The following is a 72,089-nucleotide window of genomic DNA, read 5'->3' as shown; positions in this document are numbered from 1 at the left end:
AACCGTTTTGACCCAAAAATATTTTGACAAAACACATTCAATAATTATAGTCTAGCTTCTTCGTGAAGAGTTTGATTTTTTCTTTCTACAATACCATTTCATTAAGGAACTTTAGCGGTTGAAAACTCATGAGAAATTCCATTATGATCACAAAATTTAGGAAAATCACAATATTTGAATTCAATATCATTGTCACTTCTAATTTTCACAATACACAAATTCAATAAAATGTTGAATGTTTGCAAATAAAGAAACATTGAAAGGCTCAACTTTATGAGTAAGAAATAGTACCCAAGTATATCTAGAATAATCATCAATAATTACAAAAGCATAAGCTTTTAAGCCTAAACTAGCAATTGAGTAGGACTGAATAAATACATATGTGAAAACTCTAAAAGTCTAGAAGTAGAACACAATTTTTTTATTTAAAAGAGACCTTGGTTTGTTTTTCAAATTAACATGTGTCACAAATTCTATCTTACTCAAGGTTAATTCTAGGCAAACCTCTAATAAGTCATTTAAGAAATTCATATTAAAGTAATAAAGTCTTTTATGTAAAAGTCAAAGATCATCTTTAGCAATTGTAAGGCATTTAAATCTATCATATTATCAAATTTTTCTAGATAAACAACATATGTGTTATTGTACTTTTATCCTTGAATACAATATTAAAGTTGATGTCAAGAATCAAATATTCATGCTCTTTAAAGAAAACATATAATTTCCTATCACATAATTGACTAATACTCAACAGATTATATACCCGAAATAATAAACTAAAAGAATATTTTGAATAAGGTTACCATGTTTTCTAATGTTACATAATTATTTTTGCTTTTATGTCATTTCTAAGGTGACTTTTCTAGTGTTTTTTGGCTTGAGTTCGATGTAAAGTGAAGCATTACCGATCATGTGTTTTGAACATCTATTATCAATGAATCACTTTGACTCTTTTGTGGTGTTCTTCATTCATATCTACACAAAAAAAATCAAGAAATGACTTTTGGTATCCATATCTTATTGGATCATTGAGAGTTAGTGCTATCTCTTAAAACATGAATAGCCTTCATTCTTAAATTCACATTTCTTTTCACAGAACATTTTCTTTCATGTTACCATATCGGAAACAATAATCACACATAACATTTGAATTTCTTACATGAGAAGACTTAATAAAGCATAATCTATCTTTTCTATATGTAGTGAAATTTTTGTTAACAAATGTGTTCATAATTTTTTTGTTTTTTCAAAATACCAAGTTGTTTTTCCTTTTGAAGAAAATCACTAAGATCATCTATTTTTTCTCAATAAAATTTGTTCCCTTTTGATCTTTTCATAAAATACCTTGTTTTTCCTTTTGAAGAAAATCACTACGATCATCTATTTTTTCTCAATAAAATTTGTTCCTTTTTGATTTTTCATAAAATACCTTGTTTTTCCTTTTGAAGAAAATCACTAAGATCATCTGTTTTTTTCTCAATAAAATTTGTTCCTTTTTTATCTTTTCATAAAATTTAGTTTTCTCATCTAACTTCCTGTCGCGCCCCATTTTTAATAATGAAAATCAATAACGAGTTTAGAAAAATGGAATTTTAATTCAATTTTTTATTGAAAAAATGATTTTTGATTTAAAAAGAAAATGGGCCTAAATGGGGTTTGTAATGCGACGATTTGAGCCCAAATTATAGTTTAAAAGGGGTTTTTGAAATAAAAATCAGAGTCGCCACTTGGTATTGAGTTAAGGTGTACCAAGTCACCTAAAAATGAATTTTTTAAAGAAAAAATAGAAAAACCCTTTTTAAACGACTCCAAGTCTACGTAAATCAAAGAAAAAGGTTCGGCAGTCACATTTGAAAAAAGGGAAGGCAAGGATAAAAATCCGAGGCACCCTTTGGACCTAGCAAAGACTAGTTGCGTGATTTAGTTAAAAATTTTCTTATTTTAACCTAAAGATTTATCACATTTGGATGTACTATATGAATGCAAATCCTAGACCTAAGAGGGTATCGGGGGGTCGAAATTTCTCTTCAAAGCTCAATTGGTGCCAATCACATTAATTGCGACGCCCAATGAAGACTTTTCGAAGAAGCCACGAATAATGCAAAAATATGAGACTCTAAGTAAAGAAAAGGGATAAAATAATTATACAAATATACATGTCTTAAAGGAGTGCATCATGTCGGGTACGGGGGACTAATGTTCGTGACTTAATTTTCCCTTTAATAGAGGGAATACGAGCGTGCTAAGGCTAGAAAGCCAAACTCGTCCATATCCCATATTCAAGGGGTTATCCCTAATGTAATCAAACAAATGTACTATCCTAATTCTAATTCTTAAATGAAATGCAAAATCTAATGTTATGTATCACACATGGGGGTAAGGAATATACGTATATAAGGGGAAATACGGAATAGGGGATATGAATAGAAAGGAATATGGGATAAAAGATGTACATATAGAAGAAAAGTGTCATGCAACATGGAAAAGACCCTAAAAAAGTGAAAACATGCATGAGATGAAGTGATTTTATCACACAATCATGACGTAATGCTCGAAGGGCTCCTAAGGGTCTAGTGTTGGACTAGCCCATGTCTATGAATTCTCACTAGCATTGGACTAGTGGGAAATCGAAGCAACAGGCCACAACTAGCGTTGGACTAGCGTGGATTCGAGAAATGGACCACTACTAGCGTTGGACTAGCGTGGTGACGTCACACGTTCATTACAGTCAAATAAATCATGTAAAGCATAATAAAACAAATAAACACATAAATCACATATAGCACATAACACATAAGCATGGTATCTAGATACAAGGCCCTAAGAAAGCGGTAACACATAGCACGTAAGCATGCAAACCACACAAAACAAAATAAAACCAATAAGCCCTAACTATTACATTCGGGGAGCCCTACTACAATCTAAGGGGGGGAAGTGAGAATAAATAATTAAAATAAATACCTAACTATTACAAATTTGGCATTCAAGTGCCTTTCAAATGATCAAAATCGAACTAAAAATAAATATACAAACTAAAGCTAACAAAGAAAATAAATGAAATAAATAAAAACATTTAAGAGGCATGCAAATTAAACACGTAAAATCACATAGGGCACGTAGGGTCACCTAAAGTAAGAAATTAGGGATAGAGTGTACCTCCCTAGAGATGGAGCCCTAATGGAGTGAAATCATTTATTTATCCTCCAAAATAAAAGTAAAGATCAAGGTACCAATTTAATGGTGAATAAAGACATAAATGTAAATCATGACACTAATTGAACTCAAATAGTCTCAAATGTCAAAAATTGCTTAAGGGAAATGCCATTAGAATCAAATAAATCATTATTTACATCAATAAAGCCATTAAAATCCCTAGGATAAACGCCCAGAGTTCATATTGCAATCAACAAAAAGGTGATTAGTGCCCAACTGAAAACAAAAGCCCTAAAAAATCAAGTTGTGGGACTCGAATGCAAATGAGATAGGACCTAATTGCAAGAAATTAGAACGTCATTGGGCCTTTGTAACATAGATGGAAACTAAAGGGAGTAAAGTGCAATTTTTGAAACTTTTTGCATGCATGTGTGCGAAAGCTTTCTTCTTCATTCATCTGCAACATTGCAACTTCCTTCTCGTTTCATCACACACGGACAAGCCAACCGAATATCAAGATTTCAGATGAAAACAAACAAACGCTACAACTCCTAACATGAGACTCCATTCTAATAATCAAAATACAGCAATCCAAACATTCCAACATGCGAAAAAATCAGGATAAGACTGCAATTCCCCTTGTGCAAGACTCCTGCCATGGGAGATGAAGGAAAAGAAATGCACGGCTAGCAGGAAACAACTCTGGTTGGTTTTTGGTCACAGGTTTTTATTCACTAGTTTACTCACTGATGGAAACAAAATCATGACATAAAACCATAGTTCAAGTTCCCCTCCCCAACAGATCCACATAGACAGAAAAAGCGTCTTTTGCTACTCCCTTGAACGTTGGGTTCAATTTTTCTGGTGGGTTCTTGAATGCAATCCAAATGTAACTGATGGCCAAACCCAACAAACTTGGATCAAAACAAACAAGATCATCCAGTAATCTTTCCATTTTTCAAACACAAAGTCTTATGTTTAAACGTGAAAATCCGAGAGAAAGAATATGCGAAAATCTGGAAAAAATTTCTGCAACTATTCTATGTTTGCTTTAGCAAATACACAGATCGCACAAACTCATCTCCAAACTAACAAAATCATGGAACCATACAACCCAACGCTAAACAAACACAGTCAAACAGCAACAGGAGGCAAAACTGCGAGGCTTTGCTGTGCTTTCAACCTCGGCAAACACCACACAAATTAAGCAAACAAAACAATCCCACTGTGAATCATGAACCCAACCCCCAAACTCAAGCCAAACCTATGAAACATGAAAGGATATAAGGGACAGCTGAGGTTGGCTTTTGGATGAACAGAAAAAAAAAAAATTTGAGAAACCAAAAAGGATAAGAAGGGAAGGAATCATCAGTCAACTCGGAGGCAAAGACAAAACCAGCAGACAGCAGAAAGATGCAAACCAACAATCAAAGAAAACAGCCTTTAACTATAAGAGATAAGGATGTTACCTTAATCACAAGATGAACCGAGGGGATGACCAAGAAAAGGCTCGGATGATTCTGCCAAACCTTCAAAGGAACGTCAATGGGAGAACGATGATGATGACGCAATTACCTCCTTGCAACCCCAGATCCCTTCTCGTCCTCACGGCTGAAACCCTTTTAGCTTAGCTTTCCTTCAGCCGTAAACAACCCCCCAGCAACCTTCCTTTCTTTTTCTCTTTCAAGCTCACGGCCTTCCTAGCGTTTTTTTTCCTTACCCGTAGGTTTCTGACTTACTAATCCCTTGTTTTTGCCGTTTCTTTTCCTATCTAGCCGACCCACTCTCAGCTGCCTACCTCTCTCGTTGTTTTTCCTCTCCCGAAGTTTCTCCCTCTCCTCTGGTTTTTCCTCAGCTCCCCGCCGTCACATACTTGCCGTCCCCTTTTACTCTCCAGTTCTCATTTTTTCTAACACCTAACCGCCTTCCAGCTCCTTCTCACTCTCTATCCGTTGCCCTTGTTTTTCGTCGTTCCCCTTTTTTCCCCCCCTCTGGCTGCGTTTCTTTTCCCAGCCTTTTTATATCCAGTGGAAGACCCTAAACCCTCATTTCAATGGTCACAAGCAAACCTCAGCTCAACCCTTCTCACTTGGCCATCCGATTGGATTCTTGCATGAAACAGCTTTTTCTTTTTCTTTTTTTCTTTTTTTCCTTTTTTTCTTTTTTTTCTAAATTTTAGTGTAAAATGCTCTTAAATCGATTAAAATAAAATGAGAGACACGAAACATAAACAAAATAAAATAAAACAAAACAAAATAAAATAAAAACCTAAAATTGAATCAAATAAGTCTAAAAATCAAAATTTGGTGTCTACACTTCCATTTCAAATCATCACTTTTACAAGCAAAGTTTACTTCATTTTTCAAAAAATCACTATTTTCTTTTCTGAATTTTTTATTTTCTTGAAAAGGTTTGGAGTTTTAATTCAACAATGTATTTATTTTGATTTTCAATTTCTTGTTCTTAGCATGAAACTCCTTCAAACTTTTATGCAATTTCATCATAAATGGCTCAACATTGTCGTTTTTATTGTCATCATCATTTTCATCATGAGAAGAGTGGGTAGATGATACCTCATTATGTGTAATGGCCATGAATGCCATTTGAGCCAATTCAACTTCTTCTTCAACTTAACCATCTGAATTACAATCATTTCAAGTAATTTGAAAGTTGTTAAAGCGTTGTCATGAATCTCCTTTTTTTATATGATCTACGTCCTATTTTAGACATAACCTATAGCACGACAAGCCCCAAGGATCTAAATGAACAATACCTAAGTTTGGATAGCAGAAGCAAGCAGAATGACGCCACAATCAAGTGCGGTTCTTGATTGATAAGTCAACGAACACCTTAGGAACAACGCTAAGGTATTTAAAGGAAGTTATAAAGAAGCAAAAAGAGAGCTCTCTCTCAATATTATTGTTAGAAAAGTGGCTACCCTTATAATGTAAAGGAAGGTTATTTATAGCCAAAATCCTAAGACTAATCCAAATTTGAATCAGACATTGATTACATTATTTATTTCTTTAAAATTACTAATCTAATGGCACAAATAGCTAATTTGGCTTGCCATTTATTCCTAATAACTTAAGTAGAAACCTAATAAAATATGTAAAAATAAAAACCCTAAAAAATGATTAGATTAGAATCCATGCATGGATTACCGGTTGAATTCTTGTGTGGATTTGAGGCAGAATGTAACACAAGAAAAATGAAGACAAAACAAATTAGCAATCCGAATCTGTGAGGGGATCCGTGTGTGAATCCTCTTTGGATTGTTCTTCTCTACTTTTCTCAGCTCGATCAACATGCAAAACTCATCTCCACATGTTTTTACCTTTGGTTTGGATCCGTATATTCCAATTTGCTATTGTTTTGTATGAAACAAAGTTTGAATTGAGCCTTTACACACATTTAAAGGTGTACTTTGTGACACCCCGAATATTAGGAGGTTGTTTGTAAAGAAGATACTAAAGTGCATTTCTTTGGGTTTGATTTAAAACCTTATTTTGTTTTAAAAGACTAGAAATCCTAAAATTTTAATCACTGAAATTGTAAAACCCTCACGTTTTTCTTAAAAATTTCCTTTTATTTGGAAATTCATTATTTATTAAAGCCCTACTACCCAATCGTTCCACAATAAGTGCCAATGAACCTAGAAAGTAGGGTTTCACTTTTCGGTTTCAAGATTGGAGTGAATTAGGGATTCGCGATTTTTCGCCGGATGATTTTTCGGTACGGAGCAAGGATCAAATTTGGTGATTAAAAGTGACTTTTAAGTGAGAAATAATATGTGATTAGGAGCAATGATATAAGGTTAGTGAATGGGAAGTAAAAACCCTAGTACGTGTGTTTTTAAGAGAAACGACGCGAACTGACAGGTACCGCGCGCTACCGATTGAACGCACCACTTGACCACCACTTTCTTATCACATGAGCATTAATACTTGAGCAAAATATCCCCCCTCATTGCCAGCTAGCTTGACCGAAAATGTGGACTAAAAATAGCAAGGAAAAGAAAGAGAAAAATGAAAGGTGGTGGTGGCGACACTTGTCGTCACCTAAGAGTTTCTTGACCAAGAGAGTAACCATCCTTCTTATCCCAATTTTTGCACCTTTCCTCTTCATTATTTCAGCAGCTTGGCCGACCAAAGAGAGAGAGAAAAGAGAGAACAAGAACAACTTTCTTCTTCTTAATCTTAGCTATCCAAGTGAGAAATCAAACTTCCAAACCGATTAAAGTGCTAGTTGTGGGCTTAAGAAGCTAGGGCAAACAAAATTTTCCAAAGGAAGTGGAGTATCACTCTTCCAAGCTTGTCTTTGAGGTATAAGATCTGATTATGGTTTTTGGTCTTTTAAATTTTGGTTTAAGATGTCATCTAGTTCATGTTTTGGCTTGATTACAAGATATACAAGTGGATGTGATGATTTTTGGATGATATATGCAGGTTAGGATTTAATAAATTTCTGCCTAAACTTGTTGTATAGTTAGTATATGTTGTATATAAGGTTATATAAGGGGTTTTGGTAGTAAGTGAAGTAAGAAATCAAGAAAGGTTGCATTGAAATCAACAAATCCCAGATTTCTGGAAATTTCCTAATTCAGTTCTGTCCGGTTTTGGTACTCATATTTAGAGGCCAAATTAGGATTGGCCTAAAACATGAAAGTTGTATATAATGATATTTTATAGGTTCCTACAAAATTTCAGATCAATCGGAGTAATGTAGCTTGTGAAAAGACCAAAATACCCTCACTGTTTTAAGGTTTTTCCCAGTAGTCCGTTTGGTCAGTTTATCCAGTTTATCACGTTTATTCACTAGGATCCGTACTGATTTAGCATTTTTCCAAAACATGAAAGTTTTAGTATTCTGTCTTAGATTTTAAACGCCTCCAAGAACACCTTAATCGGACCTTGGTAGCCTGAGATATGACCATTCTAGTATAGTGCGGTTAATTAGCCGTCAAGTTGGAAGTTGGTTCTGTAAATTGGGAATTTGACCAGGTTACCCTTGAAATCTGAATAAGTTACCTTCATGAAAGTTTTAGACCTTCGTCTTAGCTTCGAAACAGTATAATTTACATACTAATCCGATAAACGTAGCTTCAGTTGTGCCCGTTACGCAAAATTCGGTCAAATCTGCCTTTTGTTACTTTCATTTCCGCACTTATTCCTAGCTTTATTGTTGTCCTTGTATGATCTTGAGCCTATTGAACGGCTTTTGAACTTGAATTGATGTGTGTATACCTTTGGGTTGTTGAGAAAAATAATGAAGTCATAAATGACTGGAAATTAGGTAAAAACAAAGGGCATGCTGCCCAAATTTACGCTCGAGGACTATAGAAATACACTTGCGACTTGGGTAGAGTTGATATGAATATCACTTGAACCATCTAGGGTACTTGAGTCTTCTTGTTCCGAGGTATATAAGTAAGGATTTGGCCAAACTTGTACCCTTGAGAAATGAAATAATGATTGCTCGGAGTATGTTTTCCTTGTACTTTCGACTCGCATGGCATTTTCAAGTATAAATGTTACAAAGTTTTATCGTTTAAAAAGCGAGCAAGTGTTTCACGACTACTCTCCAAGTGAATTCCAATTTCTTGATTTTTATTGAACGAAACGTCTAAGTTTCGAATCTTAGTCATGTTTCAAAGTTTTTAAACTGAGTTTTATCGCAGATTTGGACTCCGAACCCGGAGTATAACCTGAAAGTGACCAGTAAAGGCACTATATCTTTTGGTGAGTGCTTTCAACTACCGAATTGCACTAGATACTTGAACTTGATACGTGACCAATATGATTACATGTTATAGACATGAATTGATAGGGCAAGAGTGTACTTTATCGCACTTTCCCTTACGTGATATACGTGTTTATTGTTGCAATTGACTTGATATACTTGTTTATGATGTGCGCACTTCCTGGAATTCCAGAAACCCTGTGGCGAGTTACTCTAGTCGAGCCGGCAAGGGTTTGGTCGATTGGGTAACGAACCCTGGGTCTCTTGTTTTGTCGAGTGGAGTGATATCTCCTCGACTAATCGGTATACTCGAGTATTACCACCCGTGTTTATTGAGGATTTTGGGCCCAGTAGGGGGTGTGAATGGTGGACGGAGAGTAGTGTAAGTGGTGCTCTACTGGTTTGGTTCCTTTACTTGAAAGTTGACGGAGTGTCAACTATTACGTGATCAAGCTCCTGATGATGAAATGGGAAGTTGGCTCCTGAGAGCCATCCGTATCCTTATGCTTTGGAATGATTATTGTTTATTGGATTATTGTTTCTTCTGAAAACTTTTACACTCGCTCATTTTGAGGTTGCTACTTGACGTGTTATTGCTCACTTTTATGAACTCTTCATGCTCGTTACTTTGCTATATCGAAAACTTGTACTTATAAATAATGGTCAATTTGCTATTTGGAACCTCACTGGGCTTTTAGCTCATACCACGCTATTTGTTTTCCTTACAGGGGGTACGAGCGAGGCATGAGACATGTAAAGACTAGCGTAGTCTAGTTGTTTTTGACTTTTGACTTTTGACTTGTACTCGCGCTATTCCTCGAATAGAATGTTTTGTATTTGGATTGTATATGCCTTGAACCAGTTTGGGTATATTGAGGTTTTGTATCTTGATTGTGCATCAATGAAAATTATAAGCTTGAATTGCGATGTTATTTATGGTCTATGGATGTATGCATGTGATACGAGTGAGTGAGTCCTGGCGAGAGTTGGCCAGGCGGTCCGCCGAACCCTTTGGTACGCCTTAGGGGGAGGTGGGGTCGTCACATACTTGAAGGGTTTGTTTGTACACTTAGCTCAAGACCTTGAGAATGCAAAGGTAGATATCTGGATTCATATCACTTTTGTGATACCCCGACTTTTAGGATAATGTTTTTGTTTAGTCTCAAAGAGGATATTACGGTTTCTTTATTTTATTTTTGTTTTAAAACATTGTTTTATTTTAAAGACTAGAAACCCTACTTGTACTTTAAAACCCTAGTTTACTTGTGACTAACAGGTTGTGTTTAAATCCCTCATATTTGACTCAAAAACCTAATTTTATTCTATGGAATTGTAAAATTCATCACATTTTTCTTAAAATTCCCTTTTATTTGAAATACATTACCTTATTATAGCTGTACTACTTATTTACATCCTCAAGGGTTAGAATAAAGAATAGAATTAAGAGTTTTACCCTTAGTTTTATAGTTCAGGTAAATTAGAGTTTTCACGTATTTTGGTAATGTGATTAAGTCTGGAGGTTTGTGTACTAAATTTAGTAATTAAGAGTGAGTTTTAGATGAGAAATAATATGAGATTAGAAGTGAGAATAATAAGTTAGTGAATTATAAGTAAAAATCCTAGTACGTGCGAGTTAAGGAAAAACGGGTAGAACCGACTTGCACCGTTTGTTACCGAGTGAGTGCACCACGTGAACACCACTTTATTACCTTAATACCCTTGCTATTAATTGAGTCAAATCAGCCCCAAAATATCTGATAAAGAAGCCGAAAAGTTGGACAAAAAAACAAGAGAGAGAAAAGAAAATTTTGACCACCAATCAAATTGTGACATGTGTTAAACTTTGACCAAGCCTTTTTCTTGCTTTCTTATCTTTCCTTGGGCTGCATTTCTTCTTCATTTCTGCACATTTAGCCGTGAGAGTGAGGAGAGAAAAGGATAGAAAGAAACACTTCATTCCATCTTGATTTCTTGCTCAATCTTGCAAACTAACCGATAGATTCACCAAATAATCCATGGAAGTTGCTTAGGAAGGTGGATTGCCATCTTGGAGTGGAGAGTTTTGGTGTTCAAGCTTCCTAGAGGCTGTTGTGCTTCTCCAATACTAGGTAAGGAAGGTATTAGTTCATGGTTGTACTACTTAATGGTTTACAAGTGAAAGTTATGGTTTGTTGGGTAGATGTCATGGTTTAGTAGTAGATTTGGTCAATTCCAGCTTTGTAGTGTAAAGTTTCAGCTTTGGGTTTGAATGATTTTCTTCTTATACTTGCTGTATGGATGGTATATGATGTATATAAGCTTGTATATGAGGTTGTAGTGCTGGTTTCAAGCTTAAAATGAGAGTTATACCGTGAATGGAGCAAATTTCCAGAATATCGGTTTCTTATGGTTCAATTCTGGCCGTTTCTGTTTGAGTATATTAGAGACTGAACCAGCCTTAGCCCAAAACATGAAAGTTGTATAGAATTATGTTTTATAGTTTCCTACAAAATTTCAGCTCAATTGGACCAACGTAACCTGTGAAAAAACCGAAATACCCCTGACTCTCATAGGTTTAGTCCAATGGACAATTTTGATATTTTGCAACACTAGCCGTGTCTGTTCACCATGATCCGTACTGATTTAGCCTTTGGCCAAAACATGAAAGTTGTAGTGTTATGTCTTAAATTTCCAACGCCCCAAGAATCACCTTTATTGGACTTCGGTATCCTCAGTTATGGTCATTTACGTATAGTGCGGTTAAGTAGCCCGAGTGTGAGATTCAAGTTCTGTAATTTGAAATTTTGACCTAGCTACACTACGAACTGGACTGAGTGGTCTTCATCAAAGTTGTAGGTCTCTGCCTTAGCTTCGAAATGGTATAAATTTCACCCTAATCCGATAAGTGTAGCTCCGGTTGTGTCTGTTACGCTAAACAACATCAAATCTGCCTTTTGTTTCCTAACTTAAACTTCATTTCCGCACATGTTTTTAACTTGATTTTGTACTTGTATGACCTTGAGCCTATTGGACGGCTAATGAAATGAGATTATGTTGTGTGTAACTTTGGGTTTGATTAAGGAAAAGAATGAAGCCATAAATGGCTGGAAAATAGGTAAATACAAAGGGCGTGCTGCCCAAATTTACGCTCGAGAACTAGGTAGATATGCTTGCGACTTGAGTAAGGTTTGAGAGCGAATACCACTTGAACCATCTAGGATATTGCACCTTCTTTTATCGAGGTATATAAGTTAGAACTTGGCCGACCTTGTACCCTTGGAAAAATGAAATTTATAACTAATAGATATACTTTTCTCCATTTCGTCGACCCAAATGGTATTTCAAAGTATAATTGTTTCCAAGTTTCAAAGTCTTAAGAGCGAGCATGAATTTCTTAGAATTCGATAAGTATCTTGAATACTACTCAAACGAGTTGCATTTATTTGATTTTCTTGAAGCGAAACTCCTATGTTTCGAACTCTAGAAAATTTTACATTCGTAAATGATATTTTATCGCAGATTTGGACTCCAACCAAGGAGTTGGACCTGAATGTGTTTTTGAGAGGCACTAGACTTTTGGTGAGTGCTTTCAAATATCTGGTTGAACTTGACACTTGTTTTGATACTTGATCCATGAAAATACATGATACAAGATTGGTTGATCGGGCAAGGGTGTACTTTATCGCACTTGCCCTAATATGATATCTACTTATTTATTGTTGCAATTAACTTGATATACTTGTACTTGATTTGTAAGTGTGGAGTGGCAGTATGTACCACACTCTATCTGAGTGGGAGGTGCCTCTCATTCCCGTCTCCATACTTTTATTTTAATTCAGTCGATTGGAGTGTTACCTCATCGACTTTTGGGGATCCCAAACCCCACTGGCTAGTTAATCAAGTCGAGCCGGCAAGGGCTTGGTCGATTAGATAACGAACCATGGGTAGTTAGTAATATCGAGTGGAGTGTTATCTCCTCGACTAATCGGTATACTTGAGTATTACCACCAATATTTATTGAGGATTTTGGGCCCAGTAGGGGGTGTGAATGGTGGACGGAGAGTAGTGTAAGTGGTGTTCTACTGGATTGGTTACTTACTTGAAGATTGACGGAGTGTCAACTATTACTTGATCAAGCTCTGGTGATGCAATGGGAATTTGGCTCCTGAGAGCCATCCGTATCCTTATACTTTGGAGTGATTATTGTTTATTGGATTATTATTTCTTTTGAAAAACTTTTATACTCGCTCATTTTGAGATTGCTATTTGAAGTGTTATTGTTCACTTTTATGAACTCTTCATGCTCGTTACTTTGTTACATGAGACTTGCACTTTTAAATAAGGGTGAACTTGCTATTTGGAACCTCACTGGGCTTTTAGCTCATTCCACGCCATTTGTTTTCCTTACAGGGGTACGAGCGAGGCGTGAGACGTGTACAGACTAGCGTAGTCTAGTTATTTTGAATTTTGTAATTGTACTCGCACTAGTCGCTCGATTAGGGTTAAATGTATTGAGAACTTAAATCTTTTGATGTATTTGGGACTGTATGGATGGTTGAGATAGAAATGAATGTATTCGTATGTTCCAAACTTGGGAACCGTTATTTCGTTTATTATTGAGGTTGCACCTTATTTTAATTGATGTGAGTGAGTGAGTCCTGGCGAGAGTTGGGCAGGCGGTTCGCCGAACCGTTTGGTTCGCCTTAGGGTGAGGTGGGGCTGTCACAGATGGTATCAGAGCTCCTATCGAGCTCGTGCCGGGAGAAGGTTCTCGGACTGTGGGGATTGGCTTGTTAAGTGTGGAACAAATATCTGTTAATGAGGACCTTAGATATGTATGTTGGGTAGGAATTTTAACTTGGATGATTTGCACTTGGGAGCGTACGGCCTGAGACGTGAATGCTACTAGTTTCGGATTCTTGTACCCGAATACCAAAACTGGAAAACACTAGAATAAAGAACTATATCTCGATTGAACTTGAGATAAATTTGGATGGTAAACGTCAAGGCATGAAAGATTCTAGGATTGGATTTGAGATTGAACTAATTAAGGAAAATGGATCAGTGAGTGTTGTCATGGATTAGTCTTGTGCACGTTTGGTTAAGGTTATGTATATGATAGTTAGATTTGTGATCGTTGCACACGTTAAGGTGCTGGTATTATAATTGTTTTGGTTCTTCGGTACCTACGTACTTTGATTTCGTGTTTCTATGATTTTATTATGATTTGATTACGGATATACATGAATTTCTTATGAACTCATTTTAACTATTTTTCTATTTTCTATACCTCTGTGTCTATTTTCTACACCTCTGTGATACCGCATAGGAACTTGACTTTGATTTCTCTTTAAGTTTTGAATTCTATATGGAATTTTAGGGAACAAAAATGTGAGTTCTGTACTTGTATACGAATTTTGGTGGAATTTGGATAACCACCTGGTTTCTTCTTGTGCAAGTTTATAAGTGTACACGAGAGAGTGGGTTAGGGTATGGATCTTCTACCAGAAGGAATATGTAATGACCAGTGAAACTAGGTCAGAAGACAGAAGAGATATCAGGAATGTTTGAATTAAAGGTTAGAATTTCGAGGACGAAATTCTTTTAAGGAGGGGAGATTGTGATACCCCGACTTTTAGGATAATGTTTTTGTTTAGTCTCAAAGAGGATATTACGGTTTCTTTATTTTATTTTTGTTTTAAAACATTGTTTTATTTTAAAGACTAGAAACCCTACTTGTACTTTAAAACCCTAGTTTACTTGTGACTAACATGTTGTGTTTAAATCCCTCATATTTGACTCAAAACCCTAATTTTATTCTATGAAATTGTAAAATTCATCACATTTTTCTTAAAATTCCCTTTTATTTGAAATACATTACCTTATTATAGCTATACTACTTATTTACATCCTCAAGGGTTCGAATAAAGAATAGAATTAAGAGTTTCACCCTTAGTTTTATAGTTCGGGTAAATTAGAGTTTTCACGTATTTTGGTAATGTGATTAAGTGTGGAGGTTTGTGTACTAAATTTAGTAATTAAGAGTGAGTTTTAGATGAGAAATAATATGAGATTAGAAGTGAGAATAATAATTTAGTGAATTATAAGTAAAAATCCTAGTACGTGCGAGTTAAGGAAAAACGGGTAGAACCGACGTGCGCCGTATGTTACAGAGTGAGTGCACCACGTGAACACCACTTTATTACTGTAAGGCCCAAAGACAACCTAAGAGGGGGGTGAATTAGGTTGATTAAAAATACTTTATTGAGTTTATGCACTTTTTCTTTAATAAAAATTTACCTTCTTTTCTAGTAGTGATCAGCCAAGTAAATTTAAAGAAGAGAGCGATGTTGATCAGAAATAAGAGTGTATATAAGCAATGAGAATTTTATTAAACAAAAGGAATAAGATAGAGTATCAAACCGATTGTCTACCACGCTTTCCTCAAACTTGAAGACCAATCACAAAGATGAGCACCTTCTCTTTGATGAAAAATAATCAACTCAATGTACAATGGAGGGATCACTTCCTCCTTGCCCCAAGCCTCACTTAGTCAAGTTAGGAAGTTTTACTATCACACAGATAACCCTCAACAAAGCTACACTATTGAAAATTTCAAACACAAGAGAAGTGCTTACAAGAACTTCACACTACTTGGAGAACAAATCTTGCTTAGGAGACTATTTTCTAGCTAAAATATCTCTTGAGATCGTGTAAACGAAGTGTGCAAAAGTCACTCCCTGGTTCAGAATCGTTTGTATTTAAAAGGGACAAAAAATGGGTTTCATTAATGCTTCCAACGGATAGAAGGGAGATGAAGAGTCAGCTAGCCGTTGGGGCTGTCGGACGTCCGACAGCTTAATCATCGTCCGATCCCATCGTCCGAAAATCAGCCAAGTTGTCGTTCGGACGTCCGATGGGATTTTATCGTCCGACAGTTTCTGCGTCCGAACATCGTCAGAGAGTCATCAAAACTTTGCGAAATTTTTCGGACGTCCAACGCGATCGATGTGCATCCGAAGCGTGCGTCCGATCCTCCCGGACGTCCGATGCTTCCTCACGAGCGTCCGACAGAGTTTCCTTCTTGATGTTCTTCATCCTCTCGGACGTCCGACATGAGTGCCCTATTTTTGCTGTGGAGTCCTTGTAATAGAAAACTCATGTGTTATGCCATTATGATCACAAAATTCTGGAAAACCACAAAACTTGAATTCCGACCCATTATCACTTCTAATCCTAACAATGTTTAAACCAAGCAGATTTTGCACTTTAGCAAACAATGAAGTAAAATTCTTGAAGGCATCATCTTTATGAGCAAGGAATATCACCCAAGTATATCTAGAATAATCATCAACAATCACAAAACAATATCTCTTACCTCCCAAGCTAGTAATTTGAGTAGGACCAAATAAATCAAGATGTAAGAGTTCCAAAGGTTTAGAAGTTGATACACACTTCTTTGGTTTAAAGAAAATTTTTGTTTGCTTCCCAAATTGACATGCATCACAAATTTTGTCCTTTTCAAAACTGATTTTTGGCAAGCCTCTAACCAACTCCTTTTTCAAAATTTCCTTTAGTAATTCCATGTTAAAATGACAAAGTCTCCTATGCCACAACCAAGGATCTTCATTTGAAGCTTTAAGACATTGGAAGCTAGATGAATCAAGTTTATCAAGAACAACAATATAAATATCGTTAAACCTCTTACCTTTGAATACAACATTATATTTAGAGTCAAGCACAATACATTCATGCTTTTTGAACAACACATTCAAGTCTTTATCACATAATTGACTAACACTAAGCAAGTTATAACCTAAGTTATCAACTAAGAGCACATTATGAACAAAAGTTTCACCATCCTTACCAACATCACCTATTCCAATTGTCTTAGCTTTCACGCCATCACCAAATGTCACCTTTCCACTTGATTTTGATTTTAGCTTTATGAACAACGAAGGATCACCGGTCATATGCCTTGAACAGCCACTATCAATGAACCATTTGGACTTGTTTGAGCCTTTTCCCTGAAAAGAGAGAGTGTTTGGTACCCTTTAACTTTTGGGTCCACAATAGTTAGCATTGTGTCTAACTAACCACATGCATCTCATTCCTTTGTTCAGATTTCTTTTCACATAACAATCTCCTTTCAAATGCCCTCTTTGACAACAAAAACTACACATAATGGAAAAGTCTTTAACATGTAATGGTTTGATAAATCTCAATCCACTCCTTCTATATGTTGTGAAACAATGTGCATTTTTGTTGTGTGCTAATGATCTTTCATGAGCAGTAAGAAAGGTGGTTGACATGTTCTTTTTGAGATAATCTTGTTTTCTAGCTTTTAAGGTCTCATCCAAATTGTCCATCATTTTATTCAAATCACCATGTCTTTCCTTTAGCATTTCATAAACACTTGTCTTTCTATCAAGTTCATTTTGAACATCAAATCCGGCTCTTACAAGGCACTCATTGTCAGCCTTTAGTTGTTTATTTTGTTGAAAAAGTCTTGCATTTTCTTGAATGAGAAAAACAATTTTCTGTTTTAGCTGCTTGTTTTTATCATAAGATTCCTTCAAGGCATTATGCAATTTTTCAACAAAGGATTCAAGATCATCATCACTTTCAGATTGAGAGTATATGGAAGTTACCTCATTATCTCCAATAGCCATGAAGGCCATTTGAGCTGATTCTTCTTCTTCTTCAACTTCGCCTTCGGAGTTACATTCATTCCATGTAATCTGGAAGTTGTTGAACCTTGGCTTTCGATCAGCTTTTCCATCTTTCTTTTTCTTTAGGGAGCATTCGTTTGCGTAGTGTCCAGGCTGTCCACATTCGTAGCATTTGTCTAATTGTTTCTTGTTGAATTCTTGTTTTCCTTTGTTCCTTGCGTTTGAAGACTGATTCTGGAATTGATTGCTAGGTCCTCCCCTTCTAAACTTCCTTTTATTCAAGATTCTCTTGAAACTTTTTGTGATGAGAGCAAGATCGTTGTCATCACCATCCGAGTCTTCATCATCCAACTGAGTTGGATCATCTTCACCTTGAGCTGCCTTTAGAGCTATGTTTTTCTTTGCTCTCGCGTCCTCTTCCTCCTGCACTTTAGTTTTCAACTTCAACTCATAGGAGGTTAGTGAGTTAATGAGAGATTCAATAGGCATAGAATTCAAATCCTTAGTCTCCTCTATTGCAGTCACTTTACTTTCCCATTCTTTGCCCAACGCATTGAGAATTCTCCTATTTTTCTCTCCCAAGGTGTACTCTTTGCCCAACACCTCGAGATCTTTGATCAAGTCATTGAACCTGCAATACATTTTGTCAATATCCTCAAGGGGTTCTATTTTAAATGATTCATACTTTGTGACCGAGATAGACTTTTTCTGTTCTCTTACGTTGTCACTACCCTCATGAATTTCTCTTAGCTTATCCCACATTTCTTTGACAGATTTACATCCTTTTACTCTAATTGATTCATTTGAGTCTAAGGCACTATAAAGAACATTCATGGCTTTGGCATTCAATGTGAGATTGGTTCTATCTTGAGCATTCAACTCAGCTCTTATTTTTGGCTGAAACAAACCTGTATCTGCATCAAGAACGTTAGCATCATGCGGTCCTTCATTCACAATAAACCATAGCTCAATATCAATGGATTGTAAAAAGATAATCATTCTTTCTTTCCAACTAACATAATTGGAACCAGTAAACATGGGAGGCCTAGTGACAGATTGCCCCTCAACAAATATGGCATGATTGGTTGTCATCTTTACTCCAAGCCGCTTGAGCTTAATCTCTAGGAGACCAAGCTCTGATACCAATTGTAAGGCCCAAAGACAACCTAAGAAGGGGGTGAATTAGGTTGATTAAAAATACTTTATTGAGTTTATGCACTTTTTCTTTAATAAAAATTTACCTTCTTTTCTAATAGTGATCAGTCAAGTAAATTTAAAGAAGAGAGCGATGTTGATCAGAAATAAGAGTGTATATAAGCAATGGGAATTTTATTAAACAAAAGGAATAAGATAGAGTATCAAACCGATTGTCTACCAAGCTTTCCTCGAACTTGAAGACCAATCACAAAGATGAGCACCTTCTCTTTGATGAAAAATAATCAACTCAATGTACAATGGAGGGATCACTTCCTCCTTGCCCCAAGCCTCACTTAGTCAAGCTAGGAAGTTTTACTATCACACAGATAACCCTCAACAAAGCTACACTATTGAAAATTTCAAACACAAGAGAAGTGCTTACAAGAACTTCACACTACTTGGAGAACAAATCTTGCTTAGGAGACTATTTTCTAGCTAAAATATCTCTTGAGATCTTGTAAACGAAGTGTGCAAAAGTCACTCCCTGGTTCAGAATCGTTTGTATTTAAAGGGGACCAAAAATGGGCTTCATTAATGCTTCCAACGGATAGCAGGCAGATGAAGAGTCAGCTAGCCGTTGGGGCTGTCGGACGTCCGACAGCTTAATCATCGTCCGAAAATCAGCCAAGTTGTCGTTCGGACGTCCGATGGGATTTTATCGTCCGACAACTTCTGCTTCCGAACGTCGTCAAAGAGTCATCAAAACTTTGTCAAATTTTTCAGACGTCCAATGCGATCGATGTGCGTCCGATCCTCCCGGACGTCCGATGCTTCCTCACTAGCGTCCGACAGAGTTTCCTTCTTGATGTTCTTCATCCTTTCGGACGTCCGACAGTTTCCTTCGGACGTCCGACATGAGTGCCCTGTTTTTACTTCTTCTTTTGGTTGATTTTCTTTCCTTGACACCTTTGTACCTGATTCTCTAAAAAGCAAAACACTTATATTTGAAGAGAATTAGATAAATATTTCAAAGTGCTTTGTGATCATCAAAATCAAGAATAACAATTACCTGAATACCCTTGCTATTAATTGAGTCAAATCAGCCCCAAAATATCTGATAAAGCAGCCGAAAAGTTAGACAAAAAAATAAGAGAGAGAAAAGAAAATTTTGACCACCAATCAAATTGTGACATGTGTTAAACTTTGACCAAGCCTTTTTCTTGCTTTCTTATCTTTCCTTGGGCTGCATTTCTTCTTCAGTTCTGCAGATTTGGCCGTGAGAGTGAGGAGAGAAAAGGAGAGAAAGAAACACTTCATTCCATCTTGATTTCTTGCTCAATCTTGCAAACTAACCGATAGATTTACCAAATAATCCATGGAAGTTGCTTAGTGTGACGACCCCACCTCTCCCAAGGGCGAACCCAAGGGTATCGACGGGCCGCCTGCCTAGCTCGCACCAGGACTCGAAACACAAAACTAATAAAATGATAGTAAACCAAAAGAGAACTGTCTATAATATATACAACCACCACAAGTTCTATTTACATCTTCAAAAGCATCAAGTCAAACCTCTCTAATATACTATAACAACAACCAGTAGAAGGTAGACCCTAAGGAGGGTCCTTATACAAACCACCAAAACAAAAACAAACATCCTAACTGTCCAACTATTACAAACGAGACCTAACTATACTAACGGCAGAGTCCCAAAGTTCCCTGCGTCGTCCCCTGCTAAGGAAAACAAAGGAAACGGGGTAAGCTAGAAGCTTAGTAAGTAAACAGGGGTAAAAACGTAAATTTCACGTAACCACATTTACACAGTAGGAGTAAAGCAAAAGCAGAAAAATAACATCATATGATAAGGATACATATGGCTTCAAAGCCAAGTCATTTGCCATGCGTGATCTCCTGTCGACACTCCGTCGACCATAAATAAGGTTCGTAGAACTTCACTTGTACACCCACCGGACACCTTATCACCCTCACTGGCCAGTCACCTCACAAACTTGCCCGGGCGAACGAAATCACAAACTTGAACTTGAGTCACAAGCTCGGGTCACAAACTTGGTTCACAACTCGGTGAACCGGATTCACAAACTTGGTGACCTCAATCCAAGTTGGACTGACTTCGACCAAGCCCTAACCGGCTCGAATAGTCCCTCGAGGTATTGAGATCAGCCCCAAACTCACAAATTTCACAAAATTATTCAAAAGTTACCCTGAGCCACAAGCTCAGGGGTTTTAGTTCCAAAATTGCTCATATACACAAGCCATGTATAGATAGGTGCGCAGATTAGGGTCTAGGTCGAGTGCGATAAAGTACACCCTCGCCTAGGTACCCTCTTCATACAAATCGAAACACATAAGCAACGAACACACAAGAGCGGCCTGAATACTTACTCAAAATACCAAAAGTAGTACTAAAGCAAAATCGCTTCGCGCGTGTTCGCTAGTAGTGGGCCCCACCGGCTCCGCCTAGCTCACCACTGTCTGAAATAGAAGATTTTACCACATTATATCACAAACGGCTACTAACAGATCCAAAACAAGCAAAACGGCAAAAATCGGCACACGCGCTCGCGCGGAACGGCAAACGGAAACGGCCAAATCGGCCATCTCAAACCGTTTTGATCAAAGGTTAGGCTAGGAATATCGGATCAAGGTGAACGAGACACCGTTTTGAAGCTATGAGGAAGGCCTACGATTCTCATGAAGACACCTTAAACTAGATCCGAATTAACACCAGTCGAAATCATGGGAAACGGTACCAGAAGTTTGCACTTTGAATGACAGACAGGGTCTGTTTACTGGATCATAACTTCTAGCTCACAAGTCCAAATTAGGAAATTCAAAAGGCATTAGAAAGCTGAGACATAAGGGTAAAACTTTGATGTTTTGGCCAAGACCTGAATCCACTCAGAACAGAACGAAAATTGAGTGCCAAAGTACCCGTCAGAACTGTCCAGATACAAGGCAGTTCTGACGATCAATCTTGTTTTGGTCATAACGGAAGCTACGGAACTCGGATTTCGACGTACTTTATACTGTTTCGAAGCTGAGACCAAGATCTACATTTCTTACGAAGGATTTGACACCCAGATCGTACGGGATCAAAACGGAAAACCCACGGTCAGAAGCTGAAATTCAAAACGTACACAAACTAATGTCTAAAACAGGCCTGAGTGTTCTGTCTATAACTCAGAATACGCTAATCCGTTTGACCTGAAATTTTACAGAAATATTCAGGACCTAAGGGGCTACAATGTTGAAGAAGGTAACTTTGTCCAGTTTTGAAGGTAACAAGGTCAAAAATGCAAGACACTATACCAGAATCGCAAAATAGGTTCACAAACCGTATTCTAGTACAAACATCATAACTCAGCCTACACAAGGCCAAATCCAGAAATTCCAAAGCCATCCGAAAGATTAAAAATAGGGGTACATTTCATCAGAAGACCTCAACACCCAAATCCAAAACAATTCCAGGCAAAACACCCCATTTCAGACGCAGTTCTAACATCCTGATGAACCCAGAATTAGTAATTTCGGCTTATCTCATTCTACACTACTCCGATTGACCTGAAATTTTACAGGAACCTTTAAAAAATCAATACCTACAACTTTCATGTTTTAAACAAAGGCCAATTCGGCCTCTATCTAGGACCAAAAATTTCGGACAGAATGAAGAACCAAGAACCCTAATTTTCCAGAATTTCTTCCAAAACAGAAATTGATTGCAATTATCAATCATTTACACCTACTAGAGTTATTAAACATCATTTCCAATCATGAAAGATAGCCACACCATCATGATCATATTAAACCAGAAAAATCACCAATAAATTGAAAACTTCATCAATTCATCCAAAAGCAAGAAATAACCACAAAATTCATCAATTTAACTATCACTAGGCATCAATTAAGCTTCATTAGATGAAGGAGAAGGTTCATTCATTACTCACCTAGTAAAACAAGAGAGAGAGAGTTGCTTGACACCTTAGCTTCTCCAAACACTTCACCAAATTACTAAATAACACCTAATGAAGAGATTTTATGGAGTAGAAACAAGTTTATGTGATTGTTTTGGAAGATTTGAGCTAGATAGAAGCTAGAAATTGGAAGAGTTTTCTTTCTTCTTTGTTCAAGATGGCCGACCAAGAGGGAGGAGGAAAGAGTGAATTTTTGGTAAGTTTTTTAGATATTTTAACTAAATGGTAAAAAGTCAAAAAAGTGAATAGTTGTCCAACAAGTCCAACCAATGAGATAGTGACACTTGTCACTCCATTTAAAGCATCTCTATCCTTTTTCTCTCTCACATCAATCACATCACAACCTCTACTTATCTCTTAACACCCGATAAATTTTACCCAGTGTCCGGAACTTAACCTAATTGGCCGAATTTTTCCGAACATTTCGCACTAGCGGGTCCCACGTCCGTTATATATCCTTAATTTCTCAAAAACTAACCGATACTCGAAAAATCATCTAAAACCTATATTTACTCATAAGAATTATCTGGGGAAAGTTCTAGTAAAGAAAAAAATGTAGAAAAGGCGGGCGATAAAGAAAAAAAAAAAAACCCACTTAAACTTTCTAATAAAATAAACTAGGGTTTTCAACCTTAACCGAGGTTAGGGTTTTACTCCTTAGCCTTAAAACCCGAATTCCATCCCACCGATTTACGAATAACCCTCATATCAGCTTACGGACGGACTGGGGCCTCACACTTAGTTAGGTGGATTGCCATCTTAGAGTGAAGAGTTTTGGTGGTTCAAGCTTCCTAGAGGCTGTTGTGCTTCTCCAATACTAGGTAAGGAAGGTATTAGTTCATGGTTGTACTACTTAATGGTTTACAAGTGGAAGTTATGGTTCGTTGGGTAGATCTCATGGTTTAGTAGTAGATTTGGTCAATTCCAGCTTTGTAGTGTAAAATTTCAGCTTTGGGTTTGAATGATTGTGAGGACTCGTAATTTTCTTAATTTTTAGGTTTTATTTTCTTTTTATTGCACATTTTTCCACATTTTCTTTATTCAAAAATTTTAAAAATAAATTTTATGAGTAAATATAGTTTTTAAATGATTTTTCTAGTATCGATTAGTTTTTGAGAAATTAAGAGCGTATACCGGTGAGTGTACAACTTCCCTCACTTACTGCTTAACTTGATTTCTGCCTTGCAATCTGTGATTTAAATGACTGCACTATCTGTTTATTCTGTTTGAGACGAGGGTGTACTTTATCACACTCGTTCTCTTGTCTGTCCATATGCCTATTTATTGTTAATCTGTTAACTGTATCTGAATCTGTTCGGACGTCGTTTGGAGGCTGGTATCCAACGACCTTTCTGTGACCTCTGAGCTCAACACCTGTGGCTAGTTACTCAAGTCGGGCCGGCAAGGGCCTGGTCGATTAGATAACGAACCACGGTAGTCTGTTTCAGGAATCTTTGGGTATTGAGACCCTTAATTCCGGTATACTCGAGTATTACCACTTCTGTTCTGTTCGGCGTTCGGGCCCGGTAGGGGTATGTTTGGTGGACGGAAATTGGTGTAAAGTGGGGTCTACAGATATGTTGGTTCTATGTACGTTGACGGAGAGTCAACGGGTTTGGATCAAGTACTGCACATGGAAATCTGGCTCCTGAGAGCCACCTGTATCCTTTCCATTTGAATCACTGTGTCTAACTGCTTTCCTTTAAATCTGGTATATGTATCTGATTGGTTAACGTGAAAGGCCATGATTTTACCCCTATATGATTGGTACCTCATTAAGCGTAAGTTCACCCCTTTCTGTTGCTTTTGTTTTCCTTACAGGGAACCCCTTTTGGGGACTATGATGTTTTGAAGCACGAGTTGAGCTAGTTTTAATATCTTTTGTAAAGCTCCTCGATAGTTGGAAAAAAAAACCCTAAATGTATTTTGATCCAATTATCTTCCTTTTGTTTTGTAAATTACAAACGTATGTGTATAACACTGTTTACCCTATTTATGTGTCCTTCCGAGTTATATGACATGGCACCCACTATTCATCGACGGTTTTGATTTTCGTTTGGCTATTTTGTGATTTTGACTTGTTTGAGTGCGCTTTTATTTTCCCGGAACGTTTTAGATCGTGTTTATCTGCACCGTTAGTCCTGGCGAGAGTTGGGCAGGCAATCCGCTAACCTCTTTGGTTCGCCTTAGGGGAAAGTGGGGCTGTCACAATGATTTTCTTCTTATACTTGCTGTATGGATGGTATATGATGTATATAAGCTTGTATATGAGGTTGTAGTGCTAGTTTCAAGCTTAAAAGGAGAGTTATACCTTGAATGGAGCAAATTTCCAGAATATCGGTTTCTTATGGTTCAGTTCTGCCCGTTTCTGTTTGAGTATGTTAGAGACCGAACCAGCCTTAGCCCAAAACATGAAAGTTGTAGAGAATATGTTTTATAGTTTCCTACTAAATTTCAGCTCAATCGGAGCAACGTAGCCTGTGAAAAGACCGAAATACCCCTGACTCTCATAGGTTTAGTCCAATGGACAATTTTGATATTTCGCAACACTAACCGTGTCTGTTCACCATGATACGTACTGATTTAGCATTTGGCTAAAACATGAAAGTTGTAGTGTTATGTCTTAACATTCCAACGCCCCTGGAGTCACCTTTGTTGGACTTCGGTATCCTGAGTTATGGTCATTTATGTATAGTACGGTTAAGTAGCCCGAGTGTGAGATTCAAGTTCTGTAATTTGAAATTTTGACCTAGCTACACTACAAACTGGATTGAGTGGTCTTCATCAAAGTTGTAGGTCTCTGCCTTAGCTTCGAAATGGTATAAATTTCACCCTAATCCGATAAGCGTAGCTCCGGTTGTGTCTGTTACGCAAAACAATGTCAAATCTGCCTTTTGTTTCCTAACTTAAACTTCATTTCCGCACATGTTCTTAGCTTGATTTTGTACTTGTATGACCTTGAGCCTATTGGATGGCTAATGAAATGAGATTATGTTGTGTGTAACTTTGGGTTTGATTAAGGAAAAGAATGAAGCCATAAATGGCTGGAAAATAGGTAAATACAAAGGGCGTGCTGCCCAAATTTACGCTCGAGAACTAGGTAGATATGCTTGCGGCTTGAGTAAGGTTTGAGAGCGAATACCACTTGAACCATCTAGGATATTGCACCTTCTTTTATCGAGGTATATAAGTTAGAACTTGGCCGACCTTGTACCCTTGGAAAAATGAAATTTATTACTAATAGATATACTTTTCTCCATTTCGTCGACCCAAATGATATTTCAAAGTATAATTGTTTCCAAGTTTCAAAGTCTTAAGAGCGAGCATGAATTTCTTAGATTTTGATAAGTATCTTGAATACTATTCAAACCAGTTGCATTTACTTGATTTTCTTGAAGCGAAACTCCTATGTTTCGAACTCTAGAAAATTTTACATTCGTAAATGATATTTTATCGCAGATTTGAGCTCCAACCAAGGAGTTGGACCTGAACGTGTTTTTGAGAGGCACTAGACTTTTGGTGAGTGCTTCCAAATATCTGGTTGAACTTGACACTTGTTTTGATACTTGATCCATGAAAATACATGATACGAGATTTGTTGATCGGGCAAGGGTGTACTTTATCGCACTTGCCCTAATATGATATCTACTTGTTTATTGTTGCAATTAACTTGATATACTTGTACTTGATTTGTAAGTGTGGAGCGGCAGTATGTACCACACTCTATCCGAGTGGGAGGTGCCTCTCATTCCCATCTCCATACTTTTATTTTAATTCAGTCGATTGGAGTGTTACCTCATCGAGTTTTGGGGACCCCAAACCCCACTGGCTAGTTAATCAAGTCGAGCCGGCAAGGGTTTGGTCGATTAGATAACGAACCATGGGTAGTTAGTAATGTCGAGTGGAGTGTTATCTCCTCGACTAATCGGTATACTCGAGTATTACCACCAATATTTATTGAGGATTTTGGGCCCAGTAGGGGGTGTGAATGGTGGACGGAGAGTAGTGTAAGTGGTGTTCTACTGGATTGGTTACTTACTTGAAGATTGACGGAGTGTCAACTATTACTTGATCAAGCTCTGGTGATGCAATGGGAATTTGGCTCCTGAGAGCCATCCCTATCCTTATACTTTGGAGTGATTATTGTTTATTGGATTATTGTTTCTTTTGAAAAACTTTTATACTCGCTCATTTTAAGATTGCTATTTGAAGTGTTATTGTTCACTTTTATGAACTCTTCATGCTCGTTACTTTGTTACATGAGACTTGCTCTTTTAAATAAGGGTTAACTTGCTATTTGGAACTTCACTGGGCTTTTAGCTCATTCCACGCCATTTGTTTTCCTTACAGGGGTACGAGCGAGGCGTGAGACGTGTACAGACTAGCGTAGTCTAGTTATTTTGAATTTTGTAATTGTACTCGCACTAGTCGCTCGATTAGGGTTAAATGTACTGAGAACTTAAATCTTTTGATGTATTTGGGACTGTATGGATGGTTGACATAGAAATGAATGTATTCGTATGTTCCAAACTTGGGAACCGTTATTTCGTTTATTATTGAGGTTGCACCTTATTTTAATTGATGTGAGTGAGTGAGTCCTGGCGAGAGCTGGGCAGGCGGTCCGCCGAACCCTTTGGTTCGCCTTAGGGTGAGGTGGGGTTGTCACAACTTTTACTTCTTTCTTCTTCTTCATTGGACACTCATTTATGTAATACCCCAATCGACTACGTTCATAGCATCTCCTATTTTACTTCTTGGTCATCTCTTACTTTAGTTTTTCCTTGAAAGAGTTGGAGGCTTGATTGCTTTTATCATCGCTTGGTCCACTTCTTTTAAACTCATCTTTTTGATGAAGTACTTTTTGATAATGATAAAGGCTAAGTCATTTTCATCCATCTCTCCATCTTCAACATCAAGGGAGAATGGATTCTCTTTTTCTTAAGAATCTTTAAGTGCATGGCTCTAGCTTCTTTCTCATTTTACATTTTTGACTTGAGTTTCAATTCATAAGAAGTTAATGAAATTACAAGATATTCAATGGTCATGTAATTCAAATATTTTGCTTTTTATATAGCTGAAACTTTGGTTTCCCAATCTTTAGATAAAGTATTCAAAATATTTCTATTTTTCTCACTCAAAAAGTATTATTTACCAAACACTTCAAAATCTTTGATAATATCATTCAATCTATAATACATTTTATCAATATTTTCATGTGATTCCATTTTAAAATATTCATATTTGTGAGGACCCGAAAATTTTTCTTATTTTATTTTATTTCTTCAAATACATTTTCGTTACTTTACCGTATTGCCTTCATTTTTTAGATATTTTTACAAGTGAGTCAAGTTTTTAAATCATTTTCCTTGTATAAGTTAGTACATGTTAAGTTCGTAATGCATTATGGAAGCAGGACCCACTAATGAGGTGCGTGCGATAATTTTTGAAAATTAGAAGGAGTTTTGTGCAAACGGATATTATTTTACAAGGTGTTAAGGGATAATTAGAGGTTGACTAGATATTTTAGTGATTTGAAAACAATAGGATGAGGATTAACCCTTGGATGCCATTTGTCATTAAGGCCTTGGACCTTTATCTTTGACTAAGACTAGTTTTAGTCTTCATCTTGGAAAAAATTGACAAAAAATTTCATTCCCTTTCTTTCCTCTTGGTTGACCTCTTGGAGAAGAAAAGGAGAGAAAATAAACTCCATTTCCAACCTAGAAATTCTTGCTTGAATCTTGAGATTTCATCATAAGTTTGCAATCCAATCCATAGGAAGTAACTTTAAAGAAGGAGGAAGACCTTGGGTGGAGGAATTTGGGAAAAAAAGAAAGCTTTGGTTGCTCTTCTTCATAGGATTAAAGGTAATCATGGCTTGAAACCATTTCTTCTCTTTTAACTTGCATTTGAGTGGATTTAAGGCTTGATTTTTGGTGGATTCTATGGAAAATTTCATAGTTTGTGTAGTGGTTTGGTGATTTCAGCTTTGATGGTTAAATTTCAGCTTTGATATGATGCTTTGAGCTTGGCCATGAACTAATAGCTTTGCTATGTGAATTTGCTAGCTTTTATATGTTATTTTGGCTTGATTATAGAAAATTTTAGTTTGTAGAGGAAAATTTCAGCCTAGGGTTTCCATTTTCCAGCTTTATTATGGTAGTTCTTCAGCTAGATAATTGGCTATTTTGGATGGCTTTGTGGCCTTAAACAAGTGTACTTTATAGCCTATAACTTGCGGTTGTGATTGAGGTTGGATTGCTGTGAATATTGGTGTTGAGTTTTGATGGAGAAGTTAAGAAAATAAGGGGACGTGTTGCTGGAAATTTTCCCGTAGAGATTCTGAGCAGTCTTGGAAAATCTATTATATCTTGGTGTAGAAAAATCCAAATTGAGTTTTACTTATTGCGTTTGAAATTAGATTCAGATTGCATTCTACTGTGAAAATTTCAAAAATTTTCTCAATTCCTATGAATCTCTACGATTTTCCAAAGTTGACTAAATTTTCACACCTGCTCTGTTTTTCTACTTGACGAAGCAGCAACTTGAGACTAGAATTTGACTGATTTATGGGCAGAATCTTACATATATGTACTCTGGAAAATTGTAGTCATTTGAGTTTATTTTCCAACGGTATAAAGTTTATAAATTTTGGACTTAAGAAGCTTGTGATACGATTTTCCAAACAGTGTCACGCAAAAACTGGAGAAAATTCTATTTTCTAAACTTGTTCTTGATTCCATTTCCAACTTTAAGTTGGAGTTGTTAAACCATTTTGAGCTTGGTTTTATGAGTGGAATTGAGGTTTAAATGAAAGGAAATGAGTTTCTTCAAATCATTTTAGGTCGGATAATTTCCAACTTTGTATTTTGACAGTCTTGTTCTAATTTCTTCAAACGTTTGACTATAATCGATGCTCTTGTGCTCCAAATGACTTTTGCAACGTTGATTTAGTAAGCACATGAGGTTTTCTCCTCGATTGCAACAAGAAAATATTATATTTTGATAGGTTCTACGGGCATAAAACTTGTAAATTGATGCATTTTTTAAATGAAGTTTTGAAATCTCAATTTCTTCATGTATTTTGGCTTTGTATAGCTAGTCTTTTAGTATAATATATGACCACAGGACTCGAGAGAGTTCGAGAGGACAAACCAGGGTTAAAGTGAAGGGTTTTAATTGATTGGTGAGTGTTCCAATGCATGTTATTTGATTATGCATGACTTGAGAAAATGCTATTATTTACTTAAGTGCTCTCCTTTGAATGACATGTGAATAAGTGAATGACTGTTGTGATTTTCTTGTCTTGTTAATTTGCTATGAGCGCATGTTCATATTGCATGAATGCGTGCATGACAAATGTACAAGAATATAGGCTGATGTATACTTTATCGCATCGGCTGACCTGAGCTTAACCCTATGCTGGCACCCTATCCGAGAGCCGCCATTTGCGAGGTCGGATCGCTGGACAGCTTTGGATTTATAACTTACCAATGTTAAGTGCAAAGCTCAAAACTCTTTGCCGAAAGGCCTTGAGTACAATGTTTAATGTTTAATGTTAAATGAGGGGATTGTTGATTTTTCGAAGGGCATAAGGTAAATGTTAAATGAGGGGATTGTTGATCTTTCGGAGGACATAAGGTGGGAGTTTGGAGGTTATAAGGTTATAAGGTGATAAAATGTAAGGGATTGTTTATTGGCAGTTATAAGGTGAATGTTGCTCCCTGTGAGCCCAGTATCCTTTTAATGCTTAAATTGTTGTTCATCCTTGTATTTACTTGAATGAATGCATGCATTGTAAGGACCTGCAATTTTTAAACATTTTATTTAATTATCTATTTATTTGAATATTTAATCATTTATTTAAATTATCCATTTTTATCACTTTAAATCATCTACAATAGCATACCATTTACTTTTATCAACTTAAGCATGAAAATTTCTTTAAAAGTGCTTCGCGTGATGCGTATGCTTTATTTTTGCAAAAAGGGTGAAATAGCGTGTTTAAGTGGTAAACTGGTGAAATGAACTGGGACTTGTGTTCGTGAGTGTTAGTTGTGTTATTTAATTTCATTAGTTATGCATGAATTTTTCTTAAATGGTGCTTTTATCGCTTACACGTCAAAATTTTTCAAAAAAAAAAGTCGCGCCTGTACGAGTAATCTGAGATTTGGAGAATTAATTTTAAACTAGTAAGAATGGGTAATTGTAGTGCCAGAGGAACTACCTTGGAGGATTAGTATTTATGTGTAGTAAACAATAAGGAATTGGTAGTACATGTCAATATGACCCCACTAGTCAAAGTTGACTTTCTCACCTAACAGAAAGCTACCTTTCCTCTTACCTTTTCACCACAAAATCAAAAACTTCTACTCCCTCACACTCTCTCTCTACTGTGGCCAAAAATTGGAGCTCAAAAGGGGGAAGGAAAAGCTTCAACCTTTGGCCCTAATCTTGCTCAAAGATCCACACCCAACCCTCAAGACCTTTGGATATTGCTCTAGCTAGAGGAAAGTTGCAATCTTGTGGTGGGTTTAGTGGATTGTTGGTGAAAAACCTTGGTTCTACCTAGGGTTCAAGAAGACCTTCAAGAGGTAACAAATTTTACTCCCTTTGATCTTTAATTTTTCAAAGATTAGTAATCGGTAGTGGTTGTTGCATGGATTTGGAAACCCTACCCAAAAATCTAAACTAGAGGACTTGAGGAAAACCCTTGATTCTTGCTTTATATTCTAGGTAGTGGTCTTGAGGTGAACTTTTAGGTAGAGGACTTGAGGATTCTTTCTTGTTTGATTGTATTCTTGTGGATTATAGCTTGGTTGTTGGCTTGAAAGTTGGAAAGAAACTTGAAGATGAAGGGGAAGGGGCTTCCGAAATTTTTCTGAGTTATTTCCTTGATTTAATTTCGAAATTTGATACTTAAATTATGTTAAAATTGCTAGTATGAATGTCACACTTAAGTGTATGGGTGGTTTGAATAAAAGTCTTGTGCTTTTAAAAGAGAAAAAGGAGTTTTTCCAAGTGAAAAATGAGTTTCCAGATTTTCGGATTTCACTGACCAGTCTCAGTAAAATGATTATATCTTGGTATAAAAAATCCCAATTGAGATGCCGTCAGTGGCATTTGAAACTAGACTCATAGGCCTTTGTTCTGTAAAAATTTCATATTTTTCCTCCATGTGTTCTGCTGTCCGTGACTCCTCAAAGTAGGCTGTCCTGCTTGAATGTCCTGTTCTTCAAGAAAATGATTTTTTTACTTGGATCGAATATTTGGCCTACTTGTGATTTGAATCTCTGAAAAGTGTCTTCTAGGATGTTGTAGTACTAAAAATCTATTTTCTAACGGTATAAAATTCCCCTGCTAATTTGTTTTGAGTGAGCCGTAGCGAATCGGCAAAGTGGACTGACCTGTTTTACCTGGTTGTCCGAGAGAAACTGTGTAGTTGCATCTTGTGTCTCAATTTCGTCCCTCTTGTGAAAGGAGTTTGGAAATGATGTCTTCTGATGATTTGAAGAATTTTGAATCTAGTTTCTAACACCATAAATCATTCTCAATTTGGACTTGTGTAGAGTTAGACATGGTCAGATTTCAAAACTGTGTCAAAGCTGGTAACTAGAAAATTGTTGAACAGGTTGTGCAATCCAGCCACCTTCAAACTATTGTATCTTTTTGTTCAAAAATCCAAATTTAGTTTTGCTTGTTGTGTTTGAAACTTTACTTGAAACTCTTGCTGTGTTATAAATTTCAGAGCTTAATTCAATACCTGTGAATTTTGCCAAATTTTCAACCTTTGCTGAAAAACAAGAACTGGTTCTGCCCTGTCTTCATGAAACAGTAACTTTGAGTTGAAATTCGAATGATTTCTGGTTGGAATCTTGGAAAGGTGTCTTCGGGAAAGTTTTAGTACTTTGAATCTAGTTTTCAACGGTATAAAGTTTCCCATTTTTGGACTTGCCAAACTCGAGATATGATTTTCCAAATATTGTCGCGTAAAGATGAAAAGTGCTGGTTTCACATGAAATGAACTTTTAAGAACTCCCAACTTCCTTTTGAGATTGATAGTTCGTTTTAAATTTGGTTTCATGGATGATACAAGTTTCCCTTTTGACTTTAAATTCTCATTTTTGAATCTCGATTTTGGATGAATTAAAACTCTTTTAAAGTGTTGTTTAAGTTTTAAGCAAGTGCATTTTCTTCCTTGAATGTTAAGCGGTCTAGAGTATATGTGAGTGATGGTTGGTCGCTATTCTTTAGGTGCTCAAGAGGGTTTCGAAAGGAATCCCGGTGTGGACAACTAAAAGGCTTTATTTACTCACTTGCTTTTGAATTGGTGAGTGTCAAGTGCATGAATTGTTGCTAAATACTTGAATTGTTTCTTGTTAATTAAGTGACTTGGACTTGTCGAGACGAGTGTGTACTTTATCGTACTCATTCTCTTTTACACGGCTAGACAATTGACTTGCATGAACGTGACTTGACAATTAAATTGCGTGAACTTGGCAAATTGTACTTGTACACCTGGGGACGCCCAAAACTCATTGGCTAACCTTGCGACTCGAGCCGGCATGGGATTGGTCGAGAAGTTTGGTGAACCATGAGAAAATTATAAGTTTGACCTTTTGAGGTCTTGCTTGGCATACTCGAGTAGTATTGCCCTCCCAGTGAGTGTTTGGTTACGGATCCGAGAGGGTGAAATGATGGATGGAGGAAGTAAGCGGGGTTTCTATAGACTTGCTACCTACCCGGTTGACGGAGTGTCATCACGTGGAGGTATTGGATCAAGCCTTGGCAAAGCAATGGGAATTTAGCTCCTAAGAGCTCCCGTATCCTTATTGATTGTGCTTTACTGTTATTTGTGAATTACATGAACTTTTTAGCTATATTTCTTGTACAAGTGTTATTGTTACTTGAATTTATGTGTTTGCATGCTTTTCTTGGCCTCACTGAGCATTAGCTCACCCCCGTAGTTTGTTTTCCTTAACAGGAGCTCGGAATGGAAAGATTTTTGGAGAAGCTGACTCGATTACCTTTTGATTAGAATTTGGTGTAAATAGTCTATGCAACTTTGGATGGTTGTATTTTGGGAAAATTTGATGTACCTTTTGGAAACTTTGTGATGTAAGACTTGAATGATTACATAAGGAAGCGACTTTTCTTTTTATTGACTTTTGTTATTGGTTGATTACTTTTAACTTTAGATTTGACTAGTATTGAGCCTTGGCGAGAGTTAGGCAGGCGGCCCGCCGAAACCCTAGGGTTCGCCCTAAGGAGAAGTGGGATCGTCACACGCATGAATGTTATTGTTTATCAAGTATTTTACATTGAAAGATTTCTATTACAATTAATTGCTCCACTACCAGTTTCTAAAGTTGAGTATCAATTTACTTGAACCTATATTACTTGAGAAAACGTGCTTACATGTTAAATTGTGTTATTCTCTTATTTTGCCTATTTACCTGGAATGCTCACTGAGCATAAGCTCATCCTATGTTTTGTTTTCCTTAACAGGATTCGGATCCGAGAGTGCTCAAGAATACTGTTGGAATGTTTTGAGAGACTTTAAGTTTTTATTTTAGTAAAAATGACTGTAGTGTATATATTTTTGGGTTGTAGCTAGGATAGACGCCGAATAATGAATCTTTTGTACGCGAACCTATATAATAGCTTTTGGATGTATGTAAATGTTATTTTGGGGTGTAATAAATATTATTTTGGTTAGTTTAGAAATTTCAAGTAATTCTTACTATGGATTGTAGTGAGTCCTGACGAGAGTTGGGCAGGCGGTCCGCTGATCCCCTCTGGTTCGCCTTTGGGAAAAGTGAGGCTGTCACAATATTTGGTGACAATATTTAATTTGTCCTCTAACATTATCACTACCTTCATGTATTTCCCTCAACTTATCCCATATTTCTTTATCTGACTTACACCCTTTTATTCTAGTGGACTTATTGCCATATAAAATACTATAGAAAACATTTATTGCCTTAGCATTTAATGTAATATTGGTCTTATCTTGAGCACTCAATTCATTTCTAGTTTTTGGTCTAAATCTACCCAAGCCAACATGTAGAATGGTAGCTTCTTAAGGACTCTTATTAACTATATACCACAATTCAATATCAATAGATTGCAAAAATATTTTCATACATTCTCTCCAACTAGCATAATTCACACCATTAAATATAGAAGGCCTTGTGATGGATTGACCCTCTAAAAACAATGTATTATTAGTTACCATATCTATTTGTAAGTCGGTTAGAGCTTAATGTGTTTATGATTTCATACATTCTCTTCATACATTCTATCTATTTTCATACATTCTCTTCATAAGACCTTGTGATGGTTAGAGCTTAATTTGTTTCTGATTTTGTAAACCTCATGTAAAGAATAATGATAATACTTGAGCTTTAACACATATTTATATTTGTATTTATATGTGCTTAAATTGCAAGAGATATTATGCCACATCTTAAATATGCTTTTATAGTTTATTTCTATCATCATATCATCATTGGTCTATCATTATCAAAAAGGAGTAGATTGAAGACACTATGGTCCTTAATACACTTGTTTTTATGATTAACATATCAATGATGAAGTGTGCTAATGTTTTCTACTTAAATGTGATGATAGAAAGTGAATAGAATTGATGAAAGCACAATAGGACTCAAGCAAATGCATAGCTTAAACCAAGCAGATGTCTAGTTTCACAGAAGGCAGGAAATAGAAGTTAGTAAGAGGATAAGCGAATGGCATGCGAATAGCATGTTGTACACCATGCAGACATGGATACAGATTTGCATGTAGACTCATTGTGGATGTCCACATTGACAGATTGTGAGTAATAGCTAATTTTAAAATAGCAAGATTTTTAATAGCTAATTTTTTAAATTTTTTACTGTTAGGAGCAAGATTTGAAAAGGTATGATGACTCTACCTCTCCCTAAAGCGAACCCAAGGAGTCAGCGGGACGCCTGCCCAACTCTCGTCTGAACTTAAGCACTAACTAGTGAACAAATCTTTCAAGGCAAGAGTCACATTTCCATTATGTGACGCCCCCACTTCTCCCTAAGACGAATCAAAGGGTATCCGCAGGATGCCTGCCCAGCTCTCGCCAGGACTCGGTACAAATCCCGTTCAAGCTTAATACAATACTAGTCATTCACGACAAAATAAAGTAAGATAGTGTGGAAACCTTCAAGCTTATCAATATATAACAATTATACAAGTCAACTAAAGAAAAGTCGTTTCCACAGTTGAATATCCAAGTCTTACATCAAAATCCCAAAAGATACATCAATTTCCCAAAATATACAACAGCCAGAAAGTCTAGTCATTTCCATTGGAAACCCTATTACAAAAGTACATTAAAAGGGTTCCTCCGAGTTTCATTCTCTGTCCATTCCTGTTAAGGAAAACAAATCTACGGGGTGAGCAATAGCTCGGGAGGTCAGGAACACACATGCAAGCACGTTGTCCACATAACAATCCCAATCAACAGGAAAACGATAATATACGAGTAATAAACAATTCCAGTGAAATGTAAACAGAAACAATTCAAGGATATGGTAGCTCTCTAATTTCCACTTGCTTTGCCAATTTCATTCGTATATCTTCCCGCGATGACTCTCCGTCAACCGGATTGATATTTTCGATCCATAGATCTCCACTTACTTCTCATGTCCGTCCACCGTACACCGCACCGGACCCGTACAACATTTATAAGGCGATACTCCACGAGTATGCCAAGCGAGATCTCTCCAATAGATCAAGCTTATCAGGTAATTCTCATGGCTCACCGAGGTTCCCGACAAAATCCATGCCGGCTCGAGTCCCAAGGTCAGCCTATGAGTTTGGGCGTTCCCCATGTAATATTTGTGAGTCGAGAAGATTCACTCCGACGACGTATGCAGCCATAGCATACCATTTCATTTCATTCAAGCATTCAATCATTCAATCATTCGTTTCATTCAATCAAGTCATTCATGAGTCATTCATTTCAAGCAATTCAATCATGGATCATTCATTTCAAATGAGAACGAGTATGGTAAAGTACATACTCGACTCCATTTTCAAAATCTCTAATCATTTATAACAGGTAAGCATGTATCAAATACTCATACACTTAACACTCACCAAGTAATCAAGAAACAAGTACAAGTGTTTGTTTTAGGCGTCTCCCATGAGATCCTCTGGAAGGTCCTCTTGAGTGCCTGAGCAATTAATAATGAACTATCACTTATAAATCCCAATTATCAAGGAAGATTGCACACTTGTACAATCTAAGAAAATTTTACGAAAATGAGCCTTAATTACTCGTAAATCGAGGCTCAAAAGTGGGGTTTTAAAACACAAGCGAAATCTGATTTTCATCTTTGAAATCAAGTGTAAAACGATCAAGTGATATCGAAGGAAAAAGATGAGTTCTAAAAACTCAATCTCCTTTAAGTTTTAAAATTTCAGGTTTGTCAAACAATCTTGGAAAAATCGTATCTCACTCTCTACAAGTCAAAAATTGGCAAACTTGGTACCGTTGGAAAATTCTTCCAAAGTACTAAAAGTTCCTAGAAGATATTTTTCAATGACTCCAAATGGAAGACATTCAAAATTTGGCTCAAAGTTGCTGTTTTAGACTATTGAGACAGTTTCAGGGTTGGTTTTTGGCCAACTTTGGAAATTCGGCAAAATTCACAGAATGTGAACTAGCCTCTAAAATTTGAAACTCAATTAGAGTTACAATAAAAGTTCAAAACACAATAAGCGGAACAAGAATTGGAGTTTGAGCACCAAGATATAGTAGCTCAAAGTTGCTGAAAAAGTGAGATGGTTAGGCTAATTTCCAGGTTTAAAACATAGACTTTGAATCTTTGGTTGAGCATCGAAATGGACTCAGAATGGCACCAAATTTGGTATGATTACACTACCATATAAGGGTTATTCCTATGTCAAATTTCATAGAAAAATTCGTACAGGAAGTTGGTTAACAAAATCATTAAAGTCCTACGAGTTTTCAAGGTAAATCTGCCTTGTATGTAAATTTTCCTTTTCTAAACATTTGGCCAATGAAATCTTCTCAAACATGGTCCATTTGTATAGAAAATGTCTAAGAAACATTTAAGATATGTTTGGCAGATGATTAACACCAAGAATTTCGAAACAACACGTCCCAAATCAAGATTAGCTATAAATCAGTCCAGAATTAGGGTTTTCTTTCACAAGGACAGCTCTGAAATCTGACCACAACTCACTCAATTAAACTCGGAATTGAGCGTGGTTAGTGGAGTTGAAAACTACATTCATAAAGCTACAATTTCTTAGAAGAAATAATTTTAAAATTCTGTCTACAACTAGCACATATTTGAGCATCAAGTCGCAGCTCAAAACAGGGCTTCCAGTACAGACGAGAAACAGAATAGGCAAATTTACAAGGTTGGTAAGGATCGCTCAGGTGGAATCAGGGTATGTATTTTATAACGTTGGAAACCTGGAAGTGTCTAGTTTCTAATTCCGCAAACCGAACTCGATTTTGACATCGGAGCAAAGAGTTATGGCATAAACAAAATCACTGCCAGAGCACTCTGGACACCCATTTCCAGTTTTGGTAAATTTTCGAAATCTCAATATTTACCCATCCAAATCACGTAATTTTTTGTGGAAACTTTCCACACAACCTATACAACATATCTACATCAAAAAAAAGTCAATTGGACCACAAAAAAGTGCACGGAAATAGCAGGGGCAGAAACGGTAAAATTCCCTTTTCACTTCCTTTGAGTTTTCTTCCACAATACAACTTATTTTTACTAGATTAAGGACTAATCCAATATAAATAACATCAAACCTCATCAAATCAGTTCATCAAGCCATTGTGGGATTTCACAGAGCCCACTCACAAGATTTCCAACAATATAAAGCTACCCACATGAATTTATGAGCTTACAAGTGCAAGATAACTTCCATAAACCAAGTTTTAAGAGGTTGATCGTTGTTTACCTTTGTAGATGACTAAGGCAGAAAATTTTGGTCCTTGGAAGCTAAAGAAAACCGTGAGAAGCAAGCCCTTTTCCTAGCTTAGGTTGATCTCCAAGTAGTTTGCAAAGTGTGTGTAAATTTTGAAGTGATTTGGGTGAGATTTGAGTGGTGAAATGAAGAAGAAATGTTGGTTCCTTCTTCCTCCTTGTGACCAGCTGCTATGAGTAAAGAGAGAGGGTGTGTTTGCTGAAAATGAAGCTTCCTTGGGAAGCTTAAATGTGTGGTTCAAATTGCCTCAAAAGTCAACTCTCTCTCCGCGCGCGCACGCGCGCGTTTCGTGCTCGATTCCTCTCGAGTTTGTTTCACTAGTGCACTAAACCTCTAATGCACTTCCATTCATACTATTATTATTCACTCTTAATAGTCTAGAATAAATTTCTTAAATCTCCAATTAACCTCTCCATCTCGATATACGCAAACTTTCGATTCGCGCGCGGTACGGCGAAATTTCTAAGGAATTCTTATAACGATGGTATCACTAAGTAATACTTGAGTACTTAAATGTAAAAATACCTATTTTAAGACTAATGTATAAGTCTCCAATTTTTCAAGCTCATTGTACTCTCAAATCGGTTATTGTCACCAAACGCGCATTCACTATTCTCACTTAACGAGCTTCAAAAATTAAATTTTGAAACAAGTCATTTTAAAAATATAAGTAAGTCATAGTTCCATGTAATTGAGTATAAAGAGGATGAAATAAAATATTTACAGTAAATGGCCAAATAAATATTTAAATGAGCTCGTAATAGGAATTTAAAATAACAAAATTTGCGAGTCCTCACATCCTCTCCTTCTTAAGAAAATTTCGTCCTCGAAATTTACCTTGATCTGCGAATAGGTCTGGATGCTTTCCTCGAATTGCTTCTTCGACTTCCCAGGTGGCTTCCTCTATTCCATGATTCTTCCAGAGAACTTTTGCTAAAGGTATCCGCTTATTCCTCAATTCTTTCACCTTCCTATCCAAAAGCTTTACCGACTTCTCCTCATAGGTCAATGTCTCATCAAATTCAATACTTCCGGTTGCAAAATGTGAGAAGGGTCTGGATGATATTTCTTAAGTATGGATACATGAAAAACATTATGGATCCGAGACAGACTCGGTGGCAATTCCAACTTATAAGCTACATTTCCCACGCGTTGGATAACCTTATAAGGTCCTACAAACCTTGGGTGTAACTTCTTTCCCTTCCCAGACATTAAACTTGCTTTCAGAGGTGTAATCTTAAGAAATACTACATCTCCAACCGCAAATTCTAAGTTCTTCCTCCGATTATCTGCATAACTCTTTTGACGACTTTGAGCGGTCTGAATCCTTTGGCGTACCAACTTTACTTTCTCATTAGCTTTCTCAATCCAAGGCACTGTAGTCGAGTCTAATATCTTTCGTTCACCTACTTCATCCCAACAAATCGGAGACTTATACTTTCGACTATAAAGTGCTTCATACAGAGCCATTTGAATAGAAGAGTGGAAGCTATTGTTATAGGCAAATTCCACCAAAGTTAAATACTTACTCCAACTCTCCCCAAAATCCAAAACACAAGTCCTCAACATGTCCTCAAGGGTTTAAATCGTCCTCTCAGATTGTCCAGCGGTCTGGGGATAGTAAGTAGTACTAAAATTCAATTTAGTCCCCAACACTTCCTGCATCTTTTGCCAGAACCTCGAAACAAATCTTGGATCTCTATCGGACACGATACTTGCAGGTATTCCATGTAACCTGATAATCTCATCCAAGTACAACTTAGCTAACTTCTCCAATGGGTATTTCATATTAATCGGCAGAAAATGAGCCGATTTGGTCAGTCTATCCACTATCACCCAAATAGCATCATGGCCTCTTTGTGTCCTTGGTAATCCTGATACAAAATCCATAGTGATGTTCTCCCATTTTCATTCAGGTATCTCCAAAGGTTGTAGAAGTCCTGATGGTTTCTGATGTTCAACTTTAACCTGTTGGCAAACCAAACAGGTCTGGATAAATTGGGCAATTTCCTTCTTCATGCTCTCCCACCAATACAGACTCTTCAAGTTTTGGTACATTTTATTCCCTCCAAGGTGTACCGTAAACTTTGATCAATGTGCCTCTTCCAAGATTTCCTTCTTAAGCCCTTCATCCTTTGGCACTACTATCCGATTCTGAAATCTCAATATACCTTTCGTTCCCAAGTTAAAATCTGACTCTTCTCCCTTCTTGACTCTTTCCAACCACTTTTGCACCTCAGTGTCCTTTTCCTGGTCTTCTTTAATACGTTCCAATAAAGTGGAATTCACTACAATGTTCCAAAGAATACTTTCCTCGGTTCCAGTCGAGGATTCCAATAACTAATTTCTTCTAACAAGTGCAATTCCTTAATCATCAATCTAGCCACTTACGCTTGACGACTTAAAGCATCGGCCACTACATTAGCCTTTCCTGGATGGTACTTTATCGTGCAATCATAGTCTTCCAAAAATTCCATCCATCTACGTTGCCTCAAGTTCAGCTCCTTTTGAGAAAACAAATATTTAAGACTCTTGTGATCAGTAAAAACCTCGAATGTCATTCCATACAGATAATGTCTCCATTTCTTCAAAGCAAATACCACAGCCACTAACTCCAAGTCATGAGTCGGGTAATTTTCTTCATGCGGTTTCAATTTCCTAGAGGCATAGGCTATCACTTTGTCATTTTGCATTAAAACACATCCCAAACCTTCCTTAGAAGCATCTGTGTAGACCACAAAACTATCCTTTCCATTTGGTAGGGCTAATACAGGCGCTCTTGTCAAACATCTTTTCAACTCTTGGAAGCTCTCTTTACACTTACGACTCAATATAAACTTTCCACTTTTCTTGGTCAACTCGGTCATGGGTCCAGCAATTCTAGAAAAATTCTAGATAAATCTCCGGTAATACCCTGCTAAACCAATAAAACTTTGAATCTCAGTAGGGTTTTTCGGTCATTTTCACTTTGAAACAGCTTCCACTTTAGCTGGATCCATTTTAATTCCATCCTTAGAAATTATGTGTCCCAAGAATGTCACTTCTTTCAGCCAAAACTCACACTTGCTAAATTTAGCGTACAGTTGGTGTTCCCTTAGAGTTTGCAAAACAATTCTCAAGTGTTTCTCGTGATACTCCTCATTCTTAGAGTACACCAATATATCATCAATAAACTGTAAGGACCGAAGACAACCTAAGAGGGGGGTGAATTAGGTGGTTTAAAAAATTAGCCAAGATGTGAGTCACTTTTTCTAGAACTTGCCCTCTTTTTCTAAAGGACCACACAATGGAGCAATTGATGAATAAGCACAAGTGCTTGGGAGTAGAAGAGATAGACAATTTATATTGCAAGACAGTAAGTAAAAAGAGAGAATAGCAAACCAAGTTTCAAACTCCACTTGAGTTTGAATATCACTTTATATAGCAGGTTTCTTCAAGTTGATCAACTTACAACCAGTCTCTTGTGTACAAAGGAAGGATCACTTCCTCTTTGCCCCAAGCCTCACTCGATCAAGCAAGGAAGTTTTACAATCTTTCGGATAACCCTCACAAAGCTACATTATTGAAGAAATTGAAACACACTTGAAAAGCTTATCGAAAATTACACAACTAAGAATACAAATCTTCTTTTGGAGTATTCTCACACTTGAATCACTCAAGATCTGATGTAGTCTCAATGTGCAAAGTACTTCTGAAGTGGTTGACTTTTTCCTATTTATAAGAGACCAAAAAGTACTCCAATTAATGCTGTCAACGGATAGAAGGCAACTGAAGAGTCAACTAGCCGTTGGTGGTGTCGGACGTCCGGTACTCAGGTGTAGTTCGTCCGAACGAAGTCAGTGAGTTTAGAGAATCTTGGCTTATTATTTTCGGACATCCGAGAGTGAGTTCCTTATGCGTCCGAAGTTACTCGAAGGTTGTCGGACAGCCGATGCAGACTTTTTGTTCGTCCGACACAGGCTTCAACATATGTTAGCCTATTTTGCTCCAAATCTGAAAACATCTATTTATGGAATATTAGTAACATCCATTTGTTTTGTAATCATCAAAAGATACGGACTGGAATGAACAATCTTGTGACAGCCCCACCTCACCCTAAGGTGAACCAAAGGGTTCAGCGGACCGTCTGCCCAACTCTCGCCAGGACTACGGAGTCGAACCACTTAAACCCTAGACAGGACGCGCGAGAATTCAACGAAAATGTACAATTGGAGACCACCCAGGGTTAAACAGAGCTTACCAAACTATACGGAAGTACGGGACGTCATTTAAATACTTATACATAGATTTACATCGGAGTCTTGAACCCATGAACCAACATACAAGCCAGAGTATTCACGCTATACAAAATACAATTAGGGTTTCAGTTACAGAAGAGCATAAGCAAAGGAAGTCCTACAACTGGCTCCACTATTTTCTTCCAAAAATCTTGGTTTCAAAACATGGAACCCTGTAAGGAAAAACAAAGGTAACAGAAAGGGGTGAGCTTGCGCTCAATGAGGTACCAGACATAAAGCAGTAAAATCATGGCCTTTCACATTTAACAATTCAGGTACACAAGCCAGACGTAAAGTAAAGTAGTTAGAACCAATGATTCAAATAGGAAGGATACAGGTGGCTCTCAGGAGCCAAATTCCCATTCGCTTCACCGAAGCTTGATCGAAATAATAGTTGACACTCCGTCAACGCTAAAGGAGTAACCAATACCGTAGACTCCACTTTCTCCGATTCCTTCCACCTAACATACCCCCACCGGGCCCGAACTCCAATCAGTTCAGAAATGGTAATACTCGAGTATACCGGAATCAAGGGTCTCAATACCCAAAGATCCCAAAACAGACTACCGTGGTTCGTTATCTAATCGATCAGGCCCCTTGCCGGCTCGACTCGAATAACTAGCCACAGGTGTTGAGCTCAGAGGTCACAGAAAGGTCGTTGGATACCAGCCTCCAAACGACGTCCGAACAGATACATGTACAGATAACAGATTCAAATTTTGCACAGTAAATTGGCATATGACCAGACAAGAGAACGAGTGTGATAAAGTACACCCTCGTCGCAAACAGAATAAACAGATAGTACATTCAGTCATATCACAGATTGCATTTACAGACTCCCAGTTAATCAACAAATAAGGGGAGTGGTACACTCACCGGTTCAAGTACGGATACTTCAAAAGTTTTCACTTCAGATTGGCTTTAATCGCCAAGAAACCCTAAAATAATCAAAGTAAACCAATTGAAGGTTTCACATTCAAAATCGAGTAAACGGAATGCACAAGTGAGGCTCGACTACGCGTCGTACGCCTTTCCATAGTAAGTACTAGTACAAAAGAATAAAATATGACTTTCAAAAGGCAACTCAAACCTAAAGAGACTAAACGGCCTAGAAAATTGGACAGCACTTCTGTAACGCCCCGAGGCAGAAGAAAAGGTAAAAATTGCTGGTGAATAGTGTTTTGTGAGGAATCCGGCCAGAAGCCGTGCAAATTCCTTATATTTTTCTTAAAATTCCCTTTTCTTTGATAAATACCACTTTATAATGGCCCTACTACTCAATCACCCCACAATAAGTGCCAATGAACCTAGAAAATAGGGTTTCACACTTCGGTTTAAAGATTTGAGCAAATTAGGGTTTTCGCGATTTTTCCGCCGGATGAATTTTCGGGACTGAGCAAGGATCAAATTTGGTGATTAAAAGTGACTTTTAAGTGAAAAATAATATGTGAGTAGTAGCAATGATATAAGGTTAGTGAATGGGAAGTAAAAACCCTAGTACGTGAGTTTTTAAGAAAAACGGCGCGAACCGGCGGGTCCCGCGCACTACCGATTGAACGCACCACTTGATCACCATTTTTCTTACCAAACTAGCTTATTGACTTTGAGCAAAATATCTTCTTAAATTACAGCTAAGGCTGACCGAATTATGAGGCTTAAAATGCAAAGGAAAAGAAAGAGAAAAATGGAAGGTAGTGGTGGCGACACTTGACCAAGACTTGGTCTTTCCATTTAACTCCAAATTTCACAACTTTCCCTTCATTTTGCTGCTGCTTGGCCGAGAGAGACAAGAGAGAAAAAGACCAAAGGAAAACAATTCCATCTTCTTGATTTGCTTCAACCCAAGTAACAAATCCAAATCCAAACCGATTAAAGGGTAGCTTGTGAGTTAGGAAGCTTGAGGAACCAAGAAATATCAAAGGGGGTGAAGAATCACTCTACCAAGCCTTGTTTTTGAGGTACCAACATTTGATCATGATCTTTGTTGCTTTGAATCTTGCTTTAAGATGTGTTTTTAGCTTAAGTTTTGGTTTGATTTCATGATTATGCAAGTGGGTGTGATGAATTTGGAAGCTTTCTCCTTTTATATGATGAACTAGGGCTTGAGGAATTTCTGCCCAATTTGTTGTATGATGCTTGTATGTTGCAATTAAGGTTGTATAAGGTGTTTTGGTAGTGATTAGAACAAGAAAATTGAGAAAGTTCCATTGATTACAAAAAAATTCCAGAATCTGGAAAATTTTCCCCAACATTCTGTCCGAATTTGTAACCCTATGTTAGAGGCCGAATTGGCCTTAGGTCAAAGAATTAAAGTTGTATAGAATGGTATTTTATAGGTGCCTACAAAATTTCAGCTCAATTAAAGTAACGTAGGTCGTGAAAAGTCCAAAATACCCTTACTATTTTAAGTTTTTCCCCAGCAGTCCGTGTGATCAGTTTGTCCAGTTTATCACGTTTTTTGACTAGGATCCGTACTCATTTAGCTTTTTTCCAAAACATGAAAGTTTTAGTATTCTGACTTAGCTTTCAAATACCTCTAAGAACACCAGAATTGGACTTTTTTAGCCTGAGATATGTCCATTACAGTGTAATGCGGTTAAACAGCCGACAAAGTGGATTTTGGTTCTGTAATTTGAGGATTTGACTAAGTTACATTAGAAACTGGACTAAGTGACCTTCATGAACATTGTATCCCTGAGTCTTAGCTTCGAAACGGCATAGGTTGCGCCTCAATCCGATAAGCGTAGCCTCGGATATGTTATTTCCGTATCGATACGTCAAAGCTGTCTTTTGCTAAATTGAATTTCTGCACTTGCTATTATTGTGAATCTTGATCTTATGATATTGTGAGCCTATGGAACGGCTCTTGACATGAATTGCTGATATATGTGATGTTGGGTTTTGGTTGAGGAAAAATAATGAAGCCTAAATGGCTGGAAAATTAGGTAAACACAAAGGGCATGCTGCCCGAATTTTTACTCGAGAACTAGAAAACTATATTTGCAACTTGAGTGAAGGTTAAGTGATTACCACTTGAACTAGCGAGAACTTTTGCTACTTTGTTATCGATGGTTATACGTTAAAAACCTAAACGAACTTGTACTCTTGAGGAAAAGATATAATGGCCAATGTAAACTTGTATTTCCTTGTACTTTCAACTCAAGTATTGTTTCCAAGTATATATGCTACAAAAAAAAACCTTATGATTTGAAAAGCGAGCAAGTGTTTCACGAATGCCTTTCAAATGAATTTCAATTGGTTTTTTTTTATATATATATATATTAGTACTTTTTTTTTTTTTTTAGCTTGAAGTTTTTATTTTATTATAGCAAATCCACAAACCCAACAAATGGGAGTACATGCATATTCAAACGACTACGGTCTAACCCTTCTAACCATAGGCATCCCCCAAGCATCCATTTGACAATCCCCTCTAACCAACAATGGAAGTAAAGCCAACGTCTCATAAACCCTATCAGAGCCAGAGTCAGCTCCAACATTAGACAATCTGTCAGCCACCCTATTGACCTCTCTAAAACAATGAGTCACCGCATGTAAATGATGCCGGAATGCAATCAGCTCCTCAAACTCTCGTCGCAAAAACCAAGGAACCCTGAGCTCCCCTCGCACCATCCGGACCAAAAGCAAAGAATCAGACTCGACATGAATAGGAATAATGCCGCATTGCACACACAGCTTCACCCCATATAGCATAGCTCTTAGTTCTGAATGCAAACTAGTCACATCGCCAGAAAAGCAAGAGAAAGCAAAGACAAAGCACCCCACCGTATCCCGCAAAATACCACCCCCGCCAGATGTACCAGGATTACCCCTCGAACAACCATCATTTGGGAAGGGGAATAGGCGAAGTCCTCCATTTTACCCAACGTACCGTACTCGCTCTACGACACCTAGAAGCCAACCCAATAAGCTCCTCCCAAGACAACCTATGACCCGCCAGGCAAGGAAAGCGGGAAGAGAGAATATCTCGGAGCTCCCCCACAACCCTCAAATGAATGAGATGGGAGGAAATTCCCTTACCTTCAAAAACCCTCAAATTACGAGCCCTCCAAAGGTGCCAGCAAACCAAACAAGGAAGAAATTGGAAAATCAACCGCAAACAAGGATTAGACGTGGGATGAAGCCACCATACCGCCAGCGCATGCCGCACCGTGGAAACACATGAACACCCACCCACCCCACTTGTAAACGAATTCCAAACTCGTTTGGGCAAATCCCCATTGCAAAAAATATGATCTAAGGTTTCTTCCGCAGGAGCTTCACAGCAGGAGCACCGAGAGGGGCCATGCACCGCAAAACGGCGAAGCGTCTCCAAGACGGGGAGCCGTGCCGCAACCAACCGCAACATGAAAAAAGACACTTTAGAGGGAAGTAACGTATGCCAAATAGCCGCAGAAAAAGCCGACCTAATAGCAGGCTGCCGCACCAACTGATAAGTAGATGCAATTGAAAACACACCCGATTCGGTTAAATCCCAAACCATCTCATCTGGCCGCTGCGAGACAGGAGGAGAGATACCCAGAATGGATGAAACAATAGCAGGAGGGAGCCAATGACGCAACATAGAAATATTCCAACGACCTTGGTCAACAAAGTTCGCCACAGAGTGAGTCCCAAAAATCTCAACCTTGTCGCATAACGGACCAGATCCCATCCAATTCTCATGCCAAAAATCCACTGCTCCATTGCCCAAAACCCAGCAAACATGAGAATCCGCTAACGATTTGACGCCAACCAGCCTTCTCCAGATACCAGACTGCCCCCGAACCACATCTGCCTGACACGGGAGCCTGTCACTGAGATACTTAGCGTGCATGAAGGACGCCCATATGGAGGTGTTACAGCGAAAAGACCACCAAAGCTTTAAAGAGAAAGCATCAAAAATCGACTGTAGCGATCGCAATCCAGCTCCTCCCTCCTCAACAGGCTTAGTCAGGGCTGCCCATTTAATCCAGTGAAACTGAGGGCCGAAATCCGAGTTACCCCATAAGAAGCTACTAAAGATTTGTTCCAATTGGCAGACTACCCCTTTAGGGACCATAGAAGCCGCCATAATATGAATAGGAATAGAGGAGAGAACACTTTTGATCAGAACCAACTTACCACCAGACGACAACAATCTACCAGACCAGGATAACACACGCCTCGACACCAAATTGCAGAGCTCTGAGAAAAAGTACAGTTTCGCCCTCCCAACATACAACGGACACCCCAAGTACTTAATGGGAAACGACCTCTCCTGAAAACCTGTAACCCGAGCAATAGCTCGTTTACGCGCCAAAGGCAGTTTCCGATCAACAAGAAAGCAACTCTTGTGATAGTTCACCTGCTGGCCCGATATACTGCAATAGGCATCCAAAGTACGCAGGATTACTTGTAAAGAGGCCTTCAAACCGCTACAAAAAATGATGACATCATCTGCATACGCCAGATGGGTAATCGGCGGGCAACCCCTAGGAACTTTGAATGGAACAAACGCTCGAAGACCCAGTAAAGCATTTAATGACCTAGACAACACCTCTGCACCCACAACAAACAGTGCCGGCGAGATAGGATCGCCCTGCCGTAATCCCCTGGTCGACTTAAAAAACCCCTTGGGACATCCATTAATGATCACCGAGAACCACACATTGGACACCAACCGCCAGATCATATCAATCCACCGTTCACCAAATCCAAATCGACGCAACACTTGCATTAAAAAAGGCCACGAAACCCTGTCATAGGCCTTAGCCATGTCAAGTTTGAGAACAACATTACCTCCTCGACAAGGCCTCTGAATGCTAGAAATTAACTCCTGAGCTAATAAAAAATTATCGGCCATTTGCCGACCTTGAACAAAACCACTCTGGTTAGGAGAAATAATACCCGGCAACAGCTTAGCTAGTCTCCTCGCCAGTAATTTAGAAATAATTTTATTCACAAAGGAGCACAAACTAATTGGGCGAAACTGCGAAAAATCCTGAGGAGAGCTAACTTTGGGGACAAGAACAATGGATGTGGCGGTAATACTTTTCGGTAACTCAGCTCCACCAAAAAACCGACAAACAGCTGCAAAAACATCCTCAGCAACAATCTCCCAAGCAACCACAAAAAACTTCCCGGAGAACCCATCAGGACCAGCCGCACTATCCGCATCCATGGAGAAAACGACTTCCTTAACTTCCTCTAGAGAAGGGAATCGTTCTAATTCATCATTGTCCCGCTCAGTCACCACTTTGGGGATCACATCTAACCCATGAAAATTATTCGTACCCGACTGATCCGAAAACAAGCCCTGAAAAAAACTAACAGCCTCTCTCCCAACATCCTCTTCACTGCAAAGCCAATCCCCGCCAGAAGATTTAATACGATGAATAACGGATTTACTCCTACGTTCAGCCACCGTTGCATGAAAAAATTTTGAATTTTTATCCCCATCCGCTAACCATCTGATTCTCGCCTTCTGCCGCCAAAACGAATCCTCATTTGCCTGCGCCTGAATCAGCCTAGCCCGCCGCTCACTTAAACAAATTTGATGCTGAACCGAAGGGTCCTCATCAAAACAGTTTTCCGCCTGTATCACCTCCTGCTCTGCCACCTTAACCATCTCAAAAATATCTCCAAATTCATGCTTAGACCATTCCCGCAGCACTTTCTTCAACTTTCGCAGCTTAGCTGCCAAGACATATAGAGGGTCACCCATAAAATCCACCTGCCAATTATGCCGAATGACCTCCAGGAAACTCTGATGAGACGTCCAACAATTCAAAAACCGAAAAGGCTTGGGCGAGTTATCCAAACGAGAAGACGCCGTCATCAATAAAGGTGCATGATCAGAAGGAGCCCTACCCAAGTGCAGGACCTCGTACATAATCCCCAAATCCAAAGCAAGTTGATCATATAGCAACCTGTCTAACCTTTTCCAAATATGAGCCTGACCCTGTCTATTATTACACCATGTAAATCTGGACCCCGAAAAACCCGCATCCAACAAGCCAGCAGAGGACATAAACGTCAACAAATCACCCCCCTCCCAATTTCTAAAAGGACGACCCCCTCTCTTTTCATCTTCTGCCACAATCACATTAAAGTCACCCACCACAAACCATGGAAGTGAAACAGATCTATCCTCTAGCAACCCAGCCCAAAGCGCTTCACGGTCCACCACCGTCCATTTAGCATGGGCAAAGGAAAATATAACGGGAGCCACAAATAAAGTAGACTGAATTTGAACCGACACATGCTGATCCGACTCCCCCACTACATTACAAGAAACTGATCTATCGTAGAAAACCCATACCGAACCACAACTATTAACTATAACCGAGTCCATACTAAGCTTCAACTTAATAGAGTTTACATTAGATGGGGTAGGAGCCAGTTTCGGCTCACACACAGCAACCACCGGAATGTTGTACTGACGAATTAAATGTTTTAACCTACGTAAATTAGGAGAGCGAGACACCCCACGAATATTCCAAAAAAGGTAATTAATCATCAGATAGTGCAGAAAAAGAGCTAGAGGAAACTTTACTCTTAGAGCGCAACTGACGGTCAGACGGAAACATAGCACGCACACCCTTGTGCTTCCGATGAGAAACCAACTGGAAATTCTCCTCATGCTGCAAATCTGTTTGGACCTTTTGAATGATCGGGTCCAAGTTGAATATATCCACAACCAGGGACCCATGTAGAGCTTGAATGTGGTCGGAGCTTTGCCGAGGAGACAAACTCCCTCCTACAACTTCCGCTTGCCTAACCTGCACCTCGTCTATCACCTCATGCAGCTCAAATTTCTGCAGGTCACCAGCCCTGTCATCAGCCAACGGAACCTTCAGCATAGCCGACTCAGCAGCCTGCTCCTCCATCACCCCACCTGCTGGAACATCCACTGACATACTAGCACCAAGGCAAGGCTCCGCCCCAATCACCAAAGGAGTCAGACCAGCCCCCGACTGTTGCACAGGAGAGTCCGCAGCTCCCCTGACCAATTGCGAGACTCCCATATCAGCCGTCCCCACAAGTTGCTCATCAGGCTCCAGGGGAAGAGAGCTAGATAGGAAATCCCCCGCCACTTTAGAACCCACACCTGGTGAATTCCCCCCAAGGGCAGGATCCAAAGGACGATCCTCCATGGTGGAGTTCTTCTTTGGACGGAACTGCAACTGCACAGGCCGCTTCTCTGCACCAGACTTGACCACATCAGGAGGCTTTTGTTTTAGAGCTGGGTTCAGAACATGACACTCAGCTTGAGTATGTCCCTGCCGAAAGCAATGGCAGCAGTACTTGGGGAGGATTTCTGGGATTAACGTTTGCCAAAACCCATCGCAGTCACCATTACCAATCCACACTCGCGGAGGCAGCGGTTTGAGCAAATCAATCTCTACACACACTCTTGCAACACTTGGGCGAGACCCAGCCATAGTAGCAGCATCCATAAAAAGGGGAATCCCCAGGACACTCACAATCTGAAAGAGGCAATCTTTGTGGAAGTAATGCAATGGCAGTTTAGGAAGTTGGAACCACACCGGTACCACCGAAGGCTCCTTGTCCACATGGAAGGATGGTGCCCACTTAAAAACCCTCATAGGAGACCCAGAAACATACCAGATCCCTCTAGACCACATTCTATGAAAGTCAGCTTCGTTTCCCATCTTGAGCAGAACATGCCTGGAATCTAGCAGACCAACAGAGGCCATCTCCTTCAAGTCTAACGTTTTCATGAATTTTCGTAAGTTCTCCATGGACGGACGTCCCTTGGAGAATTTCCCCACCAAAGCAAATTTATATGGAAGTGCAAGGGAGGTGAGATCTGCTTGAGAGAAAACCACAGCCGGTTCCCCTCGATGAGTCGTCTGCGATGCTCTAACCGAGAGAGCCGGCCTATCCGAAGAGTTGTGGAAGAGATCAGAAAAGGACTTGCGCTGGAACGAAGGAACGGAGGAGGGTTGCCCCCCAACCTCAGGCTGGAGGGCAGCCATATTGTCCATAGAAGCAGGAATAAACCCTAGTAATGCAGCGGAAGAGAACGGCGCCGAAAATACTCTCAATCTTTTATTCAATTGGTTGATTCTTATGAACGGAACGTTTAAGTTTCAAATCTTACTCGTGTTTCAAAGTTCTCAAATCGGATTTTTATCGCAGATCTGGACTCCAAATCTGGAGTATAATTGAACGTGACTACTTCAGGCACTATAGTTTGAGTGAGTGATCCCTCAACTATTTCCAAAGTTACTTTTGAACTAATTCTTACATTTATTACTCCATTGCATATCATTTGGGTTTGGGTGTATGCCATGACATAATTTGGCTCCAATGAGTTCCTGGAAAGTCTTATGCTTAGAACCAATGTCTCCACTATTGTTTACACATTCTTTGGAGTACGATGGCTCCTTACTCCTGTTTCATGGTTACCTGATCTAAACGAGCATTGGATATTTAAGTACAAGAACTTCACTGGCTCACATGAGCAATAAATGAACATTTGATTACTGCATCATGACATCATATCAATGCTTTATTGTGAAATATACTTAGCTGCTGATTTTACTGGTCACTCGCTGAGCTTCTAGCTCACCCCCTATTATCTTCTTCTCCCCACAGGGATCGAAGTAAAGGAAGAACTTGTTTTTGGATCTTTGTGTGGCTGGATGGCGTACATCTTGTATAGTTTAGTTTTAGTTTTGGTTTGTGTACTTTTGGGCTTGTATAAATATTTGGAATTGAATCGAATGTAAATCTACATTTTACACTTAGAACTAGTTTCCGCTTCGCTTATGATATGTAATTTTGGAGAATTGGATGTATTATTTGAGTTGTACCTTGTAATTTACTTGAGAAATGTAGTAAGTGAGTGAGTCCCGGCGAGAGCTGGGCAGGCGGTCCGCTAAACCCTTTGGTTCGCCTTAGGGGGAGGTGGGGTCGTTACAAATGGTATCAGAGCTTAGGCTTCAGATCTTTGTAGTGTATCCTAGGCTTAAAGTTTAGGATGCCGGACTGTGGGATTGGTTTGTACGTTCAGTGCTCTTTTGGAGCGTCAGTTGTGACTCTTGAAAATGGTACACGTAAGATATGACTTGATGAGCTTCGTTTAAAATCATATGGTCTGAGTCGTGAAGTTTCTTAGTTTGAATTCTTGTACTTGTGTACCTGATATTTTTCCTGAGGAAATGCTCGTGAATTTTAGACGGAATATGGTTTAACGTACGATGATGTGAATAGAAATTATGATTGAGTTTGAGATAAGTTGTAATGGCACAGGTTAGAGCGCAGAAGATTTTGTCTTGTACTCAAGACTTAACTGAATGAGGAAATTGAAATAATGACTTGGACTTGTCCAATAAGTGTTGGCTTGGGTTTTGATACATTATGGTGGTGGCTGGATTGTTGAGAAAATTTTTGATTTTGCAACCTTCATCTAGTCTTCTTGTTTGATTAAGGATGGCACCACCCGATTTGTAAGTGTTGGGATTTGAACTACTTGAACTGCCGGAAACTGACTAGGCTGAGTTCACTTGAGACTTGAACATTGTTTAGGCAAGTGTGCTTTTACGTACACTTAGTGGTTGTGATTTGACTGAATATATGGTATTTCATTTACGCATGAGCAAGTAGTTTGGTTTGTATACGACCTGTAAGTAGACTTGAATTTGAATCATCTAGTGTACCCTTACATACACTGGATAGACCTGACCTAACTGAAAATAGGGTATCTCTTTTACTCTTGAGCAAGTATCTTGATTTATATATGATCTGTATGTGGATTTGAGTTTGATGACTGCTTGAGAGTGTGAATTACTGGGCATAAGCTAGGCGAGTGAGTTTCTACTCATACCCGTGTTCCTTAAACCTGAAATAATTGACCCTGCTTTTGAACCGATATACTTCAACCCTGCTTTTGACTCTGTTTCTGAACATTTTCGTACCTGTTTGGTTGTAGATCGGCTACTACTCCTCTGTAGCGGTTGAACTGAACCTCTTTGATGAGGTATAGCCTGTTGTGTTACCAAGCACCGCCATTCTCTTGGCGAGGCATACCTGTTGTGTTTCCAAGCACCATCAGGGATGAAATTCTTGAACTAAACCTCTTTGATGAGGTATAGCCTGTTGTGTTACCAAGCTCCGCCATTCTCTTGGCGAGGCATACCTGTTGTGTTTCCAAGCACCATCAGGGATGAAATTCTTGAACTGAACCTCTTTGATGAGGTATTGCCTGTTGTGTTACCAAGCACCGCCATTCTTTTGGCGAGGCATACCTGTTGTGTTTCAAAGCACCATCAGGGATGAAACTTTGACTTGAGGCTCTCTGGTGAAGTTTAGCCGTTGTGCTAACTTGTTGTGTTATAAAGCACCACCAGGGCCAATTTCTTGAGCTAAGATCCTCTGGTGAAGTTTAGCCGTTGTGCTAACTTGTTGTGTTATAAAGCACCACCAAGGATGAAATTTTGAACTGAGGTTCTTTGGCGAGGTATAGCCATTGTGCTAACCTGTTGTGTTGTCCAGCACCGCCATGGACAAAATCTTGCATCTGAGGCTCTGGTGAAGTATAGCTGAGTGCTAGCTTGTTGTGTTATAAAGCACCACCAGGGGTAATTTCTGACCTGAGATATTGTTATGTCCTGAATTGTTTTTCCAAATACCAGGGACTTTAAGTCCGATTTCGAGCCCTTTTTGTATATGTATCCAGTTACTCGTTTGACTATCAATTGGATCAAGATTATTTGATAAGTTGGATTGGAGTACTTTTAGTACTTGATTGTAATGAGTGATTCTTAGTATGTGATTGACCTTTGAGATATTTGATCTGATTAGTATTTGATTATGATAAGCGAGATTGAAATGATTCTTAATACGTGATCGACTTTCGAGAACTATTTTGATCTGATTAGTACAAGTTGGAATGTCGAGGATGACATTCTTTTAAGGAGGGGAGTTGTAACGCCCCGAGGCAGAAGAAAAGGGAAAAATTGCTGGTGAATAGTGTTTTGTGAGGAATCCGGCCAGAAGCCGTGCAAATTCCTTATATTTTTCTTAAAATTTCCTTTTCTTTGATAAATACCACTTTACAATGGCCCTACTACTCAATCACGCCACAATAAGTGCCAATGAACCTAGAAAATAGGGTTTCACACTTCGGTTTCAAGATTTGAGCAAATTAGGGTTTTCGCGGTTTTTCCGCCGGATGAATTTTCGGGACGGAGCAAGGATCAAATTTGGTGATTAAAAGTGACTTTTAAGTGAAAAATAATATGTGAGTAGTAGCAATGATATAAGGTTAGTGAATGAGAAGTAAAAACCCTAGTACGTGAGTTTTTAAGGAAAACGGCGCGAACCGGCAGGTCCCGCGCACTACCGATTGAACGCACCACTTGATCACCATTTTTCTTACCAAACTAGCTTATTGACTTTGAGCAAAATATCTTCTTAAATTACAGCTAAGGCTGACCGAATTATGAGGCTTAAAATGCAAAGGAAAAGAAAGAGAAAAATGGAAGGTAGTGGTGGCGACAAGTGTCGCCACCTTAGAGCTTCTTGACCAAGACTTGGTCTTTCCATTTAACTCCAAATTTCACAACTTTCCCCTTCATTTTGCTGCTGCTTGGCCGAGAGAGACAAGAGAGAAAAAGACCAAAGGAAAACAATTCCATCTTCTTGATTTGCTTCAACCCAAGTAACAAATCCAAATCCAAACCGATTAAAGGGTAGCTTGTGAGTTAGGAAGCTTGAGGAACCAAGAAATATCAAAGGGGGTGAAGAATCACTCTACCAAGCCTTGTTTTTGAGGTACCAACATTTGATCATGATCTTTGTTGCTTTGAATCTTGCTTTAAGATGTGTTTTTAGCTTAAGTTTTGGTTTGATTTCATGATTATGCAAGTGGGTGTGATGAATTTGGAAGTTTTCTCCTTTTATATGATGAACTAGGGCTTGAGGAATTTCTGCCCAATTTGTTGTATGATGCTTGTATGTTGCAATTAAGGTTGTATAAGGTGTTTTGGTAGTGATTAGAACAAGAAAATTGAGAAAGTTCCATTGATTACAAAAAAATTCCAGAATCTGGAAAATTTTCCCCAACATTCTGTCCGAATTTGTAACCCTATGTTAGAGGCCGAATTGGCCTTAGGTCAAAGAATGAAAGTTGTATAGAATGGTATTTTATAGGTGCCTACAAAATTTCAGCTCAATTAAAGCAACGTAGGTCATGAAAAGTCAAAATACCCTTACTGTTTTAAGTTTTTCCCCAGCAGTCCGTGTGATCAGTTTGTCCAGTTTACCACGTTTTTTGACTAGGATCCGTACTGATTTAGCTTTTTACCAAAACATGAAAGTTTTAGTATTATGACTTAGCTTTCAAATGCCTCTAAGAACACCAGAATTGGACTTTTGTAGCCTGAGATATGTCCATTACAGTGTAATGCGGTTAAACAGCCGACAAAGTGGATTTTGGTTCTGTAATTTGAGGATTTGACTAAGTTACATTAGAAACTGGACTAAGTGACCTTCATGAACATTTTACCCCTGAGTCTTAGCTTCGAAACGGCATAAGTTGCGCCTCAATCCGATAAGCGTAGCCTCGGATATGTTATTTCCGCATCCATACGTCAAAGCTGTCTTTTGCTAAATTGAATTTCTGCACTTGCTATTATTGTGAATCTTGATCTTATGATATTGTGAGCCTATGGAACGGCCCTTGACATGAATTTCTGATATATGTGATGTTGGGTTTTGGTTGAGGAAAAATAATGAAGCCTAAATGGCTGGAAAATTAGGTAAACACAAAGGGCATGCTGCCCGAATTTTTACTCGAGAACTAGAAAACTATACTTGCAACTTGAGTGAAGGTTAAGTGATTACCACTTGAACTAGCGAGAACTTTTGCTACTTTGTTATCGATGGTTATACGTTAAAAACCTAAACGAACTTGTACTCTTGAGGAAAAGATATAATTGCCAATGTAAACTTGTATTTCCTTGTACTTTCAACTCAAGTATTGTTTCCAAGTATATATGCTACAAAAAAAAACCTTATGATTTGAAAAGCGAGCAAGTGTTTCACGAATGCCTTTCAAATGAATTTCAATTGGTTGATTCTTATGAACGGAACGTTTAAGTTTCAAATCTTATTCGTGTTTCAAAGTTCTCAAATCGGATTTTTATCGCAGATCTGGACTCCAAATCTGGAGTATAATTGAACGTGACTACTTCAGGCACTATAGTTTGAGTGAGTGATCCCTCAACTATTTTCAAAGTTACTTTTGAACTAATTCTTACATTTATTACTCCATTGCATATCATTTGGGTTTGGGTGTATGCCATGACATAATTTGGCTCCAATGAGTTCCTGGAAAGTCTTGTGCTTAGAACCAATGTCTCCACTATTGTTTACACATTCTTTGGAGTACGATGGCTCCTTACTCCTGTTTCATGGTTACCTGATCTAAACGAGCATTGGATATTTAAGTACAAGAACTTCACTGGCTCACATGAGCAATAAATGAACATTTGATTACTGCATCATGACATCATATCAATGCTTTATTGTGAAATATACTTGGCTGTTGATTTTACTGGTCACTCGCTGAGCTTCTAGCTCACACCCTATTATCTTCTTCTCCCCACAGGGATCGAAGTAAAGGAAGAACTTGTTTTTGGATCTTTGTGTGGCTGGATGGCGTACATCTTGTATAGTTTAGTTTTAGTTTTGGTTTGTGTACTTTTGGGCTTGTATAAATATTTGGAATTGAATCGGATGTAAATCTACATTTTACGCTTAGAACTAGTTTCCGCTTCGCTTATCATATGTAATTTTGGAGAATTGGATGTATTATTTGAGTTGTACCTTGTAATTTACTTGAGAAATGTAGTAAGTGAGTGAGTCCCGGCGAGAACTGGGCAGGCGGTCCGCTAAACCCTTTGGTTCGCCTTAGGGGGAGGTGGGGTCATTACAACTTCCCCTAAATTTGCTTACTTTTCCAGCCGTCATGGCTTCATTATTTTTCTCAGCCAGTCCCAAAGTCATACGAAATATAAATTCATCACAACAGCCATTCAAAAGGCTCAAAGTCATTCAAGTACAAAATTTAGCTAGGAAAATGACCGGAAATGAAAGTTAAGCTCTAAAACCGCAAAATTGTTTTGACGTCGTTTAGCATATTGGACACAACCGGCACGTCCTAAAATATTCAAATAAGCACAATAAGACTCGATTATGGGTCATAAACCAATTCCAAATACCACCAAAATAGGGCTCCATAAGAATGTATAAGCACTAGATTAAACCAGGAAGATCCGGAAATGGAATTAAGCTCTACTCCAAAAAAAATAGTTTTTGACATCATTTTGCGGTTTTGGCACCATTGGCACTACGATTATCGGATGAAGGTGAAAGATATACTGTTTCGAAGCTAAGAGATAGGGATACAATGTTGAAGAAGGCTACTCTGCCCAGTTTCGAGTGTAACTAGGTAAAAAATGCAAGATACTAAACCAGAACCGCAAAAATAGGTTCACAAACCGCATTCTGGTTCAAACATCATAAGTCAGGCTACCTAAGTCCAAATCAAGTGATTCCAAAGCCATCCGAAAGATAAGATACAAGGATACAATTCATCAGAAGGCACTAACAACCAAATCAGAAGCATTCCAAACCAAATTAACCAATTACAGACGCAATTATCAAATTCGGGTATAACCAGGGCAGCAGGGGTATTTCAGTCTTTTCTCAAGCTACACTGCTCCGATTGACCTGAAATTTTGTAGGAATCTCTAAAATATCATTCCCTACAACTTTAATGTTTTAACCCAAGGCCAATTCAGCCCCTAACTATGAGGTAAAGTGCCAGGCAGAATGTAAGAACATGAAACCCTAACTTTCCAAATTGCTTTCCAAAGCAGAAATTTCTTGCAATTAACCACCACATACACCTTCTAGCTTCGTTCTAGATCATTTCCAATCATCATTCATAGCCACACCATAACAATCATATTAAAACAGAAAAATCATCAATAATTATAAAACTTCACCAAATTCAACCAAAATCAATATATAATCCACAAAATTCCCTCTTAGGCTACCACAAATCATGAATTAAACATCATTAGATGGAGGAGAGGGGTCCTTCACTACTTACCTTAGTAATACAAGAGAGAGAGCAACTAATCACCTTAGCCTTCCAAACAACTTCACAACCAACCTTAATATCACCAAACTAAGAGGTTTTATGGGGAAATTTGAAGATTAAACGGTTGAATTGAAATATTGGGCAAGATTGGAGACTAGAAAATTGAGAGCTTTTCTTTCCTTTTTGCTTGATAAGAGTCGGCCAAGAAGCTTGCAAAATTGAAGTCATTTTGGTCAATTTTTAGTTTAAATGGTAAAGTCATGAATAGTGGTCCAAAAGGTCAAAAGGTAAGAATGAATTTTCAAGTGACACTTGTCACTTCATTTAATACATCTCTATCATTTTGTCTCTCCAATAATAATCCATCTAGGTAACTTCTAATTATCTCTTAACACCTGCTAAAATAAACCCGGTATCCAACACTTAACCTAATTGGCCGAATTTTACCGAACTTTCCGCACTAGCGGGTCCCACGTCTCGTATACACTCTTAATTTCTCAAAAACTAACCGATACTAGAACAATCATTTTAAAACTATATTTACTCATAAAATTTTTGAATAAAGAAAATGTGGAAAAAAAAACGTGCAATTAAAAGAAAATAAAACCTAAAAATTAAGAAAATTACGGGTCCTAACAAATCTCCCCCTTTTTGATGATGACAAAACAATGGATGGAGCAAAAAAAAAATTTAAGTACAGCTTCCCCTTACTTAATGCAACTCCCCTCTTTGTTTAAGTACAAAATTTAAGTACAACTTCCCTTCAGAATAATGTTCACCCATGTTTACTCAGAAAAGGATGACTCCCCCTCACATAGAGAATTCATGTCCAATCCATTTCTCTCCCTTTTTGTCATCATTAAATCAACCACGGCCATATTACCAACAATATTGTCCAGCAACAAATAGTGTCAGACATTTATCCAAAAGCATAGGAATAACAAATTATGAGTTCAAAGCACACAAAATATCCAAATATTCTTACAGATCAGCAGTAAAAGGGAAAGTAGAAGTCTTAATACAAAACACATAAAGTTTGAAACGCAAGGGATGCCAAGAGCCTATTATGAACTACCATGAGGTGTATGTGCCTAGGGGTGCCTAAAATGTGATCTTTGAGGATCCAAGGCCTTCTTCTAGCCAGACGAAACTGAGCAGGGTCTTCTTTCTCAGTGTCCTCATCCTCATCATCATCATCCTCCTCTTCAGTTTCTTCTTCAGTTGCCGGAGCTTTTCCCTTGTCCTGTGGTTGAGAACTGGAGACACGGTACCCTGGGGTAGCCTCAGTGGTTGGCTCAGTTCTAGGCTCCTTTTGGTGTGCATTTTCATTTTCTGGAGGAATGAGAGGTACGAGCAGATTCCTTTTGGCAACGAAGGTGGCTTGTTGATCAGAAGTCATGGTCATCATCAAGCCATCTTCTAGAAGCAGGATATGCTGTTTGAGGTCCTCAAGCAGAGTGATGACCTCAAGGTTGGATGAAGGAAATTTAGAGGCTGATTTTCTGGGATGAATGGTGAAGGGTGTCACATACATTGACTGGTCACGAGGAGTCCTAGGGGTGACAGGGGTTTCATGAAGATTTTTCCTCCTAGACTCAGAGACAGTTTCTTTGTAGCACGAGTGACCCTCAAAAAATTTTAGATTTTTCCTTTCAAAGTAAGCCTTTGAAAACACAGTTGAGGCACCAAAAAGTTTAAAATTATGGTGAAAATAATCAGATTCTGAGGGTTAAGATCCTCCAATCTAGCCTCAGCAGGAGTATTAAAGTGAGATTGAAAGTAGGTCATTAATTTTGCAACATGAAAGTGATGGTATGCAGAGGAAAATTCTTCGTATGAAAAGAAGTTTGTAATTTTGCCTTTAAAACCACTTTCAATTTTGGTTTCCAAAACAGAGTTAACAATGTCAGGATTCAGTTCAATGTTAACAGAGTTGACACGAGAAATGAGATCAGTATGTGATCTGCCTTTCCTAAGATTAGCAAAAAACTGATGGAGCATGTCAGGATAGTATGTGTTTGTAATGGTTAAAAGATGGGTCCATTTTTGGAATTCAAACAGGTTGAGAACAGGTTCAAGATCAAGCTTACGGAATTCGTAGGGGATAATGGTCCTCTGGGTGATGAAACCCTTCTGCGAGATCCATTCAAACCTTTCTCTGGCTTTATCATCGATGAACTTGGGTAGAGAAGTGGGTTCAGTAGCAGTTTGGGTCTCATGCTGCTCAAGACGCTTTCTTTTTCCACTGCGCTGAGCAGTTTGTGCAGCACTCTGGACACCAGACCTTGTTCTTGGTGATTTCCTGGTAGATGGTTCCTCAGTTTGCTGTTCCTCAGCAATTTTTTCTGCATTCTGCTGATCCCCAGAAGGATCAACAGTTTGCTTTTCCTTGGGTTGAGCAATGCTCTTCCCTTTGGCAGTCATTTTTCCTTTCCGGGTGATTTGGTTATTGTTACATCTGCATTGGTGGGCTGCACTGTAACATCCCGAATATTAGGAGGTTGTTTGTGAAGAAAATATTAAAGTATATTTCTTCGGGTTTGATTTAAAACCTTATTTTGTTTTAAACGACTAGAAACCCTAATGTTTAATCAAAAACCCTAGTTTACTTGTGATTAAACGGTTTCTTAAATCTTTCATATTTTACTAGAGATTCTAATGTTAATTATTGAAATTGTAAATTCCTCACGTTTTCTTAAAAATTTCCTTTTATTTGAAAATTATTATTTATTAAGGCCCTACTACCCAATTGTTCAACAATAAGTGCAGATGAACCTGGAAATAGGGTTTTACACTTCGGTTTCAAGATTTGAGCAAAATTGGGGTTTTCGCGATTTTTTTCGCCGGATGAATTTTCGGTACTGACCAAGGATCAATTTGGTGATTAAAAGTGACTTTTAAGTGAAAAATAATATGTGAGTAGTAGCAATAATATAAGGTTAGTAAATAGGAAGTAAAAATCCTAGTACGTGTGTTTTTAAGAAAAACGGCGCGAACCGGCGGGTCCCGCGCACTACCGATTGAACGCACCACTTGACTACCACTTTCTTGCCATACAAGTTTATCACTAATGGAGAAAAATATCTTCCCCCTCTTAGCTCTCCTATTGGCCGAAATTTAAGGCAAAGAAAAAAACAAGGAAAGAGAAAATTTGAGTGGTTGAAATTGAGCCAAGTGTTAGGCCAACTTGTGGTCACAATTAGTCCTAATCCTCTTGTCTTATTAACACCATATTAGCAGCCTTTCTTCCCCATTTCTGCACCTTCACAGCCGAGCAAGAGAGAGAGAAAAGGGAGAGCAAGAAACAACCATTTTCTTCTTGATTTACACCATCCAAGTGAGAAACAAAAATTCTAAACCGATTGATCGTAAGTTTGGAAGCTTGGGAAGCTAAGAGAACCAAAAATTTCAAGAAATAGTGGAGGATCACTCTTGCAAGCCTTCTTTTTGAGGTATAAAATCTGATCTATGGCTTTGATTCTTTTATTCTTGTTTAAGATGTTAAATAGTCCATGTTTTGGGTTTGATTACAAGTGATGCAAGTTGTTGTGGTGATTGTTGGATGAAATATGTAAGTTAGAGTTTGATTAATTTCTGCCTAAACTTGTTGTATAGTTAGTATATGTTGTATATAAGATTATACAAGGGGCTTTGGTAGTGATTGGAACAAGGAATTGAAGAAAGTTCAATTGAAACCAAAAGATTTCAGATTTCTGGAAATTTTCATCCTATTCTGCCCGTTTTTGTTGCACCATGTTAGAGGCCGAATTTGGCTTGGAATAAAACATGAAAGTTGTAGAGAATGGTATTTTATAGTTACCTGCAAAATTTCAGCTCAATCGGAGCAACGTAGAACGTGAAAAGTCCAAAATACCCCTACTGTTTTAAGAATTTCCCAGCAGTCTGTTTCTTCAGTTCAGTCCAGTTTAACACGATTTTTGACCAGGATCCATTCTGATTTAGCTCTGGGCCAAAACATAAAAGTTGTAGTGTTCTGAAGTAGCTTTAAAATGCCTCAAAGAAAACCTGATTCGGACTTGTGTACACTGAGTTATGTCCATTCCAGTGCAGTGTGGATAAATAGCCGACGAATTGGATTTCGGTTCTGTAATTTGAGGATTTGACTAAGTTGCATTAGAAACTGGACTTAGTGATATTCATGAATGTTGTAGCTCTGTGTCTTAGCTTCGAAACGGCATAGGTTGCGCCTCAATCCGATAAGCGTAGCCTCGGATATGTTATTTCCGCATTTGTACGTCAAATCTGTCTTGAACTACATTGCGTTTCTGCACTTGTACTTGATGCGATTCTTGTTGTTATGATATTGTGAGCCTATGGAATGGCTCTTGACATAAATTGCTGATATGTATGTTGTTGGGCTGTTGTTGAAGAAAAATAATGAAGCCTAAATGGCTGGAAAATTAGGTAAACACAAAGGGCATGCTGCCCAAATTTACGCTCGAGGACTATATAAATACACTTGCGACTTGGGTCGAATTGATATGAATAGTACTTGAACCATCTAGGGTACTTGAGTCTTCTTGTTTCGAGGTATGTAAATAAGGACTTGGCCGAACTTGTACCCTTGAGAAATGAAATAATGATTGCTCGAAGTATGTTTTCCTTGTACTTCAACTCGCAAGACAATTTCAAGTATAAATGTTACAAAGTTTTATCGTTTAAAAAGCGAGCAAGTGTTTCACGACTACTATCCGAGTGAATTTCAATCTCTTGATTTTTATTGAACGAAACGTTTAAGTTTCGAACTCTAGTCATGTTTCAAAGTTCTCAAATTGAGTTTTATCGCAGATTTGGACTCCGAACTCGGAGTATAACCTGAAAGTGACCAGTAAAGGCACTATATCTTTTGGTGAGTGCTTTCAAATACCGAATTGAACTTGATACTTGAACTTGATACGTGACCAATCTGATTACATGTTATATACGTGAATTGTAAGGGCAAGAGTGTACTTTATCGCACTTGCCCTTACGTGATATACTTGTTTATTGTTGCAATTGACTTGATATACTTGATTATGATGCGCGCACTTCCTGGAATTCCAGAAACCCTGTGGCGAGTTACTCTAGTCGAGCCGGCAAGGGCTTGGTCGATTGGGTAACGAACCCTGGGTCTCTTGTATTGTCGAGTGGAGTGATATCTCCTCGACTAATCGGTATACTCGAGTATTACCACCCGTGTTCTTGAGGATTTTGGGCCCAGCTGGGGGTTGAACGGTGGACGGAGAGTCGTGTAAGTGGTGTTCTACTGGATTGGTTACTTACTTGAAAGTTGACGGAGTGTCAACTACTACGGGATCAAGCTTCTAGTAATGTAATGGGAATTTGGCTCCTGAGAGTCATCCGTATCCTTATACTTTGGAGTAGTTATTGTTTATTGGATTATTGTTTCTTTTGAAAAATTTTCTACATTCGCTCATTTTAAGATTGCTACTTGACGTGTTACTGTTCACATTTATGAACACTTTATGAACTTTATGCTCGTTACCTTGCTATATCGAAAACTCGCACTTATAAATAATGGTCAATTTGCTATTTGGAACCTCACTGGGCTTTTAGCTCATTCCACTCCATTTGTTTTCCTTTCAGGGGTACGAGCGAGGTGCGAGATATGTAAAGTCTAGCATAGACTAGTTGTTTGATTTTTGACTTGTACTCGTGCTATTCCTCGAATAGAATGTTTTGTATTTGGATTGTATACGCCTTGAACCAGTTTGAGTATATTGAGACTTTGTACCTCGATTTCTATCAATGTAAATTATAAGCTGGAATTGGGATTGTTATTTATGGTTCATGGTTGTGTGTACATTACTCGATAGAGATAGTGAGTGAGTCCTGGCGAGAGCTGGGCAGGCGGTCCGCCGAACCCTTTGGTACGCCTTAGGGGGAGGTGGGGTCGTCACAGATGGTATCAGAGCTCCTTTTGAGCTCGTGCCGGGAGAAGGTTCTCGGACTGTGGGAATTGACTTGTTAAGTGTGGAACGATTGTCTATTGTTGGAGACATTAGTTAGTTATGCCAGGTGGGAATCTCTAATATGGACGATTTGCTCTTGGGACCGGCCGGCTCGAGTTGTGAATTGTCTTATTGTGGATTCTTGTACTTGGGTATCATATAGTGAAGAGCGTTAGAATAAGGGTCTGTATCTTGATTGCAGTTGAGGTGAGTTTTGATGGAAAGGTTAACGCGTGGATGATTCTAACATTTAACCTTGTTATTGGACTGATCAAAGGGGTTTGCAATACTTGAACTGTCTGAGACAGACTAAGATGAGCTCATTTGGGACTTGAACTTGTTTTGGTGAGTGTGCTCTTACGTACATGTAATGGACCTGATTTGATTTTTACACATGAGTAATATGACCTATATGAGGATTTGAATTCGGCGACTGTTTGAGAATGTCAATTGCTGGGTATAGGCTAGTCGAGTGAGTTCTTATTTGTACCCGTGCTTCTTGAACTTGAAGTAATTGAATCTACTTTTGAACTTATATGTTTGAACCCTGCTTTGACCTTGCTTTTGAACTTATTCGTATTTGTGTGGCTTTGCCTGTTGTGTTTCCAAGCACCGCCAGGGGTAAAATTTTCGACTTGAGGCTAAGCCATGTTTTAAATTTTTCGAATATCTGAGACTTTTGTTTCAACTTAGGGCTAGTTATGCGAATTGAGCCCTTTTTGCATGTTCTATTTGGTTATCTCTTAGCTCTTTACTAAATGATAAGGTCATATATAAGGGATTGGAGTGATTTCTAGTACCTGACTGACTTTAAAGGACTCTTAGTACCCGTTGGAATTTCGAGGGCGAAATTCTTTTAAGGAGGGGAGATTGTAACATCCCGAATATTAGGAGGTTGTTTGTGAAGAAAATATTAAAGTATATTTCTTCGGGTTTGATTTAAAACCTTATTTTGTTTTAAACGACTAGAAACCCTAATGTTTAATCAAAAACCCTAGTTTACTTGTGATTAAACGGTTTCTTAAATCTTTCATATTTTACTAGAGATTCTAATGTTAATTATTGAAATTGTAAATTCCTCACGTTTTCTTAAAAATTTCCTTTTATTTGAAAATTATTATTTATTAAGGCCCTACTACCCAATTGTTCAACAATAAGTGCAGATGAACCTGGAAATAGGGTTTTACACTTCGGTTTCAAGATTTGAGCAAAATTGGGGTTTTCGCGATTTTTTTCGCCGGATGAATTTTCGGTACTGACCAAGGATCAATTTGGTGATTAAAAGTGACTTTTAAGTGAAAAATAATATGTGAGTAGTAGCAATAATATAAGGTTAGTAAATAGGAAGTAAAAATCCTAGTACGTGTGTTTTTAAGAAAAACGGCGCGAACCGGCGGGTCCCGCGCACTACCGATTGAACGCACCACTTGACTACCACTTTCTTGCCATACAAGTTTATCACTAATGGAGAAAAATATCTTCCCCCTCTTAGCTCTCCTATTGGCCGAAATTTAAGGCAAAGAAAAAAACAAGGAAAGAGAAAATTTGAGTGGTTGAAATTGAGCCAAGTGTTAGGCCAACTTGTGGTCACAATTAGTCCTAATCCTCTTGTCTTATTAACACCATATTAGCAGCCTTTCTTCCTCATTTCTGCACCTTCACAGCCGAGCAAGAGAGAGAGAAAAGGGAGAGCAAGAAACAACCATTTTCTTCTTGATTTACACCATCCAAGTGAGAAACAAAAATTCTAAACCGATTGATCGTAAGTTTGGAAGCTTGGGAAGCTAAGAGAACCAAAAATTTCAAGAAATAGTGGAGGATCACTCTTGCAAGCCTTCTTTTTGAGGTATAAAATCTGATCTATGGCTTTGATTCTTTTATTCTTGTTTAAGATGTTAAATAGTCCATGTTTTGGGTTTGATTACAAGTGATGCAAGTTGTTGTGGTGATTGTTGGATGAAATATGTAAGTTAGAGTTTGATTAATTTCTGCCTAAACTTGTTGTATAGTTAGTATATGTTGTATATAAGATTATACAAGGGGCTTTGGTAGTGATTGGAACAAGGAATTGAAGAAAGTTCAATTGAAACCAAAAGATTTCAGATTTCTGGAAATTTTCATCCTATTCTGCCCGTTTTTGTTGCACCATGTTAGAGGCCGAATTTGGCTTGGCATAAAACATGAAAGTTGTAGAGAATGGTATTTTATAGTTACCTGCAAAATTTCAGCTCAATCGGAGCAACGCAGAACGTGAAAAGTCCAAAATACCCCTACTGTTTTAAGAATTTCCCAGCAGTCTGTTTCTTCAGTTCAGTCCAGTTTAACACGATTTTTGACCAGGATCCATTCTGATTTAGCTCTGGGCCAAAACATAAAAGTTGTAGTGTTCTGAAGTAGCTTTAAAATGCCTCAAAGAAAACCTGATTCGGACTTGTGTACACTGAGTTATGTCCATTCCAGTGCAGTGTGGATAAATAGCCGACGAATTGGATTTCGGTTCTGTAATTTGAGGATTTGACTAAGTTGCATTAGAAACTGGACTTAGTGATATTCATGAATGTTGTAGCTCTGTGTCTTAGCTTCGAAACGGCATAGGTTGCGCCTCAATCCGATAAGCGTAGCCTCAGATATGTTATTTCCGCATTTGTACGTCAAATCTGTCTTGAACTACATTGCGTTTCTGCACTTGTACTTGATGCGATTCTTGTTGTTATGATATTGTGAGCCTATGGAACGGCTCTTGACATAAATTGCTGATATGTATGTTGTTGGGCTGTTGTTGAAGAAAAATAATGAAGCCTAAATGGCTGGAAAATTAGGTAAACACAAAGGGCATGCTGCCCAAATTTACGCTCGAGGACTATATAAATACACTTGCGACTTGGGTCGAATTGATATGAATAGTACTTGAACCATCTAGGGTACTTGAGTCTTCTTGTTTCGAGGTATGTAAATAAGGACTTGGCCGAACTTGTACCCTTGAGAAATGAAATAATGATTGCTCGAAGTATGTTTTCCTTGTACTTCAACTCGCAAGACAATTTCAAGTATAAATGTTACAAAGTTTTATCGTTTAAAAAGCGAGCAAGTGTTTCACGACTACTATCCGAGTGAATTTCAATCTCTTGATTTTTATTGAACGAAACGTTTAAGTTTCGAACTCTAGTCATGTTTCAAAGTTCTCAAATTGAGTTTTATCGCAGATTTGGACTCCGAACTCGGAGTATAACCTGAAAGTGACCAGTAAAGGCACTATATCTTTTGGTGAGTGCTTTCAAATACCGAATTGAACTTGATACTTGAACTTGATACGTGACCAATCTGATTACATGTTATATACGTGAATTGTAAGGGCAAGAGTGTACTTTATCGCACTTGCCCTTACGTGATATACTTGTTTATTGTTGCAATTGACTTGATATACTTGATTATGATGCGCGCACTTCCTGGAATTCCAGAAACCCTGTGGCGAGTTACTCTAGTCGAGCCGGCAAGGGCTTGGTCGATTGGGTAACGAACCCTGGGTCTCTTGTATTGTCGAGTGGAGTGATATCTCCTCGACTAATCGGTATACTCGAGTATTACCACCCGTGTTCTTGAGGATTTTGGGCCCAGCTGGGGGTTGAACGGTGGACGGAGAGTCGTGTAAGTGGTGTTCTACTGGATTGGTTACTTACTTGAAAGTTGACGGAGTGTCAACTACTACGGGATCAAGCTTCTAGTAATGTAATGGGAATTTGGCTCCTGAGAGTCATCCGTATCCTTATACTTTGGAGTAGTTATTGTTTATTGGATTATTGTTTCTTTTGAAAAATTTTCTACATTCGCTCATTTTAAGATTGCTACTTGACGTGTTACTGTTCACATTTATGAACACTTTATGAACTTTATGCTCGTTACCTTGCTATATCGAAAACTCGTACTTATAAATAATGGTCAATTTGCTATTTGGAACCTCACTGGGCTTTTAGCTCATTCCACTCCATTTGTTTTCCTTTCAGGGGTACGAGCGAGGTGCGAGATATGTAAAGTCTAGCATAGACTAGTTGTTTGATTTTTGACTTGTACTCGTGCTATTCCTCGAATAGAATGTTTTGTATTTGGATTGTATACGCCTTGAACCAGTTTGAGTATATTGAGACTTTGTACCTCGATTTCTATCAATGTAAATTATAAGCTGGAATTGGGATTGTTATTTATGGTTCATGGTTGTGTGTACATTACTCGATAGAGATAGTGAGTGAGTCCTGGCGAGAGCTGGGCAGGCGGTCCGCCGAACCCTTTGGTACGCCTTAGGGGGAGGTGGGGTCGTCACAGATGGTATCAGAGCTCCTTTTGAGCTCGTGCCGGGAGAAGGTTCTCGGACTGTGGGAATTGACTTGTTAAGTGTGGAACGATTGTCTATTGTTGGAGACATTAGTTAGTTATGCCAGGTGGGAATCTCTAATATGGACGATTTGCTCTTGGGACCGGCCGGCTCGAGTTGTGAATTGTCTTATTGTGGATTCTTGTACTTGGGTATCATATAGTGAAGAGCGTTAGAATAAGGGTCTGTATCTTGATTGCAGTTGAGGTGAGTTTTGATGGAAAGGTTAACGCGTGGATGATTCTAACATTTAACCTTGTTATTGGACTGATCAAAGGGGTTTGCAATACTTGAACTGTCTGAGACAGACTAAGATGAGCTCATTTGGGACTTGAACTTGTTTTGGTGAGTGTGCTCTTACGTACATGTAATGGACCTGATTTGATTTTTACACATGAGTAATATGACCTATATGAGGATTTGAATTCGGCGACTGTTTGAGAATGTCAATTGCTGGGTATAGGCTAGTCGAGTGAGTTCTTATTTGTACCCGTGCTTCTTGAACTTGAAGTAATTGAATCTACTTTTGAACTTATATGTTTGAACCCTGCTTTGACCTTGCTTTTGAACTTATTCGTATTTGTGTGGCTTTGCCTGTTGTGTTTCCAAGCACCGCCAGGGGTAAAATTTTCGACTTGAGGCTAAGCCATGTTTTAAATTTTTCGAATATCTGAGACTTTTGTTTCAACTTAGGGCTAGTTATGCGAATTGAGCCCTTTTTGCATGTTCTATTTGGTTATCTCTTAGCTCTTTACTAAATGATAAGGTCATATATAAGGGATTGGAGTGATTTCTAGTACCTGACTGACTTTAAAGGACTCTTAGTACCCGTTGGAATTTCGAGGGCGAAATTCTTTTAAGGAGGGGAGATTGTAACATCCCGAATATTAGGAGGTTGTTTGTGAAGAAAATATTAAAGTATATTTCTTCGGGTTTGATTTAAAACCTTATTTTGTTTTAAACGACTAGAAACCCTAATGTTTAATCAAAAACCCTAGTTTACTTGTGATTAAACGGTTTCTTAAATCTTTCATATTTTACTAGAGATTCTAATGTTAATTATTGAAATTGTAAATTCCTCACGTTTTCTTAAAAATTTCCTTTTATTTGAAAATTATTATTTATTAAGGCCCTACTACCCAATTGTTCAACAATAAGTGCAGATGAACCTGGAAATAGGGTTTTACACTTCGGTTTCAAGATTTGAGCAAAATTGGGGTTTTCGCGATTTTTTTCGCCGGATGAATTTTCGGTACTGACCAAGGATCAATTTGGTGATTAAAAGTGACTTTTAAGTGAAAAATAATATGTGAGTAGTAGCAATAATATAAGGTTAGTAAATAGGAAGTAAAAATCCTAGTACGTGTGTTTTTAAGAAAAACGGCGCGAACCGGCGGGTCCCGCGCACTACCGATTGAACGCACCACTTGACTACCACTTTCTTGCCATACAAGTTTATCACTAATGGAGAAAAATATCTTCCCCCTCTTAGCTCTCCTATTGGCCGAAATTTAAGGCAAAGAAAAAAACAAGGAAAGAGAAAATTTGAGTGGTTGAAATTGAGCCAAGTGTTAGGCCAACTTGTGGTCACAATTAGTCCTAATCCTCTTGTCTTATTAACACCATATTAGCAGCCTTTCTTCCTCATTTCTGCACCTTCACAGCCGAGCAAGAGAGAGAGAAAAGGGAGAGCAAGAAACAACCATTTTCTTCTTGATTTACACCATCCAAGTGAGAAACAAAAATTCTAAACCGATTGATCGTAAGTTTGGAAGCTTGGGAAGCTAAGAGAACCAAAAATTTCAAGAAATAGTGGAGGATCACTCTTGCAAGCCTTCTTTTTGAGGTATAAAATCTGATCTATGGCTTTGATTCTTTTATTCTTGTTTAAGATGTTAAATAGTCCATGTTTTGGGTTTGATTACAAGTGATGCAAGTTGTTGTGGTGATTGTTGGATGAAATATGTAAGTTAGAGTTTGATTAATTTCTGCCTAAACTTGTTGTATAGTTAGTATATGTTGTATATAAGATTATACAAGGGGCTTTGGTAGTGATTGGAACAAGGAATTGAAGAAAGTTCAATTGAAACCAAAAGATTTCAGATTTCTGGAAATTTTCATCCTATTCTGCCCGTTTTTGTTGCACCATGTTAGAGGCCGAATTTGGCTTGGCATAAAACATGAAAGTTGTAGAGAATGGTATTTTATAGTTACCTGCAAAATTTCAGCTCAATCGGAGCAACGCAGAACGTGAAAAGTCCAAAATACCCCTACTGTTTTAAGAATTTCCCAGCAGTCTGTTTCTTCAGTTCAGTCCAGTTTAACACGATTTTTGACCAGGATCCATTCTGATTTAGCTCTGGGCCAAAACATAAAAGTTGTAGTGTTCTGAAGTAGCTTTAAAATGCCTCAAAGAAAACCTGATTCGGACTTGTGTACACTGAGTTATGTCCATTCCAGTGCAGTGTGGATAAATAGCCGACGAATTGGATTTCGGTTCTGTAATTTGAGGATTTGACTAAGTTGCATTAGAAACTGGACTTAGTGATATTCATGAATGTTGTAGCTCTGTGTCTTAGCTTCGAAACGGCATAGGTTGCGCCTCAATCCGATAAGCGTAGCCTCAGATATGTTATTTCCGCATTTGTACGTCAAATCT

The 72,089-nt window shown here is 38.2% G+C and overlaps 1 protein-coding gene across 1 annotated transcript; it reads right to left on the bottom strand.

Annotated features, from left to right (window-relative positions):
* Positions 1 to 46,344: 46,344 nt before the first annotated feature.
* LOC140015175 (uncharacterized) lies at positions 46,345 to 50,305 on the bottom strand. The gene is made up of 3 exons (XM_072067078.1): positions 47,011 to 50,305; positions 46,862 to 46,916; positions 46,345 to 46,705 (listed from the first exon to the last, which is right to left on the bottom strand). Exons 1-3 carry the CDS (start codon positions 50,303 to 50,305, stop codon positions 46,345 to 46,347), a joined length of 3,711 nt encoding a protein of 1,236 aa, XP_071923179.1.
* Between the last annotated feature and the right edge of the window lie 21,784 nt (positions 50,306 to 72,089).

The sequence above is a fragment of the Coffea arabica genome, chromosome 10e (assembly GCF_036785885.1).
Source record: "Coffea arabica cultivar ET-39 chromosome 10e, Coffea Arabica ET-39 HiFi, whole genome shotgun sequence".
NCBI lineage: Eukaryota > Viridiplantae > Streptophyta > Magnoliopsida > Gentianales > Rubiaceae > Coffea > Coffea arabica.
This window is presented reverse-complemented; position numbering and strand designations above follow the sequence as displayed.

Coding starts and splice junctions, on each gene's coding strand:
- LOC140015175 (XM_072067078.1), bottom strand. CDS start 50,305: ATGGACTCGGTTATAGTTAATAGTTGTGGTTCGGTATGGGTTTTCTAC. Junction 46,917..47,010: donor TAATTTGAGGGTTTTTGAAG/GTAAGGGAATTT, acceptor GGCGGGTCATAG/GTTGTCTTGGGAGGAGCTTA. Junction 46,706..46,861: donor GGTGTCGTAGAGCGAGTACG/GTACGTTGGGTA, acceptor CGATGTGACTAG/TTTGCATTCAGAACTAAGAG.